The following is a 72,089-nucleotide window of genomic DNA, read 5'->3' on the forward strand; positions in this document are numbered from 1 at the left end:
ATAAACATTCAAGTCACCAAAGTAATGTGTGATAAACTCCTTTTGACTGCATTAAACTAATGAAAATTGTCTGACATCAGGAGGAGCATCTAATGATGTGTTGAACTCTTTTCGTTCACCGAAGTTACTTTTTCCCACAGGGTTTTGTTGCTCGGCAAGGTTTTTAATGAGACAACAACAAACACAGGGAATTAACTTCCCAACTAAGGCTATTGTCTTTCCCACAAGGATTTTATGCCTTAGAAGTTGTGAAGCAACTAATAAACTTCAATGAAGCAAAGTGATCACCTTCAACGGATCACTTTTACGTGTATCTGTCACGTTGTACTCTTTCCCCCCCGTCAAGGTTTTGTCCCAATGGGTTTCCTTGTCAAGGTTTTAATGAGGCAACATATTCGAGTCCAACGATGTTCTAAGTTTGCTTAATATTGTACTCTTTTTCTTTAGTTCAGGTTTTGTCCCTCTGGGTTTTCCTGACGAAGTTTTAACGAGTCAATTAATTTAGACTTGTCGGTCTTTGAAGATCATACTGCATGTGATGAACTACATGTAAATTACGAGACAACATGTGAAGTACTACATGTGAAGAGTTGTACCAAGATTTTATCCCACTGGGTTTTTCCTTGTCAGAATTTTAGTAAGGCAATTGATTTCGGCATAAGTCATCAAGGAGAAAACGACATTTGAAAAAGCACTATATATAAAGTTAAGTTATAGAACCGCACAAGGAGAAATGTTATAGGGCCTATGGCCTATGAATGTGCGGTCCAAAAGGATAATCTTTTGGTCTTCCCTTTTCCATGTATATAAAGTATTTATCCATGTAACTATACTAACTCTATTGAATAGAAAATTCTTCTCTCCATGTGTGTGTCTCTTTTTATCTTTTTCTATCTTTCTCTTTTTATCTTTCTCCATGTTACACTTTGATTATATTTTATGTCCTTGATTATTACAGACTAGCTTTTTTATTGAGGGATAAAGTAGATAAAATTTTCTGGTATGACCGTATTGCATGCACTTGAATCAGTACAAAACCAAAATAAGCCTTGCTATACCGAGTCCTGACTTGCTTTGGTGTGAAATTCGGTACCAAAATAAAGTCATTCCTTGTATTGAAATTCAGATCGCAAAGCTAACCAACTGGTCTTACAAAGAAACAAAAATCTTGCTCCTTTTAAGGCATCATTGACATCGAAATTGAACCTTAATTTGAGGCCACCACAAGCTCTCCCCTCCCTCTCTAGCTGTCTATCCAATAGTTGGACTAACATACTAGCATACACCCGTATACCATCTCCAGCCAAGAATTAAGGTCACCAAAGGCAGTCAAGATGTGAAGCATTTTTGTTATATCTCCGAAGGAGTTACAAACAGATCCGTAGGTACACCAATCACCGACTGTTCTTGAATGTAGGAATTACCATTATTCTGGATTATCCCCTTTCTTCCCTTGAGATTGTTTATTTTCTTTTAGTTCGTGTCGAGTTTAATTGGACCGACCGATCGGAGGGCCTGAAAGAAGGGAGTCCTTTTTATATGAACGATTTTTTGGACACCACTGTTGTTTTTTTTTTTTGGTTCATTGTTTTTTATTTTAGAAAGATATTTGAAGTAAAACTAAATCACCCATTATCTAAATATTTATAAAAATACCAAAATCATTCTTTTGATTAATTTTGTTTAATGATTAGTTAGTGTAATCCATGATTGATTAAGGTTAATTTTTTTTAAAGGTTGAATTATTGAGTGACTAAGGTAGTAGAAGAAGATGAAGAAATTTTTTATTTTGAGATGGGTGAATATGGAGGAAAAACATCCTTTGGGTTCCGAGGTATGTTTGTAACTTAGTTAATGTTGCAACAAATGGCCTAAAATATCTTCAAAATGAAAATTATAACAAAAATTTTCAACTAGGTCAACATAGTTCGGTTATATTATACGAAGAACATATAACCGAACTTTCTGCAAATGCAGTTCGGTTAATAAATCCAAAATACACATGGAACCGAACATGAACTTTAATGGAGTTTTTGTTTGTTCGTCTAACTGATGAAAAATCAAATGTAACTGAACTACGATGCTTGAGTATACAGAGTTTTTTTTCGATTCAGTCTTCTCGACCACTTTGTAACCGAACTTTAAACAACAGAGTTCGGTAGGTTCGGAAAATCTGCACGAACCAGTGATTCAGCCGAACTCTTAGTTTTTCCATGCACTTAAATTTTATAGGTTCAGCGTGATCGCAACATTTATAAAACACTGAAGAACTCATCGTTCAGTTAGCAAAAAAAATTGCGACTTAACCGAATTCATTATATAGGTTTTCAGAATAGAGTTCGATTAGGAATTTATTTTTGCGATTTAACCGAACTCAACATTTGTCTATACAAAGAAGAGTTTGGGTTTGAATTTTTTTGTGACTCAACCGAACTCTGGCGTACGGTTAGGAACAAAAAAAAAATCTTATCCGAAGTGTTCTTCGTGTTCTTCATCTTTAAAAGTTCGGTTGTAAAACTAGGTTTTTTTTTGCAAATTATCCTAACCGAACTTACTACTGTAACTTCCATATTTGACCTATTTTGATGACTACTACTCAAAATTTTAACCAAAAACGAATTAGAAGTAAGGTTTGTGGGAAAATACTTATGGACGGGTTTGTTTACAAAGGATCGATTAATCGACGATGAAAATTCAATGGATCGACGATGATAAAAAATTTATGATTTTGATTGGATTTGTATATGATCATGTTTAGATGATCATAAATTGATGAGGAAGAGAAGAAGAAAAATTGTAGAATATAGGAAGAAGAAATTGTAGATTAGTTATGATTTTAATTAGGTTAAAGGGTAAACTAGTCATCTCTACCTTTTAGGACACCCATTACAACTATATGGAAGGTGGCCTAAAAAAATCATGGTACCCCAAAAACACAATGGTGCATAAAAAATCGTTCCTTTATATCCACTTTTTTTTTTGTAAAATGAAACCTAACACAAATGTGAAATTTGATAAAAAAAAAAATTGGATTTGGTGTTTATGGTTGGTTTTTTTTTTTTTTTTTTTTTGTAACCAGAAATTTATTAGCAAGCTAAGTAGGCTTTACATGTTTAGGGAAAGCCCTCCCCCTAATATCCTCCTTCAATATAGAACCTAAATAACTAGGAGGATAGTCAACCCAAAAGTCAGTTAAACACTCATTGGCTTCCTTTTAAGCTAACACATCTGCAACACCATTACCTCCATGATACTTGTGTACAAAGACTACAAAATTACAAGTACAAACCAAATGTTGAACCTCTAGTAAGATGTTTACAAAATACCAAGGAGCAGTTATTTCTCCCTTACGTAAACTTATGATATATTGGGAATCACTCTCTATAATGAGATTTTGCAATTGAAGCATGTGAGCTAGCTGTAATCCTTTCTTGACTGCCCATAACTCAACCATGTTGTTTCCATTCTTAAAGAGGTGTTGTGAGAAGCCTATAAATAAATTGCCTCTTGGGTCTCTGAAGACTCCCCCCATACCTGCAAAACCATCACGATTAGAAGCCCCATCAACATTCAACTTTATATAGTGAAGTGGGGGGCAGTCCCATCTGATGAAACATTCAACTCGATTCACTGGATAAGTAGTAGAGGTATTAACAGTGGTAAATTCAATCGCTTTTTTATAAGCAGTAGAAAGAATGGAAGACTCAAGCCACGTATCGTTGTGAAATAGTACTCGATTGCGAGCTAACCAAAGCTTCCATAAAATGAAAGGAAACGAACAACCTACTAGATAGGGTTTATGAGGTGGATATAGTGATGCATGATCCATAAGCCACTAAATACCAACAAGAGTATGATTAGTATGAATCCCCCACCATTGTATGCATAAGTCCCGAACTTTGGAAACCTGAGGGAAGTCTTTAAAAGCATGATCAATAGTTTCAACTGAAGTATGACACAAAGGGAAAATATCAGTAATATGCATTCCCCTTCGAACCAATGAAGCATGAACCAAGGTTTTCATACAGGCTAAAACCCATAAGAGTGACGCAATTGAGGATGAAAAGGCGAGGATACCCAAATATACCTCAAGCTAAAACTTTTCCTACCTACAAGTCCTATCTCCGAAAGTGATTGTCTATGGACTGAGTCGAGACAATACAACTAATCGGCTCAAACTTCGTATGATCTTCTATGGATACGAGATCGAGATAATACAACAACGAAGTATGTTTACTTGATAAAAAAGTTCGGACTTAACCAAACAAAATAGGATTGCTTATCAAGTAAATAGGAATTAACGTTTGTGTAATTTACTTTAATTATAATAAAACAATTATACTGCGGAAATATAAAGTAAATGACACATCAAGATTTTGTTAACGAGGAAACCGAAAATACAGAAAAACCCCGGGACCTTGTCCAGAATTGAATACTCTCAGGATTAAGCCACTACACAAAAATAAGCCAACTTCGTATAGCTGAGACCAAGCAACTAAACCTATAGTTTACCTAGTTCCGTCTGTATTCCCACGCCTCCAACTTATGAATAAGTCACGTACTTGGAACAATTCCTTTGGTTCGTATTCCAAACAGTAAATGAACAACAAATCTCTTTGGTATCAACTCTATACAACCAAGTGATGTGAGTTAGACAAAGGCTCTTCTGTTTATCTCAAATAAACTCCTTCGTCAGGTTCTTAGATCTATCTTATATTCAACTGCCAAAGTAATTGTTAAGATTTTTCAATCAACACTTTTAATCACAAAGAATTGTATTGATTCCGATATACACAACTAATCAATCCAATCTACCACAAGGATAAACCGATTATAGTTAGATCCTCTTATAACGAAACAAATATTGTGTACACCAAAGATTATGAACCCTAATAAGAAATATTCAATATCTTCTTTGTCTTGAAATCTTCTTAGATCTTCAATAAACACATGCACACAACAACTTGAATCTCTTGTGATCAATCACGCACAGAACGGAGTCTGTTAATAATGGATTATCACAAGATCGTCTTTAGAACTAACAACAGTCTAAAGATCCCTGTTGAAACTTCGATATAGTTTGAGTGAATCTTATATCAGAAGAGAATATTCTCAAGCATAAACAAACTAGGTGCAATCAAAGTTCAACCAACGTTAGTCAATCAAATCAATCGATAACACAAGATAAACCGCAATTATGTAGTTTCCACCAACGATACTCGTAGAGCTTCTTAATCCCAAAGAAGAATTTAAACTGAGCGACCGTAAGAGATCTCGCCTAATTAGGTTACTCTCCTCTCTGAATAGGCGGCTACACCAGTAACAACACAACCGAGGAAGTTTGCTGTCACGAAGGATTAGTTTGCTAGAAATGCAAACTTCAAGTATTTATAAACAAGGAAGTTTGGACACCAAGGAATTTCCAAAACCGAAAATATTCTCAAAGATATCCAATATATTCCAAATTCGGTTTCCATAATTCCTGGAAATGCTCTGTCCAAAATAATGACCGAAAATCTCTTTGGAAAATCTCAACTAGTAAATGCACATTACTAATTCTCATTTTCCTAAAATAAAATTAACAACCTTAAATAAAAGATTCTTAACTTATTTATATGTCGATCCTGGGATTTTCTTCCTGTAGCTATTAAGGAATAACTTTGAACAATAAAAGATAAACATTACTGTACGTGTTCAAAGTATGTCGACATCCTTACTTTGTAAGTCATCTTTCATACTTACAACCTTGAAACCGGTTTGCTACACTTCCGAAAAAGTTTAGAATTAGTTCATTTGAGTTTCAAGAACTATGTGATTGATAAAGAACACTCAATCACAAATCATGGGTTTAACGGTTCTACCAAAACAAGTTTCGGTTCTACCTCCATGTGAGTACTGTGCATAGTCACACTAGCTTTCCAAAATTTTGTTGAATAGGTACTAGGATCGATTCCCCACATATATATGGTATCTAACTCATATGTGTTGCACATGTCCAAAGGATCGGTTCCCCTTTGCCTAAAGACGTGTTGCACATGTCCATAGGATCGGTTCCCCTTTCTGCTACAAACTTGCTGCACCTCATACAAGGATCGATTCCCCTTTGTGATGTGTTGCACCTCTTCATAGGATCGGTTCCCCTTTACCCATATTCGGTCAAACAAATCACAAACTCGATCATACCATCTCAGGTGATTACTTAAAATCGGTTTCACTAATAAAAGTCATACCAATACATAAATCAGGTCTTTGTGAATAGTTTTACCAATAACACAAACAAGTCGTGATGTTCACAAGATATGCAATGAATAACAATCCCAATAACGCCTGGAGATTTCCTTTTCGATTCATAAACAAGTTTATGAACTCACTTCCTTAAAAAACATGTAATACATTGTTTCCTATGATCAAATCCTCACCTCATACCCATACATAATCACAATAGCATTTGAACGATTATGTCGATGTCTTATCTACAAAGTTTAATGGTTAAGCAATAAACTTCATATTGTATTCCTTAATACTATGTCTATCTGGAGTGTTCATGCTTCGCAGTTCCGTTTTCAATATGCACGACTTGAAAGATACATTAGGGAATGAAACAGTTCAAGTCAAATATCACTAACCTCAAGTGGAAGGATGATGTTGTCGTTGTAGCTTCTTACTTCTTCACTTCTTCAAGTCTTCGCAATACTTGTAATGTCTCATATCCTAATACTTTGAAGCTAACCTATACGAAGTTGACTCTAGTACATAATCAAGCGACTCTTAAAATGAGTTTTGATTCACTAAAATATGACATATCAATGCTTGGTGGGTTCAACCGAGCTATGCTCTAATAGAGGATGAAAACTTAGTTTCCAAAGAGACACCCACTTTGAGTTATGTTCAAATAAACCAAAGTTTTCCTTACACAAATAATTGTAAGCACTTTTCACTGTTACATGTCCACTTTTATATTCACCCCAAACTTGTTTATCCTTAACTGGTATAAGAGTAGTAATGGGGATAACCTTAATTTGGTCAATTGAGGGAGCTGGTAGCAGCTGCTGAATTTGACTTAGATCCCACTCTCCAGTAGACAGATCCATCAAGTCGCGAACTTTCAGATGTTGAATATGAACCGGAACAAAATCCACCAATAAATGCAATGGAACTTTTCCTAACCATAAGTAATCCCACACATTAACCTGACTACCTGAACCAATACACCATTTAAGACTGGTCTTAAGGATTTCTCTGCACCTAACAATACTCGTACAACACCAAGAGCTAGTCTTAGTAGGAGAGCAACTCCATATACCATCATCACCTCCATACTTAGCAGTCATCAGCTGAGTGACTAAATTGGTGGGGTTCACGCAAACTGACGAGGTGTCAACTCACAAATAATATTTGTTTACTTCTCTTTACACTAGCAAGTAATATAATGGAAGCAGGTTCGTCCCAAGAAAGAGTTGAGTCTAAAGTTGTCACTTTAATTTATGAATGCGATTAATGCAAATACAAATATAAATGCAAATATAAGGAATGAGAATGATCAATGACTCTTTCTTGGTCACAGAACATGAATCTTATTGAGATAGCTATGTTTCTGTAATATACCCATTACTTATAACCTTAGAATAATTAATACACTCAACTATTCCGTTATTATCTTCTAAATTCACCGTATACGGAAGTGCTCGACTAGCGGATTCTACTTGTCAAGTTTCCTAGAAGTACGCTCTCTAGGTGTGACTTAAACAAATGCTTTAAGTTTTATGAGATAAGTTTATTCCTAGTAATAAAATAAAAAGCATGAATTACTTACTAGTGTCATTCAATACATATGGATACTTAACAAAATCTCATCGTCAATCCCCACATATTACTACTTGTACTCGGAACATGTAAACAATTGCGGGTCGAAGAGTTCTCGAATTAGCTAGAGAATTATGAACTCACCTTCTAATTTTTAACTTAAACAATTCATATAAGCAATATCGGCACAATAGAGAATGAACAATAACAAGATAATTGCAAAAAATCATTAGTTTAAATATCAATTCGAATTTCAAGTTCGGACGTCGAAATCGTCCCTAATCAAGATGCTTAGCTACTGGAGTTCATAATGACTAACAAGCAAAACAACAAACTGCAAACAAAACTAAAAGGAATTTCAAACCAGTGACACAAAATGTTCAGCTCTTAAAATGACGTAGTGGTGTCATTCCAGCCTTCCTTCCCTTTTCAGGGAAAGAAAATCCAGTACGGTGATGGTCTGGATGGAGAACTATGGATGTCACTTGTTGTTAATATGTCTGACAGGTAGTCTGTTGCAGCGTGAAGGTGGGGAGAAGGTATTTTTGATGGATCGTGCAGGTGCTGGTGCAGGTGGACTGGTGGGTAGATGGATTGCAACTGCTGTTATTGATGTTGTAGATGATATGCAAGTGGCTATGAAGGTTGGTGGATGTATGCAAGTGCAGTGCAGGTGGTGTGGATGCATAATGATGGAGATGCAGGTGGTGGAATGCGATGAAGGTGATGTGCAAGTGATTATGGAACTGCGAACTGATTGTGACGGATGTACACATTTGATGTAGGTGGTATGATGTATGCAGATGATATGCAGGTGGATGGAGATTGTAAGCGAGGCTTCAAAACCTAAATTCTTATTGGGAAAACCTTCGTATGGAAGATGAAGAATCTTTTGATGAGTTTAATCACAAAGTTTCTGAAATCGTTATGTATCCTTTGCAATGGGTAAGACTATTCCTGAAAAGGACATTGTGATGAAGATTCTCAGATCTCTGCCATCCAGGTATGATTCTAAGAAGCATGCCATCGTTGAAGGAAATAACCTCGCAATGCTTTCCATAAATACACTGGTTGGGAAGTTAAATATCTTTGATCATGAGCATACATCCAAATCTGATAAAAGCACAAAAGAACACTAAATTACTTGATAAAAGTAAAAGTGTTTGTATCTCTTAAGATGATCTTTCTGAGACTGATTCATCAGATGAAGATCTTGACAAGTGAGTCTCGTTGATCACAAGACAATTTAGGGATCTTCTTTTGAAGAGAAGTAGACAGTTCTCCAGAGATAAACCCAGGTCATCAGATAAACCCCATAATCGTGTTCCTTCTAAAAACAAGGATAATGATGAATGACAGGGATATGCCTCAGTTCTTTAAGTGTAAAGGTTTTGGTCATTTTGAAAATGAGTGTCCAAATCGGAAAAAATACACTGGGAACAAAGGTCTTGCAAGAACTCATGATGAAATGTCTGATAACTAGGATTCTAATGAAGACGAAAAGTCAAGTGTTGCACTTCTTGGTGAAAATATTAAGTTTTATAACTGTAGAAATACATACATCAATCTTGATATATTTTCAGAAGAAAACTCAACCAATCTGGAAGAAAAAATTGACCTTTCCGTTGGAAACTATTTGTCTAATCTTTCAGGTTCTACTATGTGTCTAGCAGCCTGCACATCTCGGGTACCTGAATCATATTCCAGGTTGACATGCTCCTACTGTTCGCTCAAGGGACGTGAACTTTCAAAGTGTTTCAAGTATAAACACAAATTGGGGAATGCCAACAAACTTCAGCGAAGAGAAAATCGATTAGCAAACAAGCTCAAACTTGTTCAAAAGACAACTGAGGTATGTATGATTTTATCTTCGTCAAAGAAGTTAGTTTCCAAGGATAAGACTAGACCACTGAAGGAGAAAGTATGGTCTAAACTTTCTGAGATAAAGGGTTCTATGAATTCCTTTCAAATAGGTTATGGTGGACACATTGTTGTTCACCACAGCACAAGTTTATTGTGTTTTTTGGTGCATCTTGTCTCATGTGCCTGATCAAAAGAGACAAGATTATGCACACCTCGGGCTTTAGAGAAAAATTTTGTTAATTGTTTTTTTTCTCTTTTTTAGCTTTGCTGCGTTTTTTCAAGTTTGGAATTCTTCCATATCTAATTGATTTTGGAAAGGACTTATCTAGTCTTTCAATAAAAGAGGGTTATTCTCGACAATTCTACCCTTCATAGGGTTGTGAGTTGCGCGTGTACGAACCTGTGTTTAAAGGTTTCGTAACCCTACATTCATTTTTCCTTCTCTGATACTCTTTTTGTCTTAAGACTGCTTGTTGAGTTTGGATTGTGAAGTCCTCTCACAAAACCGTATGCATATGGATACTCAAAGCATCATGTCTTCTGATAGAAAAGATGTCAATATGATTGTTAATCCATCAATCACGAAGGAAAAAGAAAAATCTCTGTTACCTCTGACTTTGAAAAGAAAAAGAAGGAATGTGAGGAAGCCAACAACTGTTCTTTCTAATTCACAAAAGTTTTCTGAAGTTCTTGAAGAGTTCAAGGAAACAAGGAAGGAGATTCATCAAATAAAGGCTTTTGTTATGAGAACTCTTGAAATTCAGAAGGCCCTGGTTCGATATCATCAGCCGAGAAGGTTTGTTGGAATTGACTCATTTCTTCACGAACCTTATGTTCCAACGGCTGTTGACAACAAGGAGTATGGGGATGATAAAGAATTTTTAGCATATCCAATATAATTGTATCTCTATATATTTGATCTATTAAATCCATGAGGAATATTGATTTGAATTTATGTTGTAGAAGTTATATCTTGGATCTATTAAATCCATGGGGAAATTTAATTTGAATTTATGATGTAGAAGTTATATCTTGGATCTATTAAATCCATTTGGAAATTGATTTGAATCTATGATTACATTTTGTATTTTGTGTATACGTTTGTGCCTGGATTCATAATCAATCACGTGGTTTGGTTTTTCTAATGTATGTATATGTTTGTGCTGGGTTTGATTTCGTGATAATAGTCCGCCGCCTGGAATCCTCTGAAAAAAAGAGGACAAGGAAAAGAATGTTAGCGTGCTTCAATCCATAGAAGTGGCGACCCGTCCCGATCCGATCCAACTCGTCCAAGTTCAACCCAACTCGGAACGGTTCAACCAACATGTCATGTCCTATTCTCCAGTCATCGCCTGTCCTGGTTTTTGAATGTGCGCGACAATCGTTGTTCCGGTCTTGTGTATATGTGGTGGGAACCAAAGGTTGAGGTATGTAATTTACGTAATTTTGAATACTTGTTGGGCTTATGTATTTGTTTCTGGAATATGCTTCGTTATGTTCTTTTTGTCTTAAGATAAGTCCACACTGTACAAACGGTCAATTTGAACTATGACTGTTGATTTCGATCATTAAGAATTTTGGTTTTGTTGTTATTTTGAATATGATATTGGATGTAGTTGAATGATGTTTTTCTTTTGTTCAATTGGTTGTACCAACTCGATTCCATTGTATTCATTTGGGCTTAGAAGTACTTGAGCACCATTATTGGATACTTGATATTTTTTCCCCAAATTTGAATGTGATGTGGGATGTAATCCATTTGCTGGCATAATGAAATATGTGCAGAAGGACATGTATCATTAGACAAAGATGTACTTTTGTCTTCGGTAGTAATAACTCAAACACACAAGTATCAACCGAACATGGGATCAGCTAAAATGTAATTCTAGCTGATGAGAATGTAATTCTGGCAAAGTGACCCATGCAAGTGGATATCATATGGAAACTCACCGTGATGAGAATATAATTGACTACATCATTTATAGCCTCTAATGTATTTATAAGGAAACATATTTTAGAGAAAATAATGAGTTAATACTAGTGAAATGTAAATCACCATAGTATTTGGATTATTGAATCCATATCGACTTCGACGATCAAATATTGGTAATTGACTCATACAGGCTTTGACATAAACATAACGGCACTTCGGTTGTTGAATGATGTTTTGTTTTGAAAGGACTCTCACAAACATAACTTTATTTGAGTGAACGATACAATGGGAAAAAGATTGACAGAATGCAAAGTGGCGGCACTTTGGTTGCTGAATGATGTTTTGTTTATATCAGTGTTACTTGCACCTTCAACTATATCAAGATCTTCGTCTGATCATCACTAAAATTATGAAGAAAATCATCATCAGATTGTTGCCAAAAAGGTATGGATGCCTAGCTTTCTCTAGAAAAGTAAAATAAGATTTATCCCGATGAACCCGAGAATTCATACGATATTGAGTATTGAGTAGGATTAACAACATCAACATATACTCCCTTAGAAATTAAGTTTGGATTGACATGATTGATCACAGTTGCAGAAGAATTTGGATCCGGAGGACGACCTCCTGTATGAGGGAGCTCATTTCCATGAAATCGCCTTCGTGGACAGTTTCCAAGACACTCATTCCGCAAGTCGGTTTTGTCTGGTTAGTCTTTTTCACTGGAAAAATTGTCCCTCCCTTTTAGTCCAATTAGTATACTCTCTATGTATTTTATTTTTTTCAGGGGTGTAATTAGAAAGCAAACAAGAATATAATATATCTAAAAATCCGTGCCTTGTAATTTTACAAAATCTTGTTGGGAAGACATTTTAGAGATCTACACTATGACTACAAACAACAATATCAAATTTAGAGCTTTTACGAAATATTCAGAGGTTTTTATCCTTTTATGCACAATTTTCGAAAATTGAATGCATAATCATTATAGATACCACCACAAAGAATGCATGACACATTATGAAACCATATTTTGGTTTATGCATGATGTGCACCCTCCGTTTCAGGAATAATGATACTTTCATGTTAGGCACAATCTTTGAAAATTGAATGCATAGCCATTATGCATACCACTAAGGACAACCATATTTTCGTTTATGCATCGACTAACTTTCTGTTTTAGGAAATATGATACTTTCACTCCGTTTCAGGAAAAAAAAAGTGATACTCCACTCTGTTTCAGAAAAAGAGGTACTTTTACTTCGTTTCAGGAAAAATGATATTTTCACCTTTTCAATTTCTCTCTGTTTCAAGAAAAGTGATACTTTTACTTTTTTAGTTTGGCCTAGTTGTAGGCAAAACTGAAACTTTGAAAATATCAATTTTCCTAAAACGGAAGTAGTATATGCCTACCATGCGGAAATTGTAATTTGTTCCGCTTTTATTCGTTCAACGCTCCCCACCGTGGCAGCGATGTTCTAGTTTAGGACCTAGTTAGTAATTCGGCGTATCATTCGCTAATTTTTCCGTATCATTCGTTCCAGTATAATACGGCTGAATTACTCCACTCCCGTACCTAGTACAGATATTAGACCTCTTATTAATTCGGCGTATCATTCGCAAATTTTTCCGTATCGTCCTGTTACCTACAAATCCAACCTACAACCACTGCACCAGTTGTGTATTGATGCCATAGTTAGGTACATTAAATATATATAAAAATAATTAACATACCGGATTTTTTTCTCAAAGAATATACCATGTGAGAGGGATGGTGGGACCCACTCCTATCCGATGCTGGGGACGCGGGTTTATGTCTGTGAGATCCTCTCACGGTGTATCCTTCAAGATAAAATCTCGGTCAACCTAGAATCACTCAAATATATATTGTATTTTAGATCACAAATCATTCCCCTCCACACTTAAAACATATTATTTATTAATTAATGATTGTCGTATTTTCCATACCGAACTCAGACTAGTAAAACGAATTATGCACGTATATATCACGTTCCATACTACTTCCAAATCACGATTCGTTGATAGAATTTTTTGGACCGAATTTGATTTTTTACGAATCCATATAATACTCGTACCTTTGCCATTCCGTACGTGTGTCGTATCCCGAATTGCCAACTAAGGTTTAGGATGGTTAATAAGATTCCGTTAGACTGGGAAAGGCTAACTAGATTCTGATTAACAAGGAAAGGGTAAATTATGGGAGAGAAAAAATCAAAATTTTTAATTGGGAAAAACAAAAGGCATCTTACCATTTCTCCGCATGGACTCATCCAGATTTTTCCCACATCAAAAAAATTATCTGTGGTGCAGAGGTGCTTAAGAAACTGAAGACACATTGAGACTCTCTTTCATCATGAAAGAGAGTGAGTCGTACACATCCTTTCAACCCCTATAATTCATCCGTCAAAACCTCTTTTATTGGTCAAAACCACTAAATCTCATAGAATACCACCATTAATCCTCCCAACTTTTTCTTATCAGATCATCTTTTTCTCTTGATTTCTCATATTTTTTTCTACTCTCTTCCTTTAATCTCTTTACTTTCGTTTCTACTTTCTCCTAGTTTTGTGTCTCTGTAAGATTTCTCATCTTTATCTCTGTGAAAAGTCTCTGTTTTTTTTTAATCTTTTGATTTATCATCTCTATCTCAGTGAAAACCCTTTTGGTTTCTCATGGAGGAAGAGTTGATGTGCCAGTTGCTTAATCAACTAGAGAAAAATCTTAGTTCTCGAGAACCCTTTGTCAATCAGCTTCTCAAAATCAACGCTCTTTGTGACCATGGAAAAGGATTTGTGACCTCAAGTAAACTGATTCATGAATTAAATAACCTTGTTGAATAAAGTCATGTTTCTCTCTCTACCTGTGTTATTGAAGATTCAGAGAGTTGTAACACTTTTCCGGTGACTGAAATCGAACCTACCTATAATTTACATCAAACATACCCGACTAATCTTAATTATGCCGATGAGAAGAATCAAGTCAAGTATTTGGATGGAAAGGTGAAGGGCTGGGTAAATTCGATAGTCGGAAGCGTAAACACTCTCCAGTACGTTCTGTTTGAAATCTACCTATTTGTCCAAGCTTTTTTCCTCTTCTGTTTTATGGAGGTAGGGTTGTTTAGTCAAATATCAAATCGTCTAGATTTGGATGCTAATCGCCAAAACCCATATGTTATTTATTTTTGTGATCAAGCTGAACGATGTATATCCCCATGTAATCTGAATCAAGGAGTTGATAATTTGGTTACTGAAGACTTTGGATCTCTCTGTGATAACTTGGAGGGTTGCAATATCTCCTATGAACATCCAAAAATTGCTCCGATTACTCACTGCAGCAGTATGTCAACATATGCTTCTGAAAACATATAAAGTTCTGACCGTCTTCCGGCAACTGGTATCAATGATCTCGATCACCTAATTTTGGGAGAATTCGACAACGAGTCTTCACGGGTCAGCACGAATTCTGTTCAAAATCGAAGGTTGGGTCAAGCCATTATCTATCATGGTCAAAGCCAATGGATAGGTTTCACTACTCTTTTCAATTCTCGGAACAGTATTCCGACTAGAAAGGTCCTTGGGGAGAGTGAGTTAATATATGATGATCGAAATCTATTTGTCCGACGAGCTTGACGGAAGTATTCAAACAAGGTATTCCATCAACCATTTGCAGAACTATCACATGTTTTTTGAAATCTCATCTGATAAAACAGTCACTTATGTCCGTTGTTTTCTTCATGAGATCTTTAATGTGGCTTGGTCTTCTGCACAAAGGAAGATTTTATTGGATTATTATCTCTCTTTCCTCCAGCAAAATTTTTCTTTTGCTCACGTCATTATCTGGTCTGCTGTTGAGATAAATTATATAATTGCATTTGTCATCTCATGGTACTTGCTCGTGATATCCTGTATGCTCTCCATACTTTATCGTAAAGGTAGCACTCATAATAGTTATGTCGTGACTTCTGTGTGTACAACTCTGAGACAAGTTCAACTAGACTTCTATTTATTTGTGATTGATGCTATGGATAGGATTTGTCAACTGTTGGGGATAATGTTATTCAAGCCTAGGTGCATAACATATTTTTATGAGGTGGATAATTATTACTGGATTGTTGGGAAGTCTATTGGTTCGAACATTAAACAATCTCAACATGTTTCTTACTTGGTTTGAACACTCAACCTCATGACAAAAATGAGGTTATCTATAGAAAAATTAGACTCGATTTCTACCTGTTCTATCGAGAATGGAAGTGCTTTAGCAGTCTGGCTCTTAAAATGAATGATGAAATTTGCACCACTGTTACATTAGACGGTGAAGTTAGTTTATGGTTGACTCCTTATTCAGATGCTTGAATGAATTTGACTACTGGCTAGTTATGCCTTTGGGGTATAAATATGGTGTGCACCCCTGTGGGGAAGATAAAGTAAATGAGCAGCATGGTGTAGATTGTTATGGCCTGGATCAAATTGTAAGGTATGATCTCGCAATTATGTGTAATTTCAGGGCTTTCCACGAGTTAGAAATCATAAAGATTAATACTTCAATGCAGATCAAACTAGATTTATATTTGTTCTCTCGGGATTTGAATGGTTTAACTTCCCTTGTTCTTCCGAGCGTGAAACTGATTGTTTGGCATCATTTGAAGATGAGTTTGCTTGTTGGAACCTGTTTTCCATGGGTGATTATAGTTTTTCTAGGAACTGTGGTCAGTCTACACCTTTGGGGACTTGGAATGGAAATTCCTATATATAGCAAGGGTATAAGGAGATTTCTATTATTAGGTTCAGTTGGCCTGGTTGGATGTCTATGTGGATTCTTTTCGTGTCTTGGCAGGATTTGGAGGATTTTTTAGCTATGTTCTTCCCCTACAATCAGTCTGGTATCTTAAACACTTGTGATTGTTTACAAGATTTCAGTTTGCACTTCTTTTTGATATACCTCGACGTTAGACCTTTAAGCCATTTTACTCCATCGACGAGGGCTTGGACAGTAAGTACATATATCTGTTATGAGTGTAGGATGCATTTTGTTGATGGTCACAAGGGGATTGCTTTGATGAGGAATGAGTACGTGGTTGAAGATCTTCTTGGTTTCTTTCTTAGCTACTTGTTCGGTGCTAATTGCAATGTTGTGGTTCTATCATTAATTTCTCTTGGGGCTGATTCTGTTGCTGATGTTTATGTTCTTAGCTGCAATTCTTCGGATTTACAGTATTATTTATATCATCCTTCTGCTGAGAAGCGTGACACTTTTCCTTTAAGTCAGAATTCTTCGGAGGGCTTGGGAGCGGTATGTTGTGCGTCGTTTCCTATGTGGTGTGCCAGTTCTTGTTACCCTCAAGTCGGCTCGGCATTTACCTATCTTGATAGAATTATCGCGTGGTTTGGTTTGTTCTCCTACAGTTGGTTTGTAGTGCTGACAACTAGTTTGGTTGTGGATGAAGCCCCTTTAGCCTTTTATGATGTTCTCTTTTACTTAGTAGTCATATGGAGCAGTAGTATCTTTCCTTTAATTTTCCTTTGTCGTCTTTTATATTCTATTATGTTCTTCTTGCCTTTTGGCATGCCTATCTGTACCAGTCTTGCTCTCCTGTTTGGCTTTTCCCAACAGTTGAGGTAGACTGTCTGCCTTTTTGAAGGCGTTTGATTAAAATAAAAAAACATGAATTGAATTGATTGTATGGTGAGCTTTACATGACTGGCATAAGACGGTTTCGGTATGAGTTTAGGACAACGTATGAGCTAATCGTTTATGCTGATGATGGGAGCGGAATGTCTTGAGGTTTGCATCCACCACAATGTGGTGGAAAGTCAAATAGATTGTTCTGTGGCGGCTTTAAAGTCAAATAGGTTGTTCTGTGGCGGCTTTTAATGCTGCTCTCTCTTCTCCAGACAAGAACGTCCGTGATGGAAAGTCAAATAGGTTGTTCTGTGGCGGCTGTCTGAGATTTGCATCCACCACAATGTGGTGGAAAGTCAAATAGGTTATTCTGTGGCGGCTTTCAATGCTGCTCTCTCTTCTCCAGACAAGAACGTCCATGATAAAATGACGGAGACCTTGATGGCATTTGAGACCATGTTGTCCAATTTTCAGGGTACTTTGCTCGTAGAGATAAACAAAGACTGTACTATCCCGGTTGCCCTTGAGATGACAAATGAGGACAGTAAAACATTCGATGCCTCGTGGATTCTGAGAAGACTATGTAGAAAGACTATTCGACATTAGATGCCTGGTGGCGTTTGAGAGGACTGGGTGACCTGGTGGTTTCTGGGACTGCCTGGAAGGAAGCCATGATGAAAATGGATCTCCAACGAAAATCGATTTCCAGATTTATTTATTTTTTTCAATGGAAAAGTTTAACTGTGAAGGAAAGTCTAGTGGTTTTGTTGTGTATGAGGAAAGCTCACCTGTGGATTTCTTGTCAGCTCTCTATAGCACGACTTCACAGTACAACTTGTGGGTCAGTGTTGCTGCTTCATGAGTTTCCCCATCCGTTAATCTTCTTTAAAGTCCAGATTCTGCAAACTCTGCACTTTATTTTCACGGGGCACAACATAACACTGAACTGATTTTTAAGGAAACAACAAACACCAAACAACTGCATAACTTAACAATGTCACTCAACCAACTGCATAACTTCACAGTGTTGTCACTCAACCAACTGCATGACTTATCAGTGTTGTCACTAAGCCAACTGCTAAGCCCATTTGTGCATCTATCGTGGTTGATTTAGGTGAACAGTGAACACGTTGATGATCGTAAAGAGCTACAGATAAGTACCCAACCCATGAGACTAAGGAATCAAACAAAAATAGGTAGAAGCTGCTTACTGGCAAGTGTCATAATGAATATTAGTTTTTTCCTCTGATTTTTAACCTCATTTACCTAATTATTCTTTTGTCCATTTTGAATTCATAAGGACTAAAGCTTTAAATCGACTTAGCTACTTTGTTTTCCTTTTGTTCATCTTGATCAGTGTCAGAAAATATACATACAGGAGCCATGAGGCAACAACCACTATGTCCAGGTAGGAAACTTGTTGAATTTTCTGATTCGATTTATATAATCTGTAAACAAGAATAATGGCTTAAATATCTTGAATGGTTCATGACTGCAGGAAAGCAAGAATGGCCAGAGCTAGTAGGAGCAAAACCACAGACTGCTAAAGAGATAATAGAGATGGAAAACCCTTTAGTTACAGCAGTATTTATTGAGCAGGGTAGTTTCAGAATCATGGATTTTCGTTGCAGTCGCGTTTTTGTGTGGGTAACACCAAAGGCTCAGGCTGGACCAGAGGGGATAGTTGTCGTCAAAGTTCCCAAAGTTGGTTAGAAAAATTTATGTCAGTCGCTATTGAAAGAAACACGAAACAAAGGATTGATCCAAATGGAAGATCTATTCATAAACAAAATATATGTCAGTATATATGAAATGTTTTCAAGCTAGTAGTATCTATTGTTGTATCCAACTATACCTTCCTGTTGTACCAACTTCCCTAGAGGTAATAATTGTAATAGTTGACAACTTCAGGGGTTGTTGCTCCTGTATGATAGCTTGTCGCAATCACCGCTTGTTGCTCATGCAGGTTCATTACCACATGCGATATTCAAAATGACCATGTTCATATTTGGGTCCTGGTCATAAAGAATAGTTGATAAGACAACTCAGTTTATTGACTTCGAATTTCAGAACCATAACAACAGTGCCCTCTCAAATTAAAATAGCTTCCTAAATTACTGTATGTGTAATCAGTAAATGTATAAGCACCTGTGGGGAGTCGAGGACGAAGTCTATTCATTCCTAAGGAAATTGGAGCCGTTTGTCCTTCGATATGTTCCGCGATAATTACTAGTTTGATCTCTCTTCATGAAACGAAAGCCCATCACATCTCTGAATTCCCCTGATCCAAGGCAACGAGAGCAATGTGCAAGCCCACTTCCACCACAAGTCTTGCACCTGACAGCCAGGAAACCATACAGACACAGTGGTTGAGTGAATTACCACCACTTATGTCAAAGATAACAAAATCTTGACAAACCACAACTAACAATAATTCTACTCTACAATAGAAAGTTTTACCATTTTGGCCATTCTCCTTTTGGAAGCATAGCCAAGTTCGCACAATTAGTCCTACCTAATAACCAAATCCATCAAAATGAAAAAAAAAGCAAAAGGAAGTTTAGGTGAAATAAGTTGATCCATAATAAAGGTCTTAACCAAGAGTAGAAGAAACTCAATTTGCACTCAAAGTGCAGAGAAAAGTGGTTCTATTACCTTTTCCTTGACATTGAAAGCAATCCACTCTACCAGTTCCATCACAGATGACACAAGGAGGATTTGGCTTTTTAAACTTTTCTCTCCAAACATTTGACTGCACAATAAATCAGAACCCCCCATTTACTAAAAGCTAAAACATTACTAATTTTGATAGAATCTACAAATTTGAAAATTTTGGACTAACCTCAGTTTTAACGACCCAAGAAGGTTTGGAGATAGAAAGGCGAGGAGGCAAAGGATTAGAAAACTGAACAGGAGACTCAGACCCAGCAGCAGCAGGGTTAACTTCACGGTCTAAGTTGGCCGCCGTTCGCAGATTCGCGCTACTTCTCAAAGCCGCCATCAATCATCAACTAACACACAGGACTCTCTGTTCAATCATTTTACTGCCGCAACAAACTCATAATTCCATACAGGATTTTTAACTATCGGACTTCAGATTGAAACTCTTGTAGACTCTCATTTTGGAATTCCTAAAATACCCCTGTTCAAAGAGGTCACTGACTCTCGGTTTGGACTTTGGACTAGTGTTGGTGCTGACTGACTGACTAATACAATCCTTATTCCCTTTTGAGCCTGTTTTCAGAAGTTGAAGCAGTTTTACAAGTCAGAAGCAAAATATTTCTGCTTTACAGAATAAGTACTCTGTTGCTTGTACAGGTGAATCTGAAACTGGTTTTTGACTTTTTGACTTAGTTAAGTTAAAAAATCTACTATGTGGTATCTTTTACAATTTTAATGTCTTTGAAATCATTCAGACGAAAATAAAAACTACTTCAACCCCAAAATATTTGTGCAGACTGCAGAGTATCATCATAGTGTTTCATCGGTATTCTATTTCAAGTCAGTGCAATTTACCACAACAATAACATAATAATGTGTCTTGCAAGTACATTGTTTTTTCTACTCAAATCTGGAACGCAGCAGGTGAATTCACAAAACGTTCACAACCCTGCAATTCCGACGAATTTCACCTTCTTCACCGGTGAGCACATTGATATTCCCCATCTTTATTATAGAGTTCACAAAGGACCGGAAGAAAAACTGTTCGTCAGATGCATAAGCCCACACTCTTGCCGAAATTTCACCTTTCACGTCTTGAGAAATCAGTACATTGTCACTGTTTAACAGTCCTTTACTTTCAAGAACGTTCCGATAATATTGATTATCGAAGAATCCCGGTGTCTTCAAATCAAGAGATACTATCGCGTTGTCTCTCCCTGACTGTGGACATATCGATCGTAGTATTCGATGAAAAACTGTGACCCTTTTGTAGTGATCATTTTCTGCTTCTAAAGTATCCCCATAAATCCTCGGTTTAAAGCTTACACACCTTGAGACTCCTATAGTATGGCTACCTGACAGAGCAACCAAATCTCCGGTGTCCAGACCTTGAGCAGCAAAATTTGAAATGAGAGCGTCCAAGGAGGAATTAGGAGTTGGAATGAACCGATTTGCACCGTTGAAGCTCGCTTTCAGTGAATCCCTCCTTCCCAATTCAACGGGCCAACTTGGCCCCCCTCTCTGTGATATTGTAAGAGTTACAAATTTAGCGACGTTACTAAACAGACTTATAAAAGGAATGAAGACGGAAGTAATTTATACCAGTACAACAGCATCACGGGCGACTATGGCAAGAACATCTGCACATGATACTGTATTAGGACAAGCTTCTTCGAGGACTTGCTTGATTTTGTCTATCACTTTGAACCCTCTTAAAGAGTTTAAGTTGGGACCTGCTTGCTTCTCACTTGTCATTGAACTAGTGCTGTCTAGAAGAACTGATGCATCACATCCCTACCAAAACACCAAAACCGCCATTATCACTACTTCATGTAGAAAGCAACAACAAAAACTTAAACTAGCATGGTGTTCGGGCAAAATGAAAAAAAAAATGGAGTTTGGATGAATGTTACCATAACAAAGCAGTCATGAAAGTGTAGGCGAAGAAGAGAAGCGGCAGATCGAGGATCTTTGAGTACAGCAATCTCAACTTGACGTCTAACGATTTCCTCTGCTAACGGACATGATTCTTTATAGTAATCGAGATAGAGCTGGTGATCGTAACCAGATACATCATGAAGACAATGGAGGATGATAATCACCAACCATGATATTGAGAATTTCATAGTAATTCCCATGATGAAAAAAGATTATAGCTGAACTTACAAAGTGTTTGTGATCTCTAGCTAGTAAATTTTCATTTTGGTAAGTTTCTAGCAAGTACGGTCATATATAAAGAACATCATATTTCATTTCAACAAACTTAGAAAGAAATAACTATATTAAGCCATATAGTCTAGCTACGGTACTTCTATAGAAAGACAGAATGGCAGATGGAACTAACTCCACCTAATGGGCTTATTTTCTAATGTTTGTCGTGTTTTCACTCCTGAACCCAGTGGCCAGTGCTGACATTGTATATTTGACTGGTAGTCATGCACTTGTACTTTAGCGCGTTTGGATGCACATTCAGAAGTTATTTTTCGATTTCTGAAAGTCAAAAAGTCAGAAATCAATATGGTAATAATATTTCAGAACGATTTATAGAAACCGAAAAGTCAGTTTTTTGTGAAGCAAAATAGTTTTGTTTCTGACTTCTACTTCTAAAAAAACAGAAGTCAGAAACAGATTTGTATCCAAACGCCCTATTAACATTTCTTCTCGTGGATTAGCAACATAGCCTTTGCGACGTTTAAGTGCTAGATAGGCTTTTAGGCTACATATATTGCACGAATCGGTAGCTTTACCTTTAAAATTTCTATGTGGTCACTGGCCACAATCTGGAAAAAAGAAATAAAAATAACAATAATACCAATGGAGAATTTTTATTTATACTAAATAAAGTTGGAAACATCTTTATCCCTCTGGATGGAATCTCCGATACAGGATGGACTATGTTCTTGCCACTCTTCCTCACCATTCAAATTACTAGCATGTTTAACTAACTCATGAGCTACATTGTTGCTATACCTTGGTGTAAAAGTACACTTCCATGATTGAAATTCTGAAAGTAAATTGGAACAATGTTCAATAATATTACGGTTAGTCCTATTGATTGCAAAAGTTTCCATATTGACAGCGGCCACCAAATTTTTTGCATCTCTCTCTATATAGATGTAAGTTGCTCAGTCTTTCCTTTTTGCTAACTGAAGTGCCTCAAGGAGTGCTTTGCCCTCTGCCTGCTCACAATTAACTGCTTGTATTGGAAAATATCGCATTCCTTTGCTTTCACTTGTACCATTACGAATGATAAGATGAAGACCTCCTTTATGAGTAATATTATCGAAAGCAGCATCAAAATCTAATTTTAAAAATGGAGAAACAAGTTTACTCCATCCCTCTTGTTGATGGGTCCGATTACTAATATCACCAGAATGAGTATTAGTATCTGCACTCCAGTCAACAATACTGAATTTAACCATTTGAACCATTTGAGATACTTGGGTTAATTCCTTTTCGAAAACTACAGACATCTGGCCTTCCAAATTGCCAAAGTGTGTAGCCTATCAAAACAAGATCAGTTCCTGCAATTCAATAACAATTGTTTGTTGAAAGAATAGACAACCATTGTTTAAAATCTACGCTTAAGATTTGTCCACTTAAGTTCACATCCATATGATGCTAAATTTGTTGAGCAAACAAGTAATCAATAAAGAGGCATTGCATAGATTCCAGCCGAAAGTTACATAAACAGCAAGTTGTGTTGTGCACAGAATTAAGCTTGCAAGTTCAGTTGATAATCTGCAATTGACAATGAGTCTTTGCTGGTATAAGAGCCTCAGATTCTCGGGTTCATATTGGATCAGTCGTCGGACCGATGTTGTGGATGGCATTGTGGTGTTATAGGAGTATGCAAAAGTTATTTACGTGGAGGTCTAGTCCAACATTGCTATTGGGAGTGTCAGATTACTGGAAGGGTACCAAAATCCATATAAAACAGAGTATTTCCTAGTTTGTTTATTTGGGTTTTGGTACCCTCCCCATAAACTGGCACTCATTAGCAGCCATGGTCTAGTCCGTGAAGAAAAAGGGTTTGAGAACACAAATTTGGAGGTTTCTAAACATAGTGCAGTGATGATTTTCTTCTTTTCTTTCTTTTCTCGGAGTCTTTGACATTCCTTATGGTGGGGGGTCCAATGGAATCGATAACCGATAACCGAAGATCTTTAGTCCCGAGCAAGTCAGGGTAGGGCTACAGGTATTATCTCGTAAAGATCATATCTCATAAAAGTATGACTAAGTTACTACATCGGCTCGCCTGCCTAAGGAACTTGTACAAAGACAGTATCCAATCCTTGGAACATGCCATGCCGCGTTCATTTTTGGTACAGAGAATAGAGTACTCACCACATCAATGGGATTACGCAATCGCGACCATTGGGGTGGGTAGACTCATATCCCTGCCCAGGCTGCAAGGCTACAGGGAGGAGCCCCCCTTTCACGATCCTGCTTCCTGCATAACTACGGGAGGAGTACCCCCCCTTCACAATATGACATGATGGTTTCACGTATTCACAACTTCGAATGACAATAATCGACACCTTCTCGATAGTTAGGCACATGAACCAAATGAGTCTTTCCCAAGGACGAGTCCGGGGACGATGCTTGAAGAGGTAATCGGGCTTGTCATTCGCCGCACGGGGCGGAGAGCCAACCAGCACACAAGAACCAAACACCACTTATACGCCAACACGTATTATCCATCAAGAAACAACTGTCTTCAGTAGGACAAGCAACCAAGCCATTTAAGGTAGGGAGAGAACGAGAACCAGAGACAAGTTGTTCCAAAATTACACGTTGTGCATGAAAGATATATATTACCAATAAAAGGTAAGATTACGTAACATACGGGGAGACACCAACGATACCTTCTCAACAAATAGGAAAAACATGAACCAAATGGGAACATGAGGTGGGCCTGAAGAGTTAATCGGGATTGTCGTTTACCGCTTAAGTTTGAGAGCCAAAAAGCACACGAGAACCAAACACCACTCATATGCCAACACGTTTTGTCCATCTGGCAACAACCGTCTCGAAAATAACTAGCAACTCATGTCACTGAGGACAATAAAAGCACGAGCTCCCTCGACAAATATGTTGTAGTAAACGGGCTAACTCAATCCAAGTACAGAAATCCTACCTCTTTCACGTGGATCGCTGCTTTCCACTTCTGTCTATCCAACACATCTTCCTCTGTTAAATTCTGCTTTTTCAAGTCAACTTTCACTGACTCGTCCCACGTAAGTTTCGGTCATCCTATAATTTTCATCCTACCCTCCACACGCAATATGCGTCATACGCGAACAGGTGCATCAGGAGATCTTCGTCGTATGTGCCCAAACCAGCGCAATCGATGTTGGATGAGCATTTCTTTGATTGGAGGTACCTCCATCTTCTTACGTACGTGTTCATTCCTAATTCAATCATCGTTAATAAATAAATTCGTCTAAGTTGCATAGCTTTGGAAGTTCCATTATAGGAACTCTTACTCAATGGCTTTGAGTGAACCGCATGGACAAGGTATGGTTGAGTGGCCAAGATTGAGCCGCTCAACGTCCCAGCCTTATCTTCCAATGACTAAATGTTCTTGTTTTTTCTTCTTCATTGAAATCCATATATTTACTCCTTTTCAACCTTTCGATAGATGCTTTCACGATTTTTCTCTTATACTTTTTCCAATTTTTTCTTCTTCTAATTCTCCATTTACTTCTAATAAAAATGTTTCAAGCCACTACTAGAAGGAGATGTAATGAAATCCCTCCAAGTAAAAAACAATTGGTGCATCAAGCGGTTACTGATTCTAGTTCCGATGGTGAGCGTAATTACGATCGTCATAGAAAACTGCTATGTCGAGCACTGTCCGGAGGTCAAGGTCACATTTCTACAAAAGTTGGGGAAGATAGGTATCAAAAATCAAGAGGCAGGAGGTATGATATTGATTGTTATGTCTGCCTACGGGAAATGAATGAATTGTGGGAAACTATTCTGGGTGCAAACTTTATTATGTAACCACGATGAATACCAAAAGAGTTGTTTTCAGTATTGGTGGAAAATTAGAATCCAAGTGCACTTATATTTCATTTTGGAGACTTCGAAATCAATATGTTGATATTTTGATTTTACTTTTTTATGAATTCAATATAAAGATATCAAAGAAACTAAAAATTGAAAACATATGGGTACCAAAATACACCACCAACTTTTTCTTAAACAACCTGTATGTACTAAACTCAATTACAATTCTGAGAGTTCAACTTAATGAATTTTAATCAGGATTATAAGAAGAGATTATATCTCTTTCTCTCACAATCAGAATGTAAACAGAGACAAGCCCATGAACCTGATTATTCCATGAGAGTATTAGAAGGTTCTAAAGATCAACATCCAAGATCAATCAAGTCGTATCCAACAAACTAGGATGGATATATCTACTTTGATTGATTTACGTACAACCTGTGATATTTCAATTATAAAGATAAAGAATGTAACACGAAAAAATATATAACACAAACACCATAAATTTTGTTAACGAGGAAACCACAAATACAGAAAAACCTGGGTCCTAATCCAAATTTAAACGCTAAATTGTATTAAGCCGCTACAGACTCTATCCTATTATCAAAACTTCGGACTGGAATGTAGTTGAGATCAAATTAAACCGTCATAGAAATTCAGTTACAGTCGCGCTCCTTACGCCTCTTGAATCCCAGAAGGACTCCGTGCAATTGATTCCCGTAGCTGGCATCCTTTACATCCTAAGAGTTGCTTCAACTCAATTGAAGACTTTAAACCAATCTGCCTCCCACGGATAAACCTATATGTGATTTTCGTTCGGATTAAAGATCAAAGTGAGGTAAGAAATCGATTGCAATATACGAAGTCTAGCAAACCTAAAAATACGGTCTTATGACTCCCGAAGAGCAGTCTAGATTATTATTCAGCTCACAAGTATAAACTTGTGGAATCACAAAGTCTAAGACGAAGAAACTTTGTGATTTTTATCTTGTTTATTGGATAAAATCTCAGCAATCAAAGAAAGATCAGGATACACGAACTATCAAGATAAAGATAGTTGGACCTGGATTCACAAATCCTTCGGTGAAGTTTTTTTAGCCGCTAAACCCTAAAAGGGTTTGAAGGAGAGGATGTCTCTAGTTTACAACTAGAACACACAAGAATAATTTCAGGGATTCAAAGATCCCAGTTGTTTGAGGTTCTCCTTATACAGACTTTCAAGATCAAGGTTTCTTCAGATTTAAGCTAAGGTAGCTTTGGAATCAAGCAATCAATAATCACTGTTACATTAAAAACTTGACTTGAGATTAACATAGAAGAATATGCATTCTGGTTATGATGAACAGTAACTGAACCGAGTACAATGACATGTTCATGAAGGTTAGCCGAAACTAGTCAATTGAATGATAAGCTTAACCATTTTAATATAACACTTTAAGACTTTAACCTTAAGTTACAAATGTGGTCAATCATGTCTAGATAGTGTTTTTAGATAGTTGTTCAAATGCCGATTATCTCATAGAAATAATTTTGATGCATCTGAAAATATTCCACAAGGTAAGTACGTGTACTGTACCTGTTCGTGAATATTTTTTTCATGGTACGTGTGCTGGGTATGTATACCCTAAAGATAAAAATGGGTTCAGGAACTCATAGATCTTTTATGGTATGCATACTGAGTATGCGTACCTTTTCTGGTTTTGAAACCAACAGATCTTTTACGGTTTGCATACTAGGTATGCTTACCTTCCTGGTTCACGAGTCAAAAAACTTTTTACGGTATGGATACCAGGTATACGTACCAAAAAATCGATGTCGAACTATAGTTACGCCGATACGTGTACTGGGTACATGTACTGCGGCTCTGGACTTATAACGGTTCTCCCAGTATGTGAACTGGTATGCATATTATCCTATATCCAGATTTACAACAGTTTTATATTTCTCTAAGAATCGATTTGAAATATTCCCGAATAACATCAATGACACATATCATTGTTCCAGGATATTTTCAAATGATTAAATCTTGAATCATAATTAGGTTATAAACAATAAATTTCTTTTAACCAAATTCATCAAGTATGAACAAATGTTATTAAGCTTAGCATATTTCGAGAACGATATTCAAGATAAAGTTGACTCGAAATTTTCTGGTATGCATATACTGTCTAATTTAGTCATGCAATTTCTCATAGATAGAAAGGTGAAAACTTGAGAAGAATCTTGTTTAGTCTTCACTTACCTTTTGTTGAAGAAGTTCTCCAAAAGATTCGGTTAATCTTCTCCTTCAAACGGTAGAACGCAGTGATTATCCAATACTCAACTACACACTACTATCCTAATCCGAGACTTGACTAAATGTAGATTAGAAATCAAGTAATGGTTTTAACAACTAAATTTGACAACAAGCTTGAGATAGAAACACTTGTGAGTTCGACCGAGCGATGCTCTAACAAAAATGTTATTGTTTTTGTAGGAATATCACCACTAAAATTGTTATTCATTACCAGAATTCCTTGTGGTTTGGGAGATGAGGTTCCATTTAACCAAGAAAAAATGACTGGAAAATGGATAATAATATAATGAGCAACAACCGACATGGTGAACCCAAGCATCAAAACTGGTGGGATACCTGATGTTAGTTTGAAGGAATTCATAGTAAACAAATTTTCTACTATGATGATGAAATGTTTGCGAAATCACTAGAGTTTTCATATTATAGACACTCGTTAACTTCTTTTTCCCCAACTCCAGCATTGTTCATAGGTTGGACGGCTCGGGGATTTACAAGATATGGAGATGACTAGCGCCTATGATTGGGGGTCTGATTTAATGTAACTTCTCCTTTTTCAGGAGAATTCTAAAACTACGCGAGCCTCCCGACGAAGCCAATAGAAATCCTATCTGAATACAAAAGATAAAAGGCAGTTTCATTAGGATCGTATGCCAGCCGCCTGTTATGTCCAAAATAAAATTCAGTTGTTAGAAACTCGTCATCCTATGATATTGTGGTTTATCTGGACCATGATATCCTAATTGACTTTTTTGTCCCACCAAAATTTTATCTTCCAAACGTGCGAACATATGAATTTCAAATGTGACGGTTATTAAATTTTGGAACTGATCTTAAATGTTTTAGGAAATTAGAATCAACACATTTTCTTAAGAATGACCGCCGCTTTCGTATTTTCCATTTTGGTCAACTGTGTGAGTCAAAATTGATTGACTAAAAAGAACCCGCAACTATTTTGATTATTTTTATATGATGCTTAAGTTGTGACTAACCCTTTCTTGGTTTGACTGAAGGCTTAAAACTTAGTGCTCTATGGGAGGCACCCCATTGTTCATGGTACACGGCTATATATAGTAATATCTTTCCTTATCTCGTTTAAATTTTTACATTTACTCTACGTTATGATTAAAAGTAGCAATTAATTTAGTTTCCAGGGACGATCCACATTTACACACTGTTTAGTTGATAGCCACAAACTTGCGGTCTACAATATTAATCATATCAGAAGACAATGTAATGCATATCAGTGATTAATATAGAAACGACGTCTAAAAACAAACTAGGCATATGTTCACCATAACACTAATAAAAAAGTAACCTCGATATACCCAAATTTCAACTGTAACAATAGGTAAATCTTCTTCTTCTCATGTATTGTCAAAAGTTTCAATACTTCATTAATTGGATTACCAGAGGCAATATTTTTAATTCTAATCACATTGTAATTACTGGTTTCTAAAGACTGTACAATGCAACTGATAATGCTGATCTCATCAGTGACTTTCCTCCCGATTTGATATGTAATTTGAAAAACCGAAATAACAACAGAACAAAAATTAAGTAACTAAAGGTGATAGCTTTGAGAGAAATAAAAAAACAGGGAGATTGAGAGAGGGGTAGTCTTGATATCATTAAATCACCAACTTCCATAATTCTCATCAGCCAACCAATCATTTAAAAGAAACGAATTGATGCAAAAAATAGTAGTTTTACATATTTAAAAGCACGAGAAAATAAAATTTAAGTGTACAACTTTAAAGGAGGTAGAAACACGTGAACTGCAGCAAAATAAGAACGATACATGCTGGATATAACAGCAAACGAACATATTCAAACAAATAAAAAAATACTAAAGTTATTGTCATTGGATTGGATTGTTACCGAATCATGCCAAATTTGTGTCCCGATGTAGTTTTTATATTCAACGAGGACTTCACCACCATGGTGGGAAATTATTTTCCTACAACCTTAGTTGGCTCAAGTTACCATACTTTCTCTTACGCTTGTTCTTATTCTCTAACCCTTCTTAGAACACCTATTCTTAATGTTGTTCCTTATTGAGTGTTTTATCTCCATTTAAAAACTGATCGACGAACTCTGAGTCCATAATCTGTGATGGTTTTTCCAAAGAACCCCGAAATTTTTAAAAGATGGTTCTATTATACTTTATCTCCCGGTCAATAAGATTTTGATGGACTTCTCTTTGCCGCGGCTATGACAACACTATGAGGATTAAATTTTGATAGTATGTGCCAATAACTTTGTTTTGTTATTGCCATAGTTTATCAAAAACTTGTAAGTTATTTTCGAGGTTTATTGATAGAAATTTTTCTTCAAATCAACGGTAATCGACAATAAAAACAAATAAAACTTAAATTTGTTTTGGGTTTTTTCTGGCAATGCATAGGTTCGGTTGTCTAATTTTTAGAAATCAACGTGAATTTTGTATTCATAAATTGAACGAGTGGAGTAAAACAATATTTCAGTTTTAGACAAATCACTAAACCACCATATATCCACTTACCTTTGATTGGGGATATAATGGGCGTTCCGTGAAAGATGAGGTGGTGTCGCGCAAACCATTTGTCCCAATAACAGAGCACGAGTAAGGGATCCACATTGGCCTTGTAAGGCCTATCAGAAAAGTCCATTGTATAGGTAGGATCTCTAAGACTGAGTAATTGTTTGGTCCAGTTTCACCCATACATGATTATGTCCAGACATTTATCAAAGTAGTAATGTTCCCAGACTGAAAGCAAACGTAGAAGAAAATATAGTAAAACTCTAGTAAATACAAAAAAAAATTTAGCCAAGTTATTAATCTATTGAGTTAAAATTGAACTTATGTATGGTAACCTGGCCAAGTTAAAATATTTAACTTATCTATTGATTTAAAGCGAATAACTTGGCCAAGTTATTATCCAAGTTATATAGTTAAGTTGTGATCAAAATATTTTACTATTTTAGCATAGTTAGTAATTCGTCGAGGATTACTTCATTGAAGTTCTGTTGCATGTACTTCAAATCAGGGATATATTGTATGGTAACCTGCATAACGTTGAAGGAAGAATTGGACAACAGTAATAAAATTCCTAAAATAATGATGAGCATTAACCATTTTGAAATTTAAGAGAAAGGAAATTTGAATCGATGTGTCTCGTCAAAATTAATGGAGTTAACACGGGTGGTTATCATGGTTGTTATTGAAAGGAAACTCGATTAATCAATACTCGATTATTTAATGAACTCTCTTAAATAATATTTTTAGCCGGTCCCGAATCGGAGACAGCGTGCTAAATTAATAATTCGCTAAAATTATAAATTTGTTACAGGGCTACGACCCATGAATGTGCGGTCCAACTAGATTCCTAGGGTTGTATATAAAGGAAACTATGTAATGCTTCTACTCAAATATCCTAATAAGATTATTATTAACACGTGCAAATACATAAGAAGATCAACACATATTAAGTACATGCAATGAAGAATATGGAAACAAGATTAGTACATTCAAAGAATAATATGTGATTGAATACATGCAACGAAGAATATGTAAACAAGATTAGTACATGCAAAGAATAATATTGATGTAATTATTTTTATTTTCTTTGATTTATCTATAGGAATAAATTTAATTTTCTTGATGTAATTATAGTATTAGGATCCTCACTCATTCAATATATTTGTACAAGTATATATACAAAATAATGAAATAAATCCAAACACAGTTGTGTGAGATAGAAAACCCAAAACCCAATATTGCAACATGGTATCAAATTCGTATTGCTGGTAATGTGATGCCAAAATTATTTTATAACAAAGGAAAAGACATATTTGAGAAACTTCAAGGTTTCAGACTTTACTTTCATCAAAAATACCCATGTACACCTAGAGTAATCATCTACTATTGTAAGAAAATATTTTGCACCAGTTAAAGAGGCAGTAGAAAAAGGACCCCATATGTCATCATGAATTAATTGAAATGGATGCTTTAATAAAGAAACATTGTTAATAAACTTGAGACGAGATTGGTTTGCCCGTGGGCATGCATCACATAAGTGTTTAAACGAAGAACGAACATAAGAAAAATTCCAAGCTAAAAAATTAAAACAATCCATATGTGATGACCGAGACGACAGTGCCATATATCCACTGGTTTATTAGCATCTAAAGATGAAACTGATGGTTGGAAACTGAAATGATAGAGGCCAGTGATACGCCCACTGCATCCAATCTCCTTGTTCGTGAGACGGTCCCGGAAGATGCAAGACTCGTGTGAGAATTTGATTGTAGTGTATAGACACTAATTCGTCTGTATATGCCTTAACTTGTGAAGACGTTAATCATCACAAGATCCCGTCTGTATATGCCTGATTAGATTCGTCCGTATATATTTATTCGTCTGTATATGCTTTGGGTGATTGTAGTGGATAGCCGCTAATTCATCTGTATATGCCTTAACTTGCAGTATATAGACACTAATCATCTCTGGTACGATGATTTATTAATTTTATTGATTTTTTTCCACCAGATCCCGTCTGTTTTCTTTCCTAGAAGAAATGGAATTTGCAGAAGAAGAAGCTTATGTCTGGTTCATCCAACCCGGTTCGGTCTTCCTGGTCCATCCAATACGGTTCGGGTGATGTCCTGTTCAGTTCAGTTCCGATTGTGGGACTGCATGACTAAGGTTGTTCCGATTTTGTTTATATACGATGGGAACCAAAACCTGAGGTATGTAACTAAAACCTAAAGTTGTTTCGGTTTTGTTTATATACGATGGGAACCAAAATCTTGAAAATGATGTTGGTTATAGTTGGATGATTATTTTTGTTCAATTGGTTGTACCAACTCGATCCATCAATGTATTTATTTGGGGTCTAAAAGTACTTGGGCCGTTATTGCGTACTTGATATTGTCTCCCCAAATTTGAATGTTTCGTGGAATGTAATCCACGTGTTCGACTATTAAAGTGTTAGTAGTTTCAAAAGAGTTGCAAATAAAATCACATGTATTCCAATTTTTGTGGAAGAACTCACAAAAGATGATATGAGTCAGAAAATTTCCATTTCTCTACTTCATCCATGATACTAACGAACCAGCATATGTTGAAGTATGACAACAAGAGAACTTTTAGTAATATATTCAACCTAAAGTAATTGGTTGACATGTATAGTGAGATTCTCTTGGCTTGTTGAGATAAAGAAATTTCTCAAATTAAGCTAAATGTAGCAAAATTAAAAATGGAAAAGAACCCCAAAGTAATGAGGGTTAGACGCACCGACTCATATAAAGCATGTAAAAAAGGGCATATGTATCATGAGACAAAGATGTAGTTTTGTCTTTCGTAGTAATAACACCAACACACAAGTATCAACCCAGTATGGGATCAGCTAAAATGTAATTGTAGCTCCCATCATAAATGAAAGAGTTGTAAATGCACCTGATCATAGGTGTTGGTATATACAATGTAATATGTGTATCATAGTAGCAACCAATTTTCACATCAACTTTAATGGCAACAAGAACTTTGCCGAGCCAATTGACTATCTTATTGAGTTGAACTAGATCCAATGTCTGCAGTTATGGAATGAAAACACGAGATATAAATTCTCTAAAGCACTTGCGATATATTGGGTGACACGTAATATTTATTCACTCTAAAGTACTTGAGAAGAATCCCAATTTTATTACGTAATAAGGCCACTCCACTCAAGACCCCAGTGTCTAACTCATAGTTGTTGTTTTTTTCCACGAGATTAAGGAATTTAAACTAGTTGTTGAACTATTTCCTTATAATGTGACTACGAGGATTGGATAATCGAGGGAAGCACTACTCAAAATTTGTTTTCAAGATAGAACAAAGACGTCATAAAATCTCTACATGTACCAAGAGATAATCACACCTTATTAAATTCCACAGAAACCCATGCAAGTGGATATCATGTGGAAAGTCATAGTGATGAGAATGTAATTGAATGCATCTTTTATAGTCTCTAATGTATTAGAGAAACTAGTGAGTCAATCTAGTGAAATGTAAATCACTATAGTATTTGGATTATTGAATCCACTCCTACGATGAAATGTTGGGAATTGACTCATACAAGCTTTGGGCATAACCATAAATCCACTTTTGTTGTGACATGTTGATCGTTTTAAAAGGACTCATAGGAACACCAATTTATTTGAGTGAACAAAAACGGGAGAAAGATTGACAGAATGTGAAATGACGGCATATCTCTCAATAAGTGTTTTCTAAACTACTAGATGGACAACCCCCTCCCCCCCACCCCCTATTGCTTTTAAGTAAGAAAGCATATTGCTCATTTCACAAAGTATTCAGTAAAACAGGATCGAGACCATCCTAAGATGCAAATGGTAAACAATCCATATCACAAAGAAAACAAGGTAAAATTTAGAAAAATATTCATGCAGAATGCGGACCATTAAAGTGACTTATGGCTCTGGTGAATGGTTTGACATTTCGGACTAGTTATAGTTCCCAAGAAATTTTGCGTTTGGAAACTACTAGAACATATTATACATGTAAGGGCTCACCACCCCTTGTAAATGATAGCTAGTGTACATCAAAAGGATTTGATGGTTATTGTGTATTTAATAGGATCAATGCAGAGCATCCTATACCTTATGGTCTCGCAAAGGCTATCATCAAAAGGTTACGGATGGTGCCTAACACATGGTTATGCGTACAAACCTACCTTTAACTGCTTGAGGAATATGCAATATTACACGCATCTTCACTTATTCGTTTTAGACCCACAATTGGTCAACCATTCTTTGCGTACCAGTTGGTAACTGGATATACGCCTGACATTTTGTGTTCTTACGCATTTTTGGTTGCACTATATATATGCCCTTACGAATCTACATCATACTATGATGGGTCATCAAAATTATTAAGTGACTATGTTGGACAAGAATTTCCAACGACTATCCGCATTTTAAAACCTTCGGCAGGAGATTTCTTACCGCTAGATTTGTGGGTTGTCATTTTAATGCGACAGTCTTATCGTCGTTAGAGGGAGATAAGAAAAATTAGTTTCTAAGTGAACGACAAGAATTGTCGTGGTGTGCTCCCACTGTGTCTCACAATAATTCTTGTACTCCACGAATGTAAATCTGAAGTGACAAAGAATAATCGATTTCAGAAGGTGCATTGATATCGGTAACGTGATAAGATCACACATACCAGCTGCAAATAATCCTGCAAAGTTAGAAATCCGCAGTATATGGTATACCATAGACTAAGGTGTTGCAACTACACTTGGTGGAAGTGTAGTTAAGGACGTGGCTCCATAAAGGAAGATGGAGAGACCACCAGGTTCGATCAATACTCACTTAGAAAGGAAGTAGATGAGTATGTCACAACCTAATTTGTATCATTAATGAAATCATCTCATTTTATTGACTCTGAATATGTCCATGAATCAATACTGGAGGATGCTCCGAAGTTTTAAATGATTCTAGAGAACAATGAAATCCTGACGGATTATGAGAATGCACATGAGTCAATGGAAGGATCATGCGTGCACAATGATGATATACTCCATAAATAGTAGCTCTATAGGTAGAGCACAATGAGATCGAATAATGCTTTAATTTGATTAATTTCAAATAAATAGCATATTTGGCCTACACAATCCAGGTAGAACTTAGTTCTTTGGCAGATATACAGGTATTTGGTGTGGTAGTGCTAACCAACCAAGTGTAAAGCCTATGAGACATACATGATTATTTTTCATAGAGCACAGTGTGAAGAATGAAGTCTCAAAGTATCAAGACTCGCCTTGTGGCGCAAGGTTTCTCACACATCCCTGGAATTGTCCTTTTGTAATGAACGTTATAACATTCCGCTACTTAGTTAGCTTGGTAATTTCAAAAGGACTTGAAATGCATCATATGTATGTGGTTATTACGTATCTCTGAAAGAATCAAGAGATAACAGATATTTACAAAAGTACTTGATAGCCTTTTTGTTTCCCAAATAAAGTGACTCTAAACCACGGAGTGCATTTACAGTTAGATAGAACGCTCACTTATAGATTGAAGCAATCAGGCGGATGTGGTATACCCGTCTAAGTGACTATTTGATTGGAAAGGGATAAACAAGTAAAGTTTTGTACCATGCGTATTAATTAAGTTCCTAATTCAGAATTATAGCTATCTATGTCGATGGTATGGACATGATAAGTACTCTTAATGGAATAAGAGATCTTACAAGCTATTTAAAATCTGAATTTGAGATGAAAATCCTGGGAAATCTCGATATTATCTATGTTATGAACTAGAAGACTGAGTTTGTGGTATATTATTCCACCAGTCTGTATATGTCCATTGTCAAGAAATTTAACAAGGACATGCATCCTGCTAGCACTCCCATGATTAGTCGAGTTTCAAATGTACATATATGACCAATTCGGAGGAGATATAGTGGACTATTTTCTATGTCATTACTGATATTCAGTTTCGAAAGTACATGACTAAAGGAACTGTCTGGAATAACTTTGAAAATAATCAGGGGGAGATGCTGACATCAGGGGGAGGATCCAAGGATATGATGTAGACATATTTTACTTTGAAATTGAAGCTGTGTTGTACTCTTTTTTCCTTCGGTCGAGAATAGTTTTTCCCAAAGGGTTTTGTTACTCGCGAGACAACACCGAAAACATCAAGTATGTTGAAGTAGAAGACATAAAGATCTCTGTTGATATTACTGAAAATATCTGAATCAAAGAAATGAAACGTGATAATCAGTTAAGCAATGTAACTTCTAGAATCAACAACATGGTTTTATAAACATTCAAGTCACCAAAGTAAAGTGTGATAAACTCCTTTTGACTGCATTAGACTAATGAAAATTATCTGACATCAGCATCTAATGGTTTGTTGAACTATTTTCCTTCACCGAGATTGCCTTTTCCCACAGGGTTTTGTTACTCAGCAAGGTTTTTAATGAGACAACAAAAAACACCGGGAACGTAATTTTCCATCTAAGACTATTGTCTTTCCCACGAGTATTTTATGTCTTAAGAGTTGTGAAGCAACTAGTCAATTTCAATGGAGCAAAGTGATCATTTGCAACGGATCACCTTTACTTGCATCTGTCACGTTGTACTCTTTTCCCTTCATCAAGGTTTTATCCCACTGGGTTTTCCTTTTCAAGGTTTTAATGAGGCAACATATTCAAGTCCAACTATGTTATCAGTTTTCTTAATATTGTACTCTCTTTCTTTAGTTCATATTTTGTCCCTTTGGTTTTCCCTGACGAGGCAAATAACTTAGACTCATCGGTTTTTTAAATTCGTATTGCATGTGATGAACTACATGTAAAATACGAGACAACATGTGAAATATTACATGTGAAGAGTTGTACCAAGTTTTTGTCCCACTGGGTTTTTCCTTATCAAAGTTTTAATGAGGCAATGGACTTCGACACAAGTCATCAAGGAGAATGACATTTGAAGAACTATATGTGAAGCACTATGTATAAAGTTTTGTTTTGTTATTGAACCGCACAAAGAGGAGTGTTACAGAACCTACAGCCCATGGATGTGCGGTCCAACTAAATTCCTAGGGTTGTATATAAAGGAAACTATGTAATGCTTCTACTCTAATCTCCTAATAAGATTATTCTTCTCCTTCCTCTTATCTTTCCCTGTTTCATCTATAATTCTCCTAAGACAAAATTAATAAATTTTTAGGCAGGATCGGCTCACAGTGTTGGTTTCACGGAGTTTGTCACAGACTCCCAGGGCTGTTGATTGTTATAACTTTGAATGGCTACAATGAATTGACAAAACAAGCAGATTTTTAGAGTAATCCACGATCCGATTTGATATGTAACAAACTTTTGACTTTTTTTTTCTATCTCCTCCTTATCCTTCTTCCACTTTCTGTAATACTCCATCGAGATCAAAAGTTCATCAGTTGATGAAACTTTTATTTTGTTCACTATGGAAATTAGAAAAATCTTAAAATCTCGAAAATTTATTATGTGAATAATTATTGGGGAAGAAATGAATGGTTTATAGGATTGTTGAACTCTTTTCTAATATCATGTCTGCCAATATATTTCCAGTTTTTCAGAACATAATCTGATTTCTGTCGCTTTTCTGTAATTAAATGGACACTCAGTGTACTTTATCAAACAGATCATTATAATTATTTCTCTAACAACACCGGTCATTACTGGAACTGAATGTAGTAGAATCTTAAAAATTCTACATTTCAAACATAATCCAGTGAACCAACATAATTGTAAGTTTAATAATTCGATTGAAGAACAAGAGAAATGAAATCTTAGCATAATGAATCGAATTGTTTATCTAAGACATTAGAGTCTCTAAATATAAAACCCAATATCCTGATCCCCAAATCAAAACCCTAAAAATGGGTTTCAAAATCAAAAGAAAACAAAAAGAAAAAGTTTAGCTCGGCAAGAAAAAACAAGGATCACTTTTGGTACTCCAAACTTTTCTCAGTTTTCTGTAGTGAAAGAAATCAAGGATTTCATCAGAGACTGGGTTTGATTTCTCCTATTGCAGAGAGAAGGAAGGAGAAGTTGTCTGATGTAAGAAAGAGATAGAAAGTAGAGTTTTCACCGGGTCGTGGATACTAATCACAACCCGCGTCTTTTTATTTTAATCTCAACTGTCCGAAATCTCTGTATCCTTAGGTTGTACGAGGCTGTGACAAACTCGGTCATTTGAACTCTGTGAACCGATTCCTCCTCTATATATATATATACATTCAATACACTAGCGTTGTACGGAGATTTCTTGAAAATGAATCAATTGTCTTATGCTTTTTATTAAAATCAACATCATATTGAAATTTAACGCTGATTTTTCTTATCATCGTCGGAATTTCTATTGTTGTTTTTCATAGCCAAGCGAGAACTTATTTAATGTGATTGTCGCTTTAACAACCTCATTTCGTCGAGGGGAATCTATTGTAGAACTTTCATCATCTTCTTTCCCAACTTATCGGTTCCCATAAAGCTCTCAATTATTTCTTCATCAATTAACAATTGGTAACTTCATTTTCTTCCAGATATTCAGGATATCTTGACATTCACTGACTTGCCTTACCAACTTTTCGATCAAATTTTGCAAATTTTAAGTGATATCACGGTCTAACCGTTCATTCGAATGATCTAAACCTATATCATCTATTGATCGAATTAAAATTTATTTATAAGTTAATAAGATATTAATTAATATACAAATTAATAATTATTAATTTATCTCCCTTAATTAATAAATTCTGATGGTCCAAATAACATTAATTAATAAAGTTTCTATTATAGGTTGTTTATTTCTATCGCAAATTCTATGACCTCTCGATCTTATAAATTAGTTGTTATTGAGTTTGAACGCTGGGAATGAACAAGCAGCTAAGTTTATTTATAATCGATTCCACGGTTGTTTTTATTTTGATAGTGCGATTCCACACCAGTGTTTGAATGTGTAGTGTACCACTTGCGGGTTCAGTTGGTATTTTAATTTAATATGGTGGCAATGAACAAATTAGAGGGACCAAGTACCGTATGCGCCTAACGTTCTAGACAGGCTAACAAAAAACAATGAAATTTACCAAGTTCAACTAGCTTTCTTTTCTTTTTGTTTTATGGAATGAGCCATCTAATTTTTACTGTGCTTGCTTATCTACAAGTTTGCTGTGTTTTTGGCTCCATAGTAAAGGTAGTACTTATTGGCTTCGCGTCTTAGTGATGAATACAAATTTATACAACGCAGTGAAAGGGATTGGGTTTCATAGATTTGTTTGCCAACTAGCATTCTTTGGCGTCTGGCTGATGAGTCTATACCATCAGCATGTGATATGTCTCATAACCTTTCGTATATAAACCTGTTAGTTTCATTACAACTGAATATATTGAAACCCATAGCCATGGAGTCCTCCAAGATCTCAGCTATCCTCTTCATTTGTATGCTTTTCATATCCTCAGTCACTCCCATTCTCGGATGTGGCTCCTGCGGTAAACCTACCAAACCTAAGACACCCAAGACTCCCAAAACTCCCAAGACTCCTACTCCTTCACCTGTTACGCTTCCTCCGGTTGGAATACTCCCCCCAGTGGGACTTCCACCAGTGAAACTCCCTCCTGTCGGGACACTTCCTCCAGTTGGAAAACTCCCCCTCCCCCCAGTTGGAAAACTCCCCCTCCCCCCAGTGGGACTTCCACCAGTGACGCTACCCCCTGTCGGGAAACTCCCCCTCCCCCCAGTTGGAAAACTTCCCCTCCCCCCAGTTGGAAAACTCCCCCCCCCCAGTGGAACTTCCACCGGTGACACTACCCCCTGTCGGAAAGCTCCCTCTCCCCCCAGTCGGAAAACTCCCACTCCCCCCAGTCGGAAAACTACCCCTCCCCCCAGTGGGACTGCCACCAGTGACACTTCCTCCAGTAATTGGCGGTTCACCACCGAAGACAAAGGGAAAAGATTCTTGCCCAATTGATATTCTTAAGCTTGGAGCATGTGTTGATCTTCTTGGAGGGCTCGTGCACATCGGTCTAGGAGACCCAGCTGTGAATAAATGCTGCCCAATTCTTAGTGGTCTTGCTGAGATTGAAGCTGCTGCCTGCTTGTGCACTACTCTTAAGATCAAGCTTCTTAACCTCAAAGTTTACGTCCCAATTGCTCTTCAAGTTCTTCTTACTTGCGGGAAAAACCCTCCACCTGGTTACGACTGCAGCATTTAATTAAGTAGCTACATTTGATCTAAGTAAGTAGACGAATTGAATTTCAAGTTCATTCTTTAAACGTTCAATTACTAGTTTTGATAAGTAGGTATACATTAACTTAGGCAATGCATTCATTTAATCTTGATTTTTCGTGCCTGCAGGTCTTGGGGTCATCAAGCATATGGGACGCAGATTTGGATATTTGGTTTAAGTTGGACATGAAAGGATGTTGACGCTAGCTAGCTACCTATGATTATTTTGTTTCTTAGTTTTACTACGTAAAACTTGATTCTTCTACTTAAATTGATGTATGTTAATTATTATGTTTGGGTTTCATTGTTACTGTTAATTATTCACCAGATTGTATGGTATTTGTTTGCTTGATTTTTTATTGTACTTGTATCTGTTATTGGTTTCTGAATGGAATGAAAAAAAGAAAAGATGCAAATATGCTTTACGTACGCCTCCTTTTTCCTTCATACCACCCCCTTTGTGTGCAAAACTACCACTTAACTGATTAAGCTTTTTTGTAAGTTTTTTTGGATCAAGTTCTACTAGTAGAGAATAAAAAAAGAACTTCATTCCCTGGCTTGGCTTGGCCTGGCCAATCGATTCATACAACTTCTTGAAAAGACAAGAATAATAACTAAAGTCTCAACTCATTACGATTTCTTGAAATGAAAATAAATAAATAAATAAATAAAATCTATTACAATTTCACTAAGACTCGACTCAGAATTTTCTGCCATTAATGAAAAATCACCTTTTTTGCTGTGTTATTTGTATATTGTTGTGGGAACAAAGTATTTTGAAAAAGCATAGTTGTTAATGGGATTCCAGTCCTGTAGAGAGGCTTGGTATTTAGAAAACCAAATTTTGTTGAAGTCGGGAAACCTTAGGGGATCATTGCTGGGAGCCTAATGAATGCAGTGGAACGAGTTCCTAATAGCAGGGGTTTTCCTTGTTATCAAACTAGGCAAGGAGGCAGACAAAATAAAAGTTTGGAAGGGAGATCCATGGGAGTTGAGCGACTAATGTTCTTCGCGTTATCAAATGGACATCTTACATGTAGTCTGGGGTTAGCTAGGCTTTTTGAATTTAAATTTGAAGTATTGGAGCGAGTGAGAACACTTGAATTTAATGGTAAAAGGCCAGGTGGGAACTCCGGTGAAGGTAGACTTTTATAACCTTAAATTTGTAAGTACAGTGGTGGGTGTTCTTGAGATCTTAATTTTAAGTCCTCTTTGAATCTAGGCTTTTGAGCTCCTTCTTGTTGTGCTCGCCTGCATGCATGTAGTACCATATTAAAGGTGCGTTTATGGCAGGAGCGGCAAATGCTAGTTTTCTCCGACGAGGAACGATAACCTTTGCAAAGAGAAAAGACAAAAAGAACTCAACAGAGGAGAAATAGTTTAGTTGATGATGCGGCAGACTGTCAGTCGCACTTAGTCAGTGGTTTAAATTTCTTAGGTTGCCTTTTCGAGAGAAAGTAAAAAATTCTCTAGAGGATAATATCGTTTATCCGATCTCTACAGCTAGCCCTAGAATCTGTTTCTCATATCTGGTCTTGACCAGAGCCACAGAACTTAATTACATTGCTAAAGGAAGGGATATTCACACATTTTGGGGTTGTCCTATGTATAGTTTTACACCAAAAGGCAACAGAAGCACATAAAAGGTTTAAGAAAAAGACATGCCCATTAACTCTGGGGCCAAGCGGTCCCTTGACACCCTTCAATGTTTTCAGGGACCATCTTAAATGGGTTTGGAACGTGAATCTCTTTTTGTTCTTTTGTCTAGTCAATTATTAGTATTCCATGTGCGGTAGTGCCGTTATGTGCCTAACGAAATCTGGAGATTGCTGGCTTGCATTCGCTTGTCAGAGAGATAAGAAAGCCATGAGAGGCCGTAAGAATAGTCTTGAATTGTTTTGAGAGACAAGAAAACCATGAGAGGCGGTCGTAAAGTTACTGGGTAGTGAAACCAATGATTTGAGCTCGAAACTCGCCAACACCAAATTCTTTACCGATCATAAATGAAATAAATTTAGAGGAGTGCATAATTGAGGATTGTAAGTTTTAAATCCACATTTTTACATATTTTCTAACTTTTTATTTTCGTTTTAAGGAATGGGTTAAATAATCCAAAAAAACTAAAAGGTCTCAAGATGATTAGCTTCAGATATGGGATTCTGAACAATCATTTTCTGGTATATAAAAAAGATATGAAAAAACCTTTATAGAGAGCTACATTATTATCGCCCAACAGAGAGTTACAATATAAATCATCCAGCAAGGCTAGGGCTGCACATGGGTCGGTTTTGGTTGGTTTTGGCCTCACCCACCATCCAACCCACTGATGGCGGGTAACATAAGTTGTCACCCACAACCAACCCGACATCATAGTGGGTCGGTTTTAACCCGACCCACATTACAGCGGGTTGGTTCGGGTGGGTGGTGGTTTAACCTGTCATAAAATGAAATAAATTGTATGAACATGACAAATAACTAAAAGTGCAGACAATTAGCATCATAACAAGTTACTTACAACTAAGAGTGTTCACAAAATAAAAATGAGTTCAACTTCTAAAAGCTCAAATGGTGAATTACTAGCCTACTGGCTACTGTACTAAATCCTAATAACTATACTAGTAGCTGGAGAAAAGAAAGATCATGAGATGTGATTCATATCAAGCGACCAGCTTCCTCCATCAAAAAATGTAGACGTTTTACCCCTCAATGCGCTGGAAGCCTGAAATCAATCAACGTACGTCAATTAGTTACAACTTACAATAACATAGATGTAACAGACCAACGAACTCAGAATCAATTTACTGACAGTGGCCCTTGGCGTCATTACCTTGTCTAACCCAATAGAAATTAATCATCTATGATGATGTAAGAAGTAGCAAGGTCACCAAATAGATCTGCAAGGGAAATGAACAATAAGAATGAAAGTTGATGTAAGTAATCAAAGCACCGACAATGGGGTATAATTCTGCTATGCCATCCATGTGACGCAACCAGATGACCATGAGAATCATACAAATTAAATGTCATACAACTCAAGTCTCAAAACTAGAGAGACTATATCATACAAATTAAATGTCAGACGTATTCAGTCACCAAAGAGATACATATTGTTTTTTGATTGTATGAGTTAACTTCTACAGTTCTGGCACAAGTTCAATAATCATCATCCATTGCAGAATATAAAACAACAAACAAATATCACCACAGAAAATTATAATAAGAAAAAAGTCATTTCAGAGGAGGATGAAAACATTGCAAAACATATTGCCGTTGATAATTACAGTGCAGGGGGGTCAGTCAGAGTAGCAGAAACCAAAAATGTAAACCAGCTGCCGCTTATGATGATTGTACCTAGATAACAGATTAAAGCTATTTGCTGCCAATTTTAGTTTAAGCAACTCTAAAAGGGGAATCCACCCATAGAATTAGAGCCAAGAATTTTACTCTTTCTTATTTTCAAATACAAACACTAATTTTAGTTTGAAGCTATCTGCTGCCAATTAAAGCTATCTGCTGCCAGTAATATCACTTTCCATGGTGAAAGATTGAGGATGGTTGTTAACATCCAGTAAAATAAAGTAAAACTGAAACACAAAAAATTCTATAAAATAGGAAGTATGCCGCACTGTTAGAAACAATGAATCAATTCGTTTCTTATTTACTGCCAATGTGCTCAAGTAATAACATGTTACAGTCTCAGATTTTTAGCAATTTTTAGCAATCATAGTAACCATAAAAATACCATTACACTAACAAAATCCCCAAAATCATTAACAAAATCTCAAAATCTCAGATTAATTTTAGCTCAGAATCAATTGGATGTTGCCAGATTGGATAAGGGTCATAAGTATAGTACCTCAGAATCTCAGATTACTTTTAGCTCCTTTAAGAAGTGAACAAAATCCCCAAAATCCAATTCCAATATACACAAAAGATAAACAAAACAAAGTCAGAATATCGCAAGATTAATTAATCAAAGATTATAACAAAAATAGATACCCCAAATTGAAAAAAAAAACAAACCCTAAACAGATACCAATAATTCAAAATCAAAGAAAATCACAGAATCTAAAAATTATAAATATATCAATTAGTATGACTTACGATTCTTACCTTCCGTTATTGGATTTCTGGTGGTGATCTGAGTTGAGAATTGATGCAATTGAAGTGAAAAGGCACAACCGAGCGAAGGAGAGAAGAGGCTGAAGAGGAGTGAAGTGAAAAGGGGTGCGAATGAAAGTTGATAGGATTAGGGTTAGGGTTAGGCATTATATATGGTATTTTCTATGGATGGGATTAATCCTAGGATAGATAATATAAGGTTAGGAAATTCTGGCGGGTGGGCGGGTAGGGTCGGGTGATGGAAGCAGCTACCCGCAACCGACCCATCATACATCGGGTTTGGACGTGCTCACCCATAGTCAACCCACTCATAAACGGGTTGGATCGGGTGCGGGTTAATCTTGGCGGGTGCGGGTTGGGTCGGCGGGTAGGATCGGTTATGTGCAGCCTAAGCAAGGCATTGTTAACCAAAATTCTAGTTTTTAACTGATCTGATTCCTAACTAATAGATCTAGTAAAAATTAAGCTAAATTAGTTGTCGAACTGTCTTCGTGTTTCTGGATAACAAGTAAATTACCCAAAAGAGACTTCACTGATGTTTTCGTGGTTAATCTGACTTATCTTTTTAAGGAAGTTCAGAAAGTACTTGCCTTGGACTTCTTTTTCGTAACCTTCCTTGATGTACTATAAGATTTGATTGTTTTCAGCTCCAATATTTATTCACCCACGGGATAGCTAGAATTGTTCCTTTTCTGGACCTATCTCCATTGTTGTTTCTACATGAAGGATAGCCTCTCTCTCTCTCCAGCGTAGCAACCTGAGAAGGGCGCAACCTTTAAATCAATCTTAGTCTTGATAGAATTATTTTCAGTGTTTTGCATAGAAAATACTTATCCTTATACTAAACATCTCTTTATGATTAGCATTCAATCTACTAGAAACTATTTTGGAGTCTCTATTGAAATGGAAATTATTGTCGGTTCTCAATGTATAAAAATTATTTTCAAGTTCTTTATTTCACAACTATGGGTTAGAGTGTAGTAGCAAGAAAAAGTTCGATCCTCAAGGATTTATGGGTTGTTCATTATTTTTGATTACTTATGAACACATGGGAATTTGATTTGTGATTTAAGCTACGTTAAACCAATAGAAAGAAACAATTGAAGCTGTAAAAAATATGATGAGAACGCTGGTTGAGGTTTCATCAGTCATCGTATATCAACTGAATCATACTCAACAGTTATTCTCTCTCAATAGGAATAACCCTAGACTATGCTATTATAGGCTTATTGCGGTAAAAATATTTGAATAATCGAAAGCGCAACATCCACTCTTTGAATCACTTTTACTAAACAACTTTTGCCAAGAGCCACTCAAGTTTAATCCAATGAAATCAATAATCTTTTTGGTTTGAGATTATTCTAAGCAAATTGGCTTAAGAGACACTGGGATTTAACCTAGATTACACTTATACACATAAGTGCATGGCAACATCTTGTCGTTAACAACTATGTTATGCTACTTGTGACAAGGATTTTTCAACAATTTCGGATCCCAAACCATAGTTTATCTATATATATATATACATGCTCATCTAATTCGTGACTTAAATGAACAAGAATTCAATCATACATGGCATTATTAATGGTGGTACATAAACTATATTAAAGAAATCATGAACATTTAATAATGAATGCTTCAATTAATAAACATGTTTTCAGACTTCAAACCACATCTCTAACCAATAAGAAAATGTTTATTTTATCATGGATTTTTTAAAATCTATGAAAAATATACAAGGAACCAAATAAAGTAAGCCTATGAATTGAGAAGATGGATTTCAATCTTCAAGCCACAAATCCTTGTTCTCCTTGTTGTTGTAGAGCAAAGATGATTATGGGTAATGAAATTGTTACAGTTAGCCAAACTCCCTTTCACATTTTCTTCCTCCCGAATATTATAATTGGTGAAATACCAACTATTTTTGTTTCTCATTTCGGATTGGGTTTTACTCAACTCACCTAACCTTGTTCTTTTGTTGTTTCATTTGCTTTAGCTTAGGTTGTGACACTTGAAATTAAGGGTGTTAGATCATTGCTCTGTCGAACTCGCAAGCAGTTCTATCTTAAGCTTGTTTGTCAAGTTTAGTTGTCAAAACTATAAGTCTTGATTTCTAGTCTACTTATAGCTAAGTCTCGGATTAGGATAGTAAGTGTAGTTGAGCCTTAGACTCCACCGCGTTCATCGATTGAAGACGAAGAACTACTCAAGGGAACTTGTGGAAATTCATCAACAAAAAGGTATGTGGATACTGGAACTTATCTATCACTCAAAAATCTATCTACTTTATCTCCTATTTGAGAAAAAAGTCGTATTGCTATGTAGACTTCAATTATACACATTTGTTATTTCGAGCCGAGTTTATATCGCCTATCTATTTCTCGAAATATGTGTTGGTAAGCTTTAGCTTGTTCTAAGTTCATCTTTACTCGTGATGAAAGTCATGTTGATTATTTCAATAACTTGAAAATCTCTTTGATGAAAATAGTTTATGAATAGCAACTATTTTAACATCCTCTAAGAAAGTTTCAATAATCAAAATGAGAATTTAGAACATGTAACCATATTTGGATATAAACATAGTGTGTTCTCACATTTGTGTAAAAGTCCAAAACCGGGAACCCAAAGTATGCGTACTCGTATGTGTACTGGCGTTTGTTGGAAATCCGGGTGAGTATGCGTACCCGTACGCATACTACGGAAAGTTCACGTCCGTGAATTTCTGCTGGAGTTTGAAAGTGAAAAATAAACTCAATCCGGTTACTTAAGTATGCGTACCCATTTGCATACTTAGGTAGGTTACTTTATAAAATCGGTTTGTTCATGAACTAAAACATTTATATAATAAAGAATGTAATCTTTATAAACCGTGGCTATAATATTCATGAATCGGTTCTAGCGTATCAAAACCATTTTGCTTCGATTGTGTCTTGTATACTTCTATAAGATCTAAGCAATTGAAAAACTCTCTAACTATTTCATTTGAGTCATTTGAACTAGTTATGGTTAAGATGAATAAGGTTGATATGAAAGTGCTCATATGGCTAACCATTGGTTAATTATTGTTGAACCAACTAAGCGTACAGGTTTAGGTACGGTTAATCAAACCTAAATGAAGTTACATGATCATTTGTGTATAACAATCTAAGTTCGATCTAACGGTTGAAAGATATTAGCTTGAATCTAATCAAGTTTCCATCTAACGGTGAATATTTAATGCTTTGTTACCAAGGTAACTTAGATTGCAAACCCTGATTTGAAATTTTAATAAAGGAGAACTCTAGCAATTAGGAAACCCTTTTTCCCACACCTCTTGTGTGATACTAGTTGTATAAGCTAGAGTCGGTTCTCCTTTAACCTTAGGTTTTTCATGAAACCCTGTAGGTTAACGACTTAAATACTTCATTGGGATTGTGAAGCCAGACCCAACTATTTTCTCTGTAGTTGCGTGATCTGATCTTGTTATTTCTATCGTGATTGAGTACAATCGTAAGATTGGCTTGAAATTTATATCTCTGATAGGAAAGGGAGAAAAGTAGTCACAAACACCTTTGTCTCATCGTTTGTGATTCCACAATATCTTGTTTCGTTGATCGATGAAGATTATTGTGAGGTGATTGATAATTCGAGGCTGTTCTTTGGGAATATAAGTCCGGGTTATCAATTGGTTCCTATTCACCTTGATTTATCAAAAGACGGAACAAAAACTCGTAGGTATATCTGTGGGAGACAGATTTATCTATTCAATAGACTTTTCTATGTGATACAGATTTGTTTATCAAGTCTTCGACCTTAGGTCGTAGCAACTCTTAGTTATAGGTGAGATCAGCTAAGGAATCAAGTGTGTAGTATCCTGCTGGGATCAAAGACGTAAGGAGCACGACCGTACCTTGAATCAGTGTGAAATTGATTAGGGTTCAACTACATTCCAGACCGAAGTTAGCTTTGTATTAGGCTAGTATCTGTAGCGTCTTAATACAGTGTGGTGTTCAAATCTAGACTAGGTCCCACGGTTTTTCTGCATTTGCGGTTTCCTCGTTAACAAAACTTCTGGTGTCTGTGTTATTTCTTTTCCGCATATTTTGTTATATAATTGAAATATTACAGGTTGTGCGTTGAATCGATCAATTGGTAAATCCAACTTTTGGTTGTTGGTTGAAGTTGATTGATCCTTGAACATTGGTCTTTGGTACCGTTCAAGTTATCTCTCTTATATTCAATCGGGCTCGCAAATTATTATTTGTTTGATTACGAATTGAATTGAGAGATTGAGATATAACTCCTTGATATACTTTTCTTAAGATTGAGTCTGACTATCTAGTTGATTCTCTTGAAAGTATACTGGAGTTAGTCCATACAGATTGCTAATCGAAATATTGGGTGAGGTTGTTAGACCCCCGCTTTTTCAATTGGTATCATAGCAGGCAAACACGTTTAAAGACCTCAGAAGTCTGTGCTTGCAGCTATCTGACTCTGTGGACAGATCATCTCTTGCATTTACGCACACCAAAATGTCCTCCAAAGCTTTTAATTATGCCAAATGTCTTGGGATTGCCTCAAATGATAACTCCTTAGATGATTTTTCCGAATCCCTAGGTAAAAAGGTTGTTTTATCAAATTTTGATAAGATTCCCTCAAATGAGACATTTGACACTCTGTCAAAAGCTGAAATGGATCTCACTAGAATCTCAAAAAAATCTACTGAGACTATTGATTTTCAAAATCATGCTCATCTCATTGATGAATTTGGAAAGTCTCTTGGTCGAGAACGGGAACTCTATAGTATCATTGAGTCTTTCTCCAACAATATCGAAAAAATAATTCAAGAAACTACTCTACAGCGTGAAAAGATTAGTATTATTGAGAATATTATTAAAAAAGACTCAATTAGAGAAAAACGTTTGATCGAGACGCATTCATCTGATCTAAACAGACTTCGTGTTGAAAAAAAGAAACTGGGTGCATCCCTTATTCTAGCCCAAGAAAAATGCAAATCCTTGAAAAAGGAAAACTCTATTTTAATGAGAAATTCTTCTGTACCGATCACCAATTCTCAGATAGAATTACAGTACATGAAGAAATGTTCTCCAAAGGATTCGCACCCTAGAAAAGGATAGGGAGGCACTTCATCTTCAACATTTCAAAAAAAATATTTTGGCGGGAAAACGTTTCCATTCACAGGCAGATTTTTCGATCGGATTTTGGATGAGTTTTTGTGCGATTCAATCACTGAAACTTCATGGGTAGTTGTGATATATCCTAACAGAGCTGGTATGGGTGTTTGTTTCGATCAAATTTGGCTAGATAACCCAATATATGAAATCAGAGCATCACGGGTTGGTTTTCCATTCCGAGTCCTGTTTGAGTGACCAAGAGATTTTCGCGTGGCTGCTGCATGTTGGAACACTTCTGGACAATGACTGGATGCGTTGAGAGTAATTTGGCGTGGGGAAACAGCGTGAGAAGCTAAATCAGGGAAGAAAATATTCCCAGAATATTTTTCATCAAGGTCGAGTTAAGAGAGAATTATCTTGAGTTATAAGGAGATTTCTTGGTGCTACTTGATATATAAAGGGTTATGGTGTCGCAGAGAGAGGAGACGGAGAGTTTGGGGTCGAGAGGAGAGCTCAGGAGGCGTGAATCAAGAGTTTTCAGAACTCTGTTTCTGCTGCTGCACCAAGAACACGAAGAACAAAAGACCACCAGAGGCATTAGTTTATAAACAGTGACAACGACAGCCACACGAGGGCCGCAGATATACAACAACAACAGTTTTTTTTATCGTTCTTTGTAATAGTGTTTTGCAACAATTATAAACGTTGCAAACACCCGATTTCCATTATTTTCTCTCCATTTCATCTTTGTAAACAAATTTTGAGCATGAATCAATATTTTGAGCAAGTTTATACAATGATGAGCTAAACCCATACTCTGGGGCGACGAAGGAAGCTATTTCGCCAATGAAATGTGGTAATCTCTATTTTATTTAATTTATGCAATTATTATATGATTATTTGCATTGATAAATAAATAGATAAAATGGTTTTTGTTAAACAATTGTTATTTCAATTGATGGAGCATGCTAGCCTAGGGTTTTGATGTCCCATACTTTCGATTTACAATTGTTATTTCTAAAAATCAACTTTTGCAATATTAAGAATCAATTTGAATGAAGGATTTGCATAATTATAATTAGATAATATAAATCACTTTGATATTGGTAATTAGTGGAATCCATAGCCCCAGTCTTCTCCATATTTTTCATATCACTTTTATTTAAGTTTCCTATATTTTTATCTAAAATTAAGTCTAAAATCTGCTTTCACAAGTCTTGAACGAATCTTATTACTACAACAATTAAAAAAAAACATCAATTTTTGGCGCCGCCGACGCGGACTTGTCTTTAGGCTAGAGTTTTTAGATTTCTTTTTTTTAGGTTTTTATTTTTATTTGTTCTTCTTTACGTTTTTGGGTTTTTGTCTTTTTCTTACAGAATTCGGAATTTGGAGCGAAAGAAAATTTTGCCAAAGCTTTTGGTGAACACTTAAAGACTTCGATTAAAAGGCAAAGCGAAAGGAGTGAAAGAAGAAGATTTTTTTTTTTTATAAAAAAAAGAGAAAAAAAAAGAGACATTTTTATTTTTGTAGATTTTTATTTTTTTTTAGACTTTCTTTTTCTTTTGCATTTTATATTTTTGGACTTTGGACTTTAAATTTTGGGACATTATTTTTAAACCCTACGGAAGGGTAGTTTAAATATAAACTATTTACAGAGAAGGACGGTGATTACGATATCACCTCGGTCCCTCAGGTTCGTACATGACATAAGAGTCGTGGCCCGAGTCGACTACAAAGGTTCATCCCCCGTCTGGTACGGGAGGGAAGTTTGTCGAAACTGTCGCGAATCCCCTGTCAGCGAGTTACTGTCTTCCTTCGTATGCATATATGTTGAGGACTTGAAAACGGCTGCTTTAATTTCCTAGTAAAGGGCAAGGACTGGCCATACAAGATAAGGGTTCGGATTTCGTCACCGTTCTCTTCTTGCACGCCTTAGGAAAACGACACCAAACGCGAAACTAAGCCTAAAATTTTGACTAGAACGAGACCGATAGGGTAAGGAGCTTAACAGGAAAGTCATTCGAAAAATATTGGTTACTCTTTTAAGCATACTTCGAAGTTCTTGACGGTTTCTGTAAGTTGAATGCGTGACTGCGCCGCCTTGTAATACCGGTGAGGCCTTGGGTATCAAAGCTCCACCGAGCTTCCCTCGCCTCTATTCAACTTACTTTAACTCGGATTGATTCCAAAGGGGTTTGCTTAAATTGTAACGAATTCCCAGTCGAATGATTAGAAGCTGGTCTAGAAACAATCTAAGTTGAGCGATCATGCTTTTTGTTTGTTAGAAATCAGTAGGTTTGCTGTGGTGGAGTCAGCCTTGTTTGTGTTTGCATAGAACATCCCTTCCTTTTTAGGACTTTTTTTTTGATTTTGTTTTTCTAGTGTATGCCCAAAGTTTTTAAACGGGCTTGGAAAAGAAACACTCTAGGTCGTTTGAGTAGTGACAAACCTAGTAGTTCTTCTTGTGAAGGCGGGGAGCTCGAAGACTCTTCTTTTCAGAGCCCCGTTTTTGGAAACTTCATTTTTGAGAATCTGTCTCTTCGTGACGAAAGTACCCCTAGTACTCCTAGTCCTTTGGTAGTGCCAGAAATGATAACTTTGAAAGCTTTGCTAAACCCAACTAGGACCTCTCGTCCGTCTTGTATCAATTTAGCTGAAACCGAGACAAATTATGAACTGAAACCTGGGACTTTACAGATGCTCCCAATGTTTTTAGGGAAGGAGAATGAGAACCCTATTTTCATGTTAGGGAATTTGAGGAAGTTTGTAGTACTCTGAAAATTAAAAACCTAAGTGATGATGCGTTGAAACTTAGGTTATTTCCCTTTTCCTTAAAAGATAAAGCCAAATCTTGGGTATAGTTTGGACTCTGAGTCAATTGAAACCTATGACCAACTTACTTCTGCCTTTATACATAAGTTTTTCCCAAGGCATAAAACATCGTCTATTAGGACACAAATATGTACTTTTGCCCAACAAGAGGGAGAATCTTTATATAGGTACTTAGAAAGGTTCAATGACTTGATATCTCAATGTCCTCATCATGGTTTGGAGAAGGTTAGGTTAGTTCAGATCCTCTACGAGGGTTTAGATTATTCAACAACAACCATGGTTGAGTCCTTATGCACAGGTGGGTTTGAGAATAAAACTGTTGATGAAGCGATGACATTTTTGAATGAAATCGCCGATAAGACCCAACAATGGGAAAATAGTAGGGAACCCCAAAACAATTCTTCTAAGTAGAGGAAATGTTAATAGGGTAGAAGGATCTCATGAGTCAGATGCCAAAATAGCAGTATAGCCAAAAGGTTAGAAGCCTTAGAATTAGGTCATTCTAGTGGTAGTGGAAGAAATGAGCCTTTTTGGGAAGGCCATGTTGTTGAAGAGCAATGCTCTTTATAACAACACTAGGTTTGATAACCGACAGAAGTTTGACCCATATTCAGAAACCTATAACCCTGGCTGGAGAAACCATCCAAACCTTTCTTGGTCCAAGGGCCAGAATCAAGGTCAGTCTAGTAATGCTCAGGTTCCCCCAGGTTTTGGCTATACTAAGAATCCTTCAGCTCCGGCACAGTTTCAGAACCCTTCGGATAAGAAGATTATGAGTTTAGAAGAGTCTCTTGCTTTGTTAACTCGTAACATGTGCAGTTTCAGCAATCTGTTGCTCAAGGTTTAGAAGAAAATAAGAGAATAGGTCAGGCTAACTCTCAGGCTATTTCCGAGTTGAAAACCCAGGTTAGTCAGATAAATGAGTCTTTAAGAGAAAGAGGTAAGTTTCCTAGTCAGACAACCCAACCCTAGAGGAATTAATGAAATAGGTGAAAGACCATCTGATCATGTGAATGCTATTAAAACCCTTAGGAGTGGTAGAGTGATAGACAACAAGGTTTCCATGCCTGATAGTGAACATGTGTAGTTCACCCTTCTGAACCAGAAACTGAGGAGACTGATAGAGTCTCTAAAGAGACCAATGAGGGTCATATTGAGCCCGGCTTTGTCCCTAGAGCCCCATTCCCACAGCTGCTAGTTCCAACTAAGAGGGAGTCCAATTTTAATGATATATTGGAGGTTTTTAAGCAGGTAACTATCAACCTTCCACTACTAGATGCAATTAAGCAGATTCCCTCTTATGCCAAGTTTCTCAAGGATATGTGTACGCGAAAGCGAAAGCTTAATGTCCAGAAGAAAGCCTTTCTAGCTAGTCAGGTGAGTTTTTATTCAGAATACCACTACTCCTAAGTATAAAGACCCAGGGTCCCCTACCATTTCTTGCACAATAGGTAAATACCGTGTTGAGAAAGCGTTGCTTGACTTAGGAGCTAGTGTGAACTTACTACCATATCATGTGTACCTTAAGCTAGGACTTGGTGAGATGAAACCTACCCAGATGACACTTCAGTTAGCTGATAGGTCCGTTAAAATTCCTCGTGGTGTGATCGAGGATGTTCTTAGAGGTTGACAAGTTTATTTATCTGTGGATTTTGTTATCCTAGATACCCAACCTGTCCCTGACCCGAGAACCAATACCGGTAATTTTAGGTCGCCCGTTTTTAGCTACATCCAATGCGATCATTAACTGTCGAAATGGTATTATGAATTGTCTTTTGGTAATATGACTATTGAGCTGAACATTTTTAATATTAGTAAGCTACCCTCTGAACTAGATGACTCGAACATAGAAGAGGTGAACATGATAGGAACATTAGTCGAGGAGTCATTACCAAACACTTTGTTAGAAGATCATTAGAGAAATGCCTAGCTCACTTTGGGATTGATTTTGATGATGATAATGTGATTAATGAGGTGAATGCTTTGTTAGATTCAACCCCTTTGTTAGATACTAGTAATGGATGGAAACCTAAAGTCGAACCACTACCAGTTTCTAAGTCTACCCTAGTTCCTTCGTTAGAAGAGCCTCCTAAGTTGGACCTAAAACCATTGCCAGATTCCCTGAAATATAGGTTTTTAGGCCCGTCTGAGACTTTACCTGTGATTATTTCTTCCGTCTTGGATAGTGACCAGGAAAGTAGGCTAGTAACCGTCCTTCAAAACAACAAGGAAGCTTTAGGGTGGACCATAGCTGACATTAAGGGTATAAGTCCCACTGTTTGTATGCATCAGATCTATTTAGAGAGTGATACCAAACCTTCTAGGGAGATGCAACGTCGACTAAACCCTAATATGAAAGAGGTAGTTCGAAACGAGGTCCTTAAGTTGTTAGATGCAGGCATTATCTACCCCATTTCAGACAGTAAGTGGGTCAGCCCCGTTCAGGTTGTACCCAAGAAATCCGGTATTACTGTAGTCCAGAATGATAACAATGAGTTAATCCCGACCCGAGTGACCACGGTTGGCGTTGTTGTATTGACTATAGGAAATTGAACAAGGTCACTAGGAAGGACCACTTTCCCCTTCCCTTCATCGACCAGATGCTAGAGAGATTAGCTGGACATAGTCACTACTGCTTTTTAGATGGCTACTCTGGATATAAAGATCGTTATTCCCCAGAAGACCAGGAGAAAACCACTTTTACCTGTCCCTTTGGTACCTTTGCGTATAGACGCATGCCTTTCGGGCTTTGTAATGCCCCTGCGACTTTTCAGCGTTGCATGATGAGCATATTTTCTGACATGGTAGAACGGTTCTTAGAGGTCTTTATGGATGATTTTTCAGTGTTTGGTTCGTCTTTCGATGAGTGCTTGCATCATTTGTCACTAGTGTTGACTAGGTGTAAGGAAAAAATTTAGTGCTTAATTGGGAGAAATGTCACTTCATGGTTCGTTCAGGAATTGTTTTAGGGCATATCGTATCTTCTAAGGGTATAGAGGTAGATAAAGCCAAAGTTGACCTTATTAAGACTTTACAGGTCCCAAAAACCGTAAGAGATATTAGGTCATTCTTAGGGCATGCAGGTTTTTATCGTCGATTCATTAAGGATTTTAGCCTAATTTCTAGACCTCTTTGCAATTTGCTTGCAAAAGATGTTAAGTTTGTCTTTGATGATGCTTGTTTAGAGGCTTTTGAGAAGCTTAAGAATTTACTCACTACCGCCCCCATAGTCCAGGCACCCAACTGGAACCTACCCTTTGAGATCATGTGTGATGCTTCAGATTATGCTATTGGTGTTGTGCTAGGTCAGCGAGAAAACAAATTACTTCATGTGATTTACTATGCTAGCAAAACTCTGAATGATGCCCAGTTGAACTATACCACTACGAGAAGGAACTGTTAGCCATTGTGTTTGCCTTAGACAAGTTTAGACCCTATCTCTTAGGTTCTAAGATCATCATATATACTGATCATGCTGCTTTGAAATATCTTTTGTCTAAGAAGGATACAAAACCTAGATTGATTAGGTGGATCCTTTTGTTGCAAGAGTTTTCTCCAGACATTAGAGACAAAAAGGGTGCCGAAAATGTTGTAGCAGACCACTTGTCTAGGCTAGTTGTTAGTTCCCCTGATGATTCCCTTCCTATAAGGGATAGCTTTCCTGATGAACAATTGTTCTTTGTTACCCAATTACCTTGGTATGCGAATATAGTGAACTATCTTGTTACTGGTCGAATGCCCCAACATTGGGGTAAACAAGATCGTTCTAGGTTTTTAGCTGAGGTTAAGCACTTCTTTTGGGATGATCCTTATTTGTTTAAGTATTGTCCAGACCAGATTATTAGGAGATGTATACCTGAGAGTGACCAGTCCAGTATTATTTCCTTTTGTCATGATCATGCTTGTGGGGGTCACTTTAGTGCTAAGAAAACTGCTGCTAAGATATTGCAGTGTGGATTCTATTGGCCTTCGTTGTTTAAAGACTCCCACAGTTACTGTGTGACTTGTGAACGTTGCCAGAAATTAGGAACCATTTCCCGTAGGAACATGATGCCCTTGAACCCTATTTTAGTTGTGGAGGTCTTTGACGTGTGGGGTATTGACTTTATGGGTCGTTTCCTAATTCTTTTGGTAACTTATACATCCTTGTCGCTGTAGACTATGTCTCTAAGTGGATTGAGGCGGCTGCGTGTAAAACCAATGACCATAGGGTTGTGATTGAGTTCTTGAAAAATAATATACTTACACGTTTTGGTACACCGCGAGCTATCTTAGTGATGGAGGGTCGCACTTTTGTAATGGACCTTTTAGGCTTTTGATGAAGAAATATGGTATTACACATAAGGTAGCTACCCCGTATCATCCACAGACTAGTGGTCAGGTAGAAGTTTCCAATAGGGAGATAAAACGTATATTAGAGAAAACAGTTAATCCTAATCGGAAAGACTGGTCGTCTAGGCTTACTGATGCCTTATGGGCTTACCGTACTGCGTTTAAGACCCCCATTGGAATGTCACCTTATCGACTTGTGTATGGAAAGGCATGTCACTTACCTGTTGAGTTAGAACAGAGCTTATTGGGCTGTTAAGCAGCTAAATTTTTCACTTGACAAGGCAGGAGCCCATAGGAAACTCCAGCTCAATGAGTTGGAAGAGATTCGTAGAGATGCATACGATAGTGCTAGGAGTATAAGAACAAAATGAAACTTGTGCATGATAGAAATATCTTAAGAAAGTCATTTTCTCCAGGTCAAAAAGTTCTTCTGTATGATACCCGCTTGCATCTTTTCCCTGGGAAGTTACGTTCTCGGTGGACGGGTCCTTTTATTGTTCGCACTGTCTTTCCTCATGGAGCTGTTGAGATCGAGACACCGGATGGTAGTAGTTCTTCGAAGGTTAACGGTCAGAGATTGAAACCCTTTTTAGAGCCCTTTCCTACAGGTGATATTGAGGAGGTCCCTCTGGAGGACCCTGTTTACCCTTGATTGACCATCGAGGCGATTGTATGTTGTATATTAGTTTTTGATTTCTCTCTTCACCCAGGTACTATCTTTCCGACTTCTCTCTTTACTAATTCCTCATGTTACTTTACTGTTTGGTATTGCTCTTTCATTAGAAATTGAGGACAATGTTAGATTTAAGTTTGGGGGTGGGGAAGAAACTTTTTGTTAGCTTTTAGTTGCAATAAATAAACTCCAGAGCCTAGAAATTTATGCTTATTAAGGTTGGCACTAACCAATCTAAGTGGATGGGAACATCTTGGTTGTAGGAGTTGAGGAACCAATCTGATTAGATGGAAACATCTAAAGAGTCTATTCATAAAAGCACAGAGCTCAGGTGTTAGAATTAAAAAAAAACATGGTAGTTTCGCCATATCTCGTTGAATCCTAATCCTTCTGTTTTTATTTTTTAAGTGATTTGGTGGGGCACACGATTCAAGTTGTTACCTTTGCTAGGGTGGAATAGAGTGATTGAGATACCAAAAAAAAAAAAACCAGACCATTAGACCAACCGGAATAAATTCAATAAAGTCGACCACTGGTGCCCTTGTATATGCCAGTTGTGTTGACCTAGAGTTAGGTTTATCGACCACTGGTCCCCTTGTATATGCCAGTTGTGTTGATATTAGTCAGACCGGTATCTCAGTCCATTAGGATAGGTTCACCTTGGCAGAGGCCTTCAGACAGATATGGGAAACACCTTTCACTTTTAACCATCTCTTTATCCATCTTCTTAATCTTTCCATGTGATTGGTTGACTCCGGTTATGATGTACAGAAACTATCTGAGTAGAGCTTTGTCACTTATATATGAATTTTAGTATGTTGAGTGCAAACTCGTGTACAGCAATTGGAATTTCGCATCAGGGTATTTCCTCCTGTAGTCAATGAGAGTATGCCAACCAAGGAGATTCTTTAGTGCTTTCCAAGGTTCTGCGTAGATAGCTAGGGTCTGGAGTAAAGGTTTTGTGGGTACACCTCTGGTAAACCCTCCAGAGACAACACTCCGCCACTAGGGACACCTAGTTGTTTAACGGCTTGCTGCACGTGCTAAGTGTAGTCATTTTTATTTTCTATATTAGATTTGCTCGAGGACTAGCAAATAATAAGTTTGGGGGTATTTGATAGACATATTTTTGTGTCTGAATTGTCCTAAGTGTCTCTATTGCTAGTGCTTGATTTTGTACTTATTATGGTGTTTTTATGTTTGTGTAGGTGTTTTTGGAGAAATACACTTGTGCTCAAAAAGTTGCTCAAAAAGTGCTATTTGGACCCCTGGAGGACATTTGCTATACAGACCCCAGATTTGGCTAAGGGACACCCAAGGTTATGCGTAGCCCAAATTCATCCTCAGCACCCAAATTTGTCCTCAGTACCCATCTGCTATTCGCACCCCAGAAAAGGATAGGGGCACTTCATCTTCAACATTTCAAAAAAAATATTTTGGCGGGAAAACATTTCCATTCACAGGCTGATTTTTCGATCGGATTTTGGAGGAGTTTTTGTGCGATTCAATCACTGAAACTTCATGGGTAGTTGTGATATATCCTAACAGAGCTGGTATGGGTGTTTGTTTCGATCAAATTTGGCTAGATAACCCAAGATATGAAATCAGAGCATCACGGGTTGGTTTTCCATTCTGAGTCCTGTTTGAATGACCAAGAGATTTTCGCGTGGCTGCTGCATGTTGGAACACTTCTGGACAATGACTGGATGCGTTGAGAGTAATTTGGCATGGGGAAACACCGTGAGAAGCTAAATCAGGGAAGAAAATATTTCCAGAATATTTTTCATCAAGGTCGAGTTAAGAGAGAATTATCTTGAGTTATAAGGAGATTTCTTGGTGCTACTTGATATATAAAGGGTTATGGTGTCGCAGAGAGAGGAGACGGAGAGTTTGGGGTCGAGAGGAGAGCTCAGGAGGCGTGAATCAAGAGTTTTCAGAACTCTGTTTCTGCTGCTGCACCAAGAACACGAAGAACAAAAGACCACCAGAGGCATTAGTTTATAAACAGTGACAACGACAGCCACACGAGGGCCGCAGATATACAACAACAGCAGTTTTTTTTATCGTTCTTTGTAATAGTGTTTTGCAACAATTATAAACGTTGCAAACACCCGATTTTCATTATTTTCTCTCCATTTCATCTTTGTAAACAAATTTTGAGCATGAATCAATATTTTGAGCAAGTTTATACAATGATGAGCTAAACCCATACTCTGGGGCGACGAAGGAAGCTATTTCGCCAATGAAATGTGGTAATCTCTATTTTATTTAATTTATGCAATTATTATATGATTATTTGCATTGATAAATAAATTGATAAAATGGTTTTTGTTAAACAATTGTTATTTCAATTGATGGAGCATGCTAGCCTAGGGTTTTGATGTCCCATACTTTCGATTTACAATTGTTATTTCTAAAAATCAACTTTTGCAATATTAAGAATCAATTTGAATGAAGGATTTGCATAATTATAATTAGATAATATAAATCACTTTGATATTGGTAATTAGTGGAATCCATAGCCCCAGTCTTCTCCATATTTTTCATATCACTTTTATTTAAGTTTCCTATATTTTTATCTAAAATTAAGTCTAAAATCTGCTTTCACAAGTCTTGAACGAATCTTATTACTACAACAATTAAAAAAAACACATCAACCACTATAATGGATTTCATTCCTGCAGAAAAACAGGATTCTCATAAAATGGATTTCAATGGTCACTCATCTCGAAATCCCTACAGGAATCGTGTTAATTCGAATGATGCAAATTCTTACACCACAAAAATACACATTCCCAGTATTTATGAGAATAAGTCTAGTAAATATAAGTCTAGATGGTGGAGGCATGTCTCTTATAATCCTCTGGAACCAATTTCTAGAGGTCCTAGACTTAATCCTCAGAAAAATATATCTGATGGATCACCTAACAAGGTTTTGTTGAATTCTTCTGGAATGAGAAATAACCGAAAGAAGGTAAGGAATACCAGGTTCAAACTTTCAGATGGAATTTACAACTCATCTCTTAATACTAATAGTGGGATTACATCTCACTTGACTACTTAATCGTAGGTATTTTCATTCTTGTGTCTAACTTGAGAGATGCAAGAATGACAGTTGGTAGATACTCAAGTCTACTGTAGTTTTCCATTTGTATTATGTTTGAATATGCTGTTTTCTTTTGTTGTGAAAGTAGAGTCACTTGACTCCTTGTTGTTGTATCTCCTTTTTATGCTCTGATTAAATTTTTAATTATTGAGTCATGATGATGAGGGATATATGAAAAATCAGAGAGTATTTTATTCTTCTTGGATCTCTTCTGATTAGTTATTTTCAACTAGTCCACGAACGTTCGTGTCTCTCTTGGGAGTTTTAGGGTTTCCACAACAAGGGTGTCACTCTCTTGCTTGAAAACATATATATATATATATATATATATATATATATTATATTGTTTTTCCTTACCTATAATAATAAATAAATAAGGTATGGAAAACTCCTCAAGACCTCTAGAAGTTGTGAATCTTGAGATGGAAGAAGACTCTAAAGGATGTGATTTTGTTCAAGAACTTGTCTTGAAAAGGATGATTAAAAGGAAAGAGTAGAACTCCTGGGTTGGAGAATCTGTCAAGGATTTAATTATTTTTCAGAATGACTCTAGGGCCGGTTTGCAAATCTTCAACTGCAAATAAATCATCTTATTCATGGTCAGGACAAAATCCTTGATAAGCAAAACACCTTGATCAGGAATCAGAAGAAACTCATCATGGGCTGTGTCAAAGCTAGGCATCTTTCCCGCACTGTTGATTGGAAAGTCAATGTTCTCACACATGAACATGGGGTCTCTACGGTCAAAATAATCAAGGATATCAGTGATATATTTTATGATGGACCCTTTCAAATGTATGATGTTATCAAAGAAACTTGATTCTTATTTTGTCTAGGAAACTACTTATGAGAATTTATTCTTATGTTTTAAGAAGGATAACTAGGGTTTGGAATAGCCATTTTTGTGAGTAGACATAGATATTTCCAACGATTTTCATCTTGCAATGTTTTTAGATTTATTTATTTAAATTCTAAAGCTTATTTGGAAGATGATTGTGCAGTATAAATCTTTATGGTTTTATATATTGCAACTTGTAATGGGATGTGTGAGTTTGCGTCCGTGAACTTTGATTATCCCATACGTGGTCAAAAGTTAAGTCTTTCATATGTCGGTATGCAAGTATTGATAAAAGATTGAATGAACTTTTGACAAACAAAAGTTAAGCCTATTATGTCACCATGCAAATATTGATGGAAGATAGGATGAACTTTTGTTTACAAAGATTAAAGTCTAGTATATGTTATTGTGCAAATAGTGATGAAAAATAGAATGAATCTTTGTTTTTATGCAGTATCGATCTTCCATGTTCCATATATTTATGTAAATACCGTGCGGCTTCGTAAGTTTTTTTATTTGAGAATTTTCGATTAAATTAATCATGGGTTCTCTTGTGGTTAATTTAATTGATATTTTTGGATACAAATTCATATTCTGATGTTATTTGTTAATGTCCAAAGAAATTCTTCTTTTCTTGTGAACGTAAGGTCGCTCTTGTTGTTCTTTAGGGAATGACATTTAATGGGGGAGAGTTCTTAATTGCCAAATCTTTGTGGTTAATTGTAAAATCTTTGTGGCCAGTGCGGCTGTGGAATTATAGGGGTTATCTTGTATGTTTATAAACTCCTTGATGAATGCATTTAGTTTCGGCTATATGATTGCATCTAAAAAAAGTTGATATGTGCTTTTATTTTGGTCATGAAGCATCTCTATGGAAATTTCATTAGGATCCCACTAATTTTTGTACCTTTTCCAATTTTATTGACAAAAAGGGGGAGAATTAATGTGTAGTTCACACTACAAATACATATGGTTTTCTGTTAGAGCATTGCTCGGTCGAACTCGCATGCGTTGTTATCTCAAGCATGTTTGTCAATGTTAGTGATCAAAACTATAAGTCTTGATTTATAGTCTATTTTAGCTAAGTCTCGGACTAGGATAGAAAGTGTAGTTGAGCTCAAGGACTTCATGGACATTCGTCATACAAGAAGAAGAACTACTCAAGGAACCGGTGGAACTTCTTGACAAAAAGGTATGTGAGGACTTGAACTTATCTGTCACTCAAAAGTCTATTTACTCTATCTCCTACTCTTTGAGACAAGAAGTCGTATGCTATATATATAGACTTGGATTATACACATTTGGTATTTAGAGTCGAGTATACCTCGCCTATCTATATCTCAAAATATATGTTGGTAAGATTTTCGCTTCGATCAAGTTTATCTTTACCATGTGACGAAAGTCATAATATGTTTCAATCATCTTGAAAATTGCTTTGACGAGAAACAACTATATAACGTCCTCTAAGAATGTTTCAATAATTCAAATGAGAGTTTAGATTACATAACCAATGGTGTACATAAGCATTGTTGTGGAAACACATTTATGTATAATTCATATTCCCTGAACCAAAGTTTGCGAACTTTGTTGATCAAGAGAACCGGAAGAATGGCGTGAGCCAAGTCCGCGAACTGCCGAAGTTCTCAAACCCGAGAATTTCTGCTGGAGTTGACAAACTACTTGCGTGAAGCTAAGTCCGCGAACCGGCGAAGTTCTCAAACCCGATAATTTCTGCTGGAGTTTGTAAACTCTGCCCGGTAACTTAGGTCCGCGAACCTAGTCTGCGAACTTTAGAAGGTTATATATCTAAGGATGATTTCTGAACTTAAACCTAAAAAGACTAAGGAATGCATATTGCAAACCGTGGCTATAAAAGTTCATGAACCGATTCAAGTGAATCAAATCATCTTTGCTTCAATTGTGTCTTGTGTAGTACATAAGATTTCCTTGGAATTTAACAACTCTCTAACTAGTTCATTTGAAGTCATTTGAACTAGTAATGGTGAATAAGAACGGGGTTGATATGAAATGCTCATATGGCTAACCTTTTGGTTAACTATTGTTGAACCAACAAGTGCATACGTTTGGGTACGGTTAACAAACCTAGAAGCATGCATTGTCAAGTGTGTATAACAAACTAAGTTTTCGATCTAACGATTGGGAAATATTAGCTTGAATCTAAATCAGGTTTTCATCTAACGGTGAATATTGAATACTTTGTTACTAAGCTAACATTTATTGCAAACCCTGATTTGAAAGACTATATAAAGGAGACATCTAGTATTGTGCAAAACTAATCCCCACACCTCACGTGTGATACTAGATTGCATACTAGAGTCGATTCTCCTTTAACCTTTGGTTTTATTCTTTTAAAACCAGGTTAAAGACTTAAATACTTCATTGGGATTGTGAAGCCAGACCGATACTACTTTTATCGTAGTTGTGTGATCTGATCTTGCATCTTCTATCGTACGAGTACAATCAGATTGATTGGCTTGAGATTCATATCTCCGATAGGCAAGATATAAAAAGTAATCACAAACATCTTCGTCTCATTGTTTGTGATTCCGCAACATCTTTTTTCGCTACTATACGATTAAGATTGTTGTGAGGTGATTGATAACTCTAGGTTGTTCTTCGGGAATATAAGACCGGATTATCAATTGGTTCATGTTCACCTTGATTATTATCAAAAGACGGAACAAAACCTTTAGGGTTATCTGTGGGAGACAGATTGATCCTTTGATAGACTTATCTGTGGGAGACAGATTTGTTTATTGTCAAAGCCTGCGATTTTGGGTCGTAGCTAAGGGAATCAAGTGCGTAGTATCCTGCTGGGATCAGAGGCGTAGGAGCATAATTGTACCTTGGATCAGTGGGAGATTGATTGGGGGTTCAACTACAGTCCAGTCCGAAGTTATCTTGGAGTAGGCTAGTGTCTGTAGCGGCTTAATATAGTGTGTGTTCAATCTGGACTAGGTCCCGGGGTTTTTCTGCATTTTCGGTTTCCTCGTTAACAAAATTTCTGGTGTCTGTGTTATTTCAATTTCCGCATTATATTGTTTTATCTTTATAATTTAAATAATACAGGTTGTGCATTAGATCATCAATTAGAGTAATCCAACCTTTGGTTGTTGATTGTCATTGATTGATCCTTGGATATTAGTCTTTGGTACCATCCAAGTTATTCCTTATGTTTGATTAAAGACTCGCTGATTTCTATTAGCTCGAGTAAATCAAAACAAGAGAGAGATATTAACTCCTTGAGATACTTTTACCTAGATTGAGTCTGACTCTCTAGTTGATTCTCTAGAAAGTATTTCGGAGTTAGTCCATACATATTGCTAAGCGAAATATTGGCTGGTGTTGTTAGACCCCGCTTTTTCAATTGGTATCATAGAATGCAAACACGTTCAAGACCTTACAAGTCTGTGTTTGTAGCAATCTGACTCTATGGACAGTAGTGTTATCTCAATAAATGCACCACCAGATCCAGGGATTTCAGAATTCTCTTCCATGACTGATTTAATAAAATCTGTACAAGAAATTCTATCTAAACCTCCACCAGGTTTAAAATCCCTTGAAGTATTTTCAGGGCTTGAAAAGAAGCTTGAGATCTTATATCTTGATGTTGAGTTATACCTCCAGAAAGAGCAAGAATCTCTTGACAGGCTAAATCAAGTTATGATGAATAATATTCATGTTGAGGTTGATATTGATTTACTAATAAGTGAGAGCAATGCTCCTCCTTTACGTAACCCAATTAGTTGTGATAAACTGAAAGAATTATAAGAGGAGTTTAAATCTCAGTCATCTGAGTGTATCACCTCAAAGCATGAATTGATTTGTTGCTCAATTCCTAATACTTCCTATCAAGATAGTAGTATTGTCTTCTTTTATGAAGAATCTAGGATGTCTCTTTTTATCAAAAGAGTTTCCCTTCGCAATACTAAAAACTATCTGCAGAAACTGTTTTTTATAAGTTGGAAAACAAGAAATCAGAAACACAAATCTTTTTGGGTTCTCTTGAAGTTCTTTGATAGACTTATAAAAACAGTTCCTTGGGTGTTTCTCAACACTACAAGATTTAAGAGCCGTTGGAAAGAAACTCTTTCTTGGTGCCATGGTGAGCAAGACATTGTTTACCTCAACACAACTTGTTTGTGTTGAAAGTGCATCCTCACCAAGAAATGCCCTGCTATGTATACGGTGAGGGAAGCACAACAACTGGGGCGCACAGATTATATTCGGTAAGGCTGTAGAATTCAATTAGATTCTTCTAAAAAGATACGTCTATAAACCTGAGCAAGATCTGTGGTTAAGGTTCTTAAACGTTTAGGTTTGAAAATAGTAGTTCGGGATGTTTGGAATTCATGGCACACCTACCAGATATGCATAACATCTTTTAAAAACAAAATCCAGGGGTTTAAGTTCGCGGACTTGAAAATTCGTTTGCAAACCCGTTATGCATATTTGCCCGTAGACGTCAATATTCGGTCGACTGGTTTTGGCCGTAACTTCTTCGTCCGAACTCGGAATGAACTCATTCTTTTTACATTCTCTTCCTCTTTGAATTCTATTCAAAATGGAGATGAGAATTATTGATTTTGGATGAGTTAAAATTGGTATTTGTCATGTCTCTTGTTTTTGAGTATTTTGCTCTGTTTCGTTGCACTTGTTCCACTTCTCTTGAACTTGGGCACTTGGATTCATGGAGTAGTACTCTTCTAAGCTCATTTGTAGATTTTACAAGAATGTTGGTGGTGAATCACAAAGAAGGAAGTTCAATAATGGGAAGTAGTACGCATTACTATGGGATTCTTGAATGTTCACAATCATTTTATGTGAACTATGATGCATGGTCGTTAATGACTTTGTATGTTCTTCTTTGAAAATATTTTTATACGCCTTTGGTAGCTATTCTTGGTATAAATCCGGGCGAAAAAGATTGATTCTACTCTCTAAAGGCAAATCATCTTATATGTGCATTACGAGTTTGTCTTGATGCCTAGTAAACTTCTTATGAGAATTTATTTTTGTTTTTGGAAGAATAATTAGTGGTTTGAATAGAAATGATTGTGACTACACATAGCTATTATTTTTCATCTTCTTGTTCTTTTTTAGGTTTATTGGTATTAAATTCTAAAAATATTTGGAGGATGATGTTTTGCCGTATTAATCTTTATGATTTGATATATTGCAATTTGTTAGGGGATTGGTGTTTACGTCCGTGAAATATATTTGTCCCATACTTTGTGAAAAGTAAAGTCGTTCGTGGTCGGTATTCACGTACTGGTAATAGAATGAATGGACTTTTGACAAATACAAAAGTTAAGCCTATATTGTCAATCTTGACGGAAGATAGGTTAAAATCTTTTGTTTTCAAGGATTATGTCTATTATTGTTGTTATGCAAATAGTGATTGAAGATAGAATGAAGCCTTGTGTATTCCGCAGTATTGATCATCCCTGATCCATGTTTTATGTATTATTATGAGGCTCCGTAATTGGGTCGACCGATCGAAGCGAGGGAGGACCCTATATACGGTGAGTTTGTGTCAATGTGAATCGTGAAATTTTTTCCAATTAGACAAAAAAAAGATTTGATTTGGTCCGGAACCCCCTAAATGTCATAATTGTCCTTATGGTTTTCCGTTCCTTTGAGGGTTTCCCGTAAATACTTCAAAACGGAGGGGCAAGATAAGAAAATACTTGATTCTCTATAGTTCTTCCCGTTTCAGAAAGTTTCCCCAGAAGAAAAAGAATTATCTTCGATCTATTTCCATCGGATTCTCTTCGTTAAATCTCCATTCCTTTTTCTTCGTCGAAGTTCTTCGTTTCAATAAAATTTCTTGGTTTCAAATTTTTGGTTGGGTTTTGGTTTGATTGAATATTCAATCATCATCTAACCTGTAACCCTAAATTCGAAATTGGGTGAATTATTATCCCACAAACTCTGAATTCGAAATTGGCTGAATTCATTGAATTACTTATTACTTTACAGAGAATCATCAACCATTTTTTTCAGGAGATCCCAATTTATTTTTATTTCTAGATTGCAAACTCAGATTTGGGAAAGAAAAATCTGATCGACCAACAAGCATATGATAATTTAGTTTTTGGTATAATTCCCATCACCAGCTGTTGAGATTGTTCCTTCAAATGTATCTTTCCCGTACATTCAGTTCACTTAGTTATCGAAAGTATGTGTTTCTGACAGAGATGCAGTCGTGGTTCTAGGTGGATTGGAAAAGAAGGAGTTGGTCGATTTGCTGGTACTGGTATTGAATTTGAGATGGGACTGAAATGGGTCTGTTTTGCGTGGTATTGGTGATGGCATTTGAATGATGGAGATGAACTGAATGGACATGGAATGTTGTTGTTATAGTGGCTAGAGATATAGGGAAATGGTGGTGATGTTGGTAGGTTATTAGTTTTGGAATTGAAGCTGCTATAGGTTATTGTGAGATGGCTGAATAATGTATGAAATTGCAGGTAGTTTGGTGGTGCTGTAAGAGATGTTGCACTGATTGTGTGACATTGAAGCAATGGTTGTTGTTGGTTGGTTGTGATTCAAGGGTTACAGTGAAGTTATTGGAGATTGCAAGACTGAGATGGAGCTACAATGGTGGTGCAGAACAAGGGAATGAAGTGAGATAGCTGATGATTGTGCTAGGAACGTTGCAAGATGGTGTTGTTGGCTTGGTTGTGCTGAGAAGATATGAGGTTGAGCTGGTTGGATGTTGTCAGATGCGAAGAGTTCAAAACCCCATGAAATGGAGATATGAATGCTAGGTTCTGATGGTGTTTGGAACATTGGCTGGTATTGCAGTTGTACAATTGGATGGCTAAGCTGAAGGTGGCACGGTTTCCTGGAGTTGGATTGCAAGGCAGGAGATGAAAGGTTGCAGGTTATGAAGTTGTTTTAGATAGTTCTGACTTCAATAGCTTATGCAAGAAATGCAGGTGGTTGAAGCTGAAGTGAGCATTTAGATGTATGCTAGGAATTTTACAGGGAATGAGATATGAAATGGCCTGAATTTAGCCAGGAATTTGTCCTAAAAACCAGAGTTAACTCTGGCAGATTTTCTATGAGGCGAGTTAACTCAGTGATCCAATTCGACTCAGCTGGGTCGATTCGGATGGACTTGGGCTTGTATTGACGGGGATATGGAGGAGGTCGGGCCTTGGTCGACATTTGAAGTCTAAATGATATTATAGAAAGTCAATTCACACAACAGAAGAGGATATATAAGCCTATTCACACCTTTCTTCTGGGGGATTCTGTTATCTTTGCTTCTAAAAGAACAAATTCAATCCGCCACCATCACCATCAACACTGGTACCAGATTCTCCATCGTCGTTTTCCACCATACAGATTAACAAACACTAATTTTTCCGGTTGGCCGTCCCATCGTGAAAGCGGTCATCTAGTGTATCTTATGTTGAGCATTATACAACCAAGTTGATTTTCTTAGCTTAGTTGTTGTTCCATGAGGTATGCTATGTCGAGCAAAACAAATGACAATTAAATTGGTTACTTTTGTAATTAGTTTGGTTATGTATTCCAATTAGATTAATTATGGGTTCTCTTGTAATTAATCTAGTTGAGTATTTTCGTGACTAGGTTTTCTTGTGTTGAGTATATGAACGGTTAAGCTAATCATTATCTTATGGTTAACTTAGTCGTAGCTCCGTAAGGTATCTTATGTTGGGCACAATCAATTGAATTGATCACTGTTTGTGTTTAATTTGATTGCGTATTCCGATTAAATTAATCATAGGTTTACTTATGATTAATTTGATTGAGTTTTTGGATATAGAAAATCATTCACATGCTTTTTGGTGTCCAATAAAAATCCTTCTTTTCTTTTGAAATTAAGGTCACTCTTGTTGTTCTTTCGGGAATGACATCAAATGGGGGAGAGTTCTTTTGAACTTGTGCTTAATGGTCATATCTTGAGGGGTGTGTGGCTGTGGAATTTTAGAGGGGTTATCTTGTATCTTTAAACTCCTTGATGAATGCATTTGGCTTCGACTTTATGATTGCATCTAAATTAGTTGGCATGTATTTTCATTTTAGTCATGAAATGTCTCTTTCGAAAATTTCATTATGATCTCGTTCTTGTACCTTTACCAATTTTATTGACAAAAAGGGGGAGAATTAATATGTAGTTCACACTACAAATACATATGGTTTTCGGATCATTGTGTAATGGGGAGTGGTTTCCATGTGAGATGGAGTATTGATTAAGGGGGAGTGATACATATCACCATAGTATTATTGTTGAAGTTGTGATACAATTGTACTTTGACACTGTGTAATAATACTATGACACTCTATAACAATGATGGAGATCGATGCTTTTCCATTGCTATAGCTACGGATCTTCAACAGCGGTGATGCTAAACTTACAACCTTTGGGTTCATTGGAGTACTTGGAAGTGACGAAGATTTCGAGGAATGTTGAAGATTAGACATGTGGAATAGGAGCTACTAAAGTTTCTTTATCTTTTTTTCCCACTCCATATGTATTGATAGTTTTGTCATTAAAATTGACAAAGGGGGAGATTGTTAGAGCATTGGTCGGTCGAACTCGCATGCGTTTCTATGTCAAGCATGTTTGTCAATGTTAGTGATCAAAACTATAAATCTTGAATCCTAGTCTATTTTAGCTAAGTCTCGGACTAGGATAGAAAGTGTAGTTGAGCTCAAGGACTTCATGGAGATTCATCCTACAAGAATAAGAACTACTCAAGGAACCGGTGGAACTTCTCGACAAAAAGGTATGTGAAGACTTGAACCTATCTGTCACTCAAAAGTATATCTACTCTATCTGCTACTCTTTGAGACAAGAAGTCGTATGCTATATATATAGACTTGGATTATACACATTTGGTATTTCGAGACGAGTATACCTCGCCTATCTATATCTCGAATATGTGTTGGTAAGCTTTTCTCTTCGATCAAGTTTATCTTTACCATGTGACGAAAGTCATAATATGATTCAATCATCTTGAAAATTTCTTTGACGAGAAATGGTGTAACAACTGTATAACGTCCTCTAAGAATGTTTCAATGATTGAAATGAGAGTTTAGATTACATAACCAATGGTGTACATAAGCATTTTTGTGGAAACACATTTATGTATTAGTCTTATTCCTTGAACCAAAGTTTGCGAACTTTGTTGATCAAGAGAACCAGAAGAATGGCGTGAGCCAAGTCCGCGAACTGCCGAAGTTCTCAAACCCGAGAATTTCTACTGGAGTTGACAAACTACTTGTGTGAAGCTAAGTCCGCGAACCCAATCCACGAACCGACGAAGTTCTCAAACCCGAGAATTTTTGTTGGAGTTTGTAAACTCTTCCCGGTAAATTAAGTCCGCGAACCTAGTCTGCGAACTTGAGAAGGTTATATATCTGAAGATAATTTCTGAACTTAAACTTCAAAAGACTAAGAAATGCAGTTTGCAAACCGTGGCTATAAAAGTTCATGAACCGATTCAAGTGAATCAAATCATCTTTGCTTCAATTGTGTCTTGTGTAGTACATAAGATTTCCTTAACAACTCTCTAACTAGTTCATTTGAAGTCGTTTGAACAGGTTATGGTGAAGAAGAACGTGGTTGATATGAAATGCTTATATGGATAACCTTTTGGTTAACTATTGTTGAACCAACAAGTGCATACGTTTGGGTACGGTTAACAAACCTAGAAGCGTGCATTGTCAAGTGTATATAACAAGCTAAGTTTTCGATCTACGATTGGGAAATATTAGCTTTAATCTAAATCAGGTTTTCATCTAACGGTGAATATTGAATGCTTTGTTACTAAGCTAACATTGATTACAAACCTTGATTTGAAAGACTATGTAAAGGAGACATCTAGTATTGTGGAAAACTAATCCCCACACCTCACGGGTGATACTAGTTTGCATAATAGAGTCGATTATCCTCTAACCTTTGGTTTTCTTATTTTAAAACCAGGTTAACGACTTAAAGACTTCATTGGGATTTTGAAGCCAGACCGATACTACTTTTATCGTAGTTGTGTTATCTGATCTTGCATCTTCTATCGTACGAGTACAATCAGATTGATTGACTTTATAT

At 36.6% G+C, this 72,089-nt stretch overlaps 3 protein-coding genes and 1 pseudogene across 3 annotated transcripts; 2 read left to right on the plus strand and 2 right to left on the minus strand.

The window, feature by feature from the left end:
• Positions 1-18,602: 18,602 nt before the first annotated feature.
• LOC113348404 (inhibitor of trypsin and hageman factor-like) lies at positions 18,603-18,988 on the plus strand. The gene is made up of 2 exons (XM_026592165.1): positions 18,603-18,647; positions 18,738-18,988. The coding sequence occupies exons 1-2, from the start codon at positions 18,623-18,625 to the stop codon at positions 18,950-18,952; spliced, it is 240 nt and encodes a 79-aa protein (XP_026447950.1). The 5' UTR covers positions 18,603-18,622; the 3' UTR covers positions 18,953-18,988.
• On the minus strand, positions 18,981-20,429 carry LOC113348403 (protein SSUH2 homolog). The gene is made up of 5 exons (XM_026592164.1): positions 20,082-20,429; positions 19,895-19,991; positions 19,700-19,754; positions 19,388-19,576; positions 18,981-19,254 (listed from the first exon to the last, which is right to left on the minus strand). The coding sequence occupies exons 1-4, from the start codon at positions 20,238-20,240 to the stop codon at positions 19,411-19,413; spliced, it is 477 nt and encodes a 158-aa protein (XP_026447949.1). The 5' UTR covers positions 20,241-20,429; the 3' UTR covers positions 18,981-19,254; positions 19,388-19,410.
• Positions 20,430-20,705: 276 nt separating this feature from the next.
• LOC113348405 (peroxidase 20-like) lies at positions 20,706-22,177 on the minus strand. The gene is made up of 3 exons (XM_026592166.1): positions 21,814-22,177; positions 21,503-21,694; positions 20,706-21,421 (listed from the first exon to the last, which is right to left on the minus strand). The coding sequence occupies exons 1-3, from the start codon at positions 22,036-22,038 to the stop codon at positions 20,831-20,833; spliced, it is 1,008 nt and encodes a 335-aa protein (XP_026447951.1). The 5' UTR covers positions 22,039-22,177; the 3' UTR covers positions 20,706-20,830.
• A 17,930-nt stretch (positions 22,178-40,107) lies between these two features.
• On the plus strand, positions 40,108-41,390 carry LOC113348406 (annotated as a pseudogene).
• The last annotated feature ends 30,699 nt before the right edge of the window (positions 41,391-72,089 follow it).

This window comes from Papaver somniferum, chromosome 2 (genome assembly GCF_003573695.1).
Source record: "Papaver somniferum cultivar HN1 chromosome 2, ASM357369v1, whole genome shotgun sequence".
NCBI lineage: Eukaryota > Viridiplantae > Streptophyta > Magnoliopsida > Ranunculales > Papaveraceae > Papaver > Papaver somniferum.

Bases quoted from the DNA above. Each gene is read 5' to 3' on its own strand.
- LOC113348404 (XM_026592165.1), top strand. From the start codon at position 18,623: ATGAGGCAACAACCACTATGTCCAG. The intron at 18,648-18,737 runs GTAGGAAACTTG...TCATGACTGCAG, and splicing joins GCAACAACCACTATGTCCAG to GAAAGCAAGAATGGCCAGAG.
- LOC113348403 (XM_026592164.1), bottom strand. From the start codon at position 20,240: ATGGCGGCTTTGAGAAGTAGCGCGAATCTGCGAACGGCGGCCAACTTA. The intron at 19,992-20,081 runs GTTAGTCCAAAA...TTTATTGTGCAG, and splicing joins CTTGGGTCGTTAAAACTGAG to TCAAATGTTTGGAGAGAAAA. The intron at 19,577-19,699 runs GTAAAACTTTCT...CCTGGCTGTCAG, and splicing joins AAAGGAGAATGGCCAAAATG to GTGCAAGACTTGTGGTGGAA.
- LOC113348405 (XM_026592166.1), bottom strand. From the start codon at position 22,038: ATGGGAATTACTATGAAATTCTCAATATCATGGTTGGTGATTATCATC. The intron at 21,695-21,813 runs GTAACATTCATC...GTGTTTTGGTAG, and splicing joins TTCATGACTGCTTTGTTATG to GGATGTGATGCATCAGTTCT. The intron at 21,422-21,502 runs GTATAAATTACT...ACAATATCACAG, and splicing joins CCCGTGATGCTGTTGTACTG to AGAGGGGGGCCAAGTTGGCC.